The 69,686-nt window shown below is 40.0% G+C and overlaps 7 protein-coding genes across 12 annotated transcripts; 4 read left to right on the forward strand and 3 right to left on the reverse strand.

The window, feature by feature from the left end:
- Window positions 1-586: 586 nt before the first annotated feature.
- On the forward strand, window positions 587-5,648 carry fkbp7 (FKBP prolyl isomerase 7). Its single transcript, XM_075478991.1, has 4 exons — window positions 587-849; window positions 1,137-1,288; window positions 3,772-3,899; window positions 4,110-5,648. Exons 1-4 carry the CDS (start codon window positions 629-631, stop codon window positions 4,269-4,271), a joined length of 663 nt encoding a protein of 220 aa, XP_075335106.1. The 5' UTR covers window positions 587-628; the 3' UTR covers window positions 4,272-5,648.
- On the reverse strand, window positions 4,247-10,005 carry osgepl1 (O-sialoglycoprotein endopeptidase-like 1). 2 transcript variants are annotated; one of them, XM_075478987.1, is made up of 7 exons: window positions 9,572-10,005; window positions 9,101-9,488; window positions 8,821-9,025; window positions 8,584-8,732; window positions 7,160-7,290; window positions 6,971-7,042; window positions 4,247-6,844 (listed from the first exon to the last, which is right to left on the reverse strand). In XM_075478987.1, the coding sequence occupies exons 1-7, from the start codon at window positions 9,775-9,777 to the stop codon at window positions 6,760-6,762; spliced, it is 1,236 nt and encodes a 411-aa protein (XP_075335102.1). In that variant the 5' UTR covers window positions 9,778-10,005; the 3' UTR covers window positions 4,247-6,759. The 2 variants fall into 2 exon arrangements, with proteins under 2 accessions (XP_075335102.1, XP_075335103.1); XM_075478988.1 differs by having other exon boundaries at window positions 9,583-9,753.
- A 213-nt stretch (window positions 10,006-10,218) lies between these two features.
- alkbh6 (alkB homolog 6) lies at window positions 10,219-12,033 on the forward strand. Its single transcript, XM_075478973.1, has 2 exons — window positions 10,219-10,308; window positions 10,947-12,033. The coding sequence occupies exon 2, from the start codon at window positions 10,952-10,954 to the stop codon at window positions 11,654-11,656; it is 705 nt and encodes a 234-aa protein (XP_075335088.1). The 5' UTR covers window positions 10,219-10,308; window positions 10,947-10,951; the 3' UTR covers window positions 11,657-12,033.
- adat3 (adenosine deaminase tRNA specific 3) lies at window positions 10,227-13,663 on the forward strand. 2 transcript variants are annotated; one of them, XM_075478972.1, is made up of 2 exons: window positions 10,227-10,308; window positions 12,453-13,663. In XM_075478972.1, the coding sequence occupies exon 2, from the start codon at window positions 12,464-12,466 to the stop codon at window positions 13,511-13,513; it is 1,050 nt and encodes a 349-aa protein (XP_075335087.1). In that variant the 5' UTR covers window positions 10,227-10,308; window positions 12,453-12,463; the 3' UTR covers window positions 13,514-13,663. The 2 variants fall into 2 exon arrangements, with proteins under 2 accessions (XP_075335087.1, XP_075335086.1); XM_075478971.1 differs by lacking the exon at window positions 10,227-10,308 and adding an exon at window positions 11,987-12,063.
- A 370-nt stretch (window positions 13,664-14,033) lies between these two features.
- On the reverse strand, window positions 14,034-18,313 carry ormdl1 (ORMDL sphingolipid biosynthesis regulator 1). The gene is made up of 4 exons (XM_075478974.1): window positions 18,216-18,313; window positions 16,785-16,964; window positions 15,131-15,282; window positions 14,034-14,916 (listed from the first exon to the last, which is right to left on the reverse strand). Exons 2-4 carry the CDS (start codon window positions 16,956-16,958, stop codon window positions 14,781-14,783), a joined length of 462 nt encoding a protein of 153 aa, XP_075335089.1. The 5' UTR covers window positions 16,959-16,964; window positions 18,216-18,313; the 3' UTR covers window positions 14,034-14,780.
- A 353-nt stretch (window positions 18,314-18,666) lies between these two features.
- pms1 (PMS1 homolog 1, mismatch repair system component) lies at window positions 18,667-40,607 on the forward strand. 4 transcript variants are annotated; one of them, XM_075478976.1, is made up of 13 exons: window positions 18,667-18,712; window positions 19,727-19,873; window positions 20,151-20,333; window positions 21,363-21,465; window positions 21,819-21,982; window positions 27,186-27,302; window positions 32,226-32,348; window positions 32,481-32,627; window positions 34,634-35,469; window positions 37,468-37,935; window positions 38,145-38,275; window positions 39,936-40,096; window positions 40,185-40,607. In XM_075478976.1, exons 2-13 carry the CDS (start codon window positions 19,742-19,744, stop codon window positions 40,383-40,385), a joined length of 2,766 nt encoding a protein of 921 aa, XP_075335091.1. In that variant the 5' UTR covers window positions 18,667-18,712; window positions 19,727-19,741; the 3' UTR covers window positions 40,386-40,607. The 4 variants fall into 4 exon arrangements, with proteins under 4 accessions (XP_075335091.1, XP_075335090.1, XP_075335092.1 ...); XM_075478975.1 differs by having other exon boundaries at window positions 18,670-18,712; window positions 19,730-19,873; XM_075478977.1 differs by lacking the exon at window positions 27,186-27,302 and having other exon boundaries at window positions 18,670-18,712; window positions 19,730-19,873.
- Window positions 40,608-56,727: 16,120 nt separating this feature from the next.
- Window positions 56,728-60,174, reverse strand: mstnb (myostatin b). The gene is made up of 3 exons (XM_075478979.1): window positions 59,796-60,174; window positions 59,133-59,503; window positions 56,728-58,363 (listed from the first exon to the last, which is right to left on the reverse strand). Exons 1-3 carry the CDS (start codon window positions 60,172-60,174, stop codon window positions 57,983-57,985), a joined length of 1,131 nt encoding a protein of 376 aa, XP_075335094.1. The 3' UTR covers window positions 56,728-57,982.
- Between the last annotated feature and the right edge of the window lie 9,512 nt (window positions 60,175-69,686).

The raw sequence follows: 69,686 nt of genomic DNA on the forward strand, positions 1-69,686 counted from the left end.
AATAATATGTTATTTGTAATGTGATAATATATTAAAAACGGTGGCATGTATTTGACTTCTCACTAATAATTCTATATAGTATATAGCATAGTTCTACCATGCATATCATTAGTTCCCCCGATTTATATTGTAATCATTTTATGTGTTAATCTATGTTCTCCATATTGCACTTTCATAGTATGCCCATAACCTTCAATGCGAAAGTTTCAGAAAAATCTGGGCTGCAAATCACATACTGCCTGTAAAAATTAACAATTTATTGTGTACCCTTTTTAAAACATTGTGAAAACAATGGACCTCAGATTTTTTTAAAGCATTTGTGTTTGTATTATAATCTACTTGTTGTTTAAAGTTAGATATTCATTCAAGACTGGGTGCGGGAATTTTAGGATTTTTTTCCCTGTGTTACGTCTTTCAGGAAGTGTAAGCTCACTCTGCGACAACGAAGGCTCAACGGTTCTGATGGTAAGGAGGATCTTTTCATCACCGGTCACGGTAAAAGAGAGAGGATCTCTATGCACGAAGTCAAATTCCTGGCAGTCCAAACGCAGGGAGCTAAGCTCCCTCTCAACAGCTACCGCTGACGTTCTCTACTGTGATCAAACGTCACTTTCCAAAGTTGCCACGAATGCACAGCTGCATGATGTGGAAGTTAGTGAGCTGCACACTGTGCTTCTTTGTGTCTTCACAGCTCAGTTTATGGTCTGTTTTGGCCAAAGCGGATGACGAGGTCAAAATTGAAGTAGTGTTTGAACCTGAGGAGTGCACCCAGAAGAGCAAGAAAGGAGATCTGATCAATGCTCATTATGATGGGTACCTCGCCAACGATGGTTCCCAGTTTTACTGCAGGTTGGTGGCTTGATGTAAAACAATGTCTGCATTATACAGGCCAAGTTTAAGTTTTTACCTTTATGATCAGGTGCTTTTGAAGGGCCTTTTGAAGTGACTATAATTCTTGATCACCACAGTTTCAACATCACATGGTGTGTGTGCTTTTTAAAATGGAAAAAGCTGTTTAATTTTCGACATAATTTTTGAAAATATTGCCAATGCCAGTCAGTACCTGTTCAGAATTAATCTAAAGCTCAAGATGTGACTGCTAGGATGCTTTTTGTCATGAATTATTTCTGTTTCAGTCGTACAGAAAAAGATGGCCACCCCCAGTGGTTGGTGCTCGGTGTTGGACAAGTCATCAAGGGTCTTGATATTGGTATGATGGATATGTGTCCTGGAGAGAAGCGAAAAGTTACGATTCCGTCATCCCTGGCGTTTGGAGAAAAGGGCAAAGGTAAATGAATGCAACAGTCATTTTTGTTTGCTTGTGGTCGGCATTTCTGTTTAGATCTGCTTGACATTAGAGCTGACCAAACCACTTGTAATAATGGCCCCGTCATGTGCCTGTACAGCATGTTATCTGGCAGCTATCACATTGAGATGTATTTGGCAAAATGACTGTCAACTACAGAAATGTAAAAAAAAGGAAAAAAAAAATCACACAGACACTTTTCACACCTGACATTCTGAATCAGAATCAGAATTTGTTTTATTGCCATTGTTAGTGAACAGTGTTCACTAACTAGGAATTTGCTGCGGCGTAAGGTGCAAACATGTAACATAGGATATAATAATAAAAAATAAAGAATAAAAATATATTAATATAAAATGTACAAGGTGTGTACAACAATACACAGTATCCAATATACAGAGCAACAACAGTGCAGCTTCATTAGTGCAATTTTAATGATGGTAAAGTGACTGGGGCAGGTTATGAGGTGATTATGAAGTGTTCATAAGTCCAAATGCAAGGGGGAAAAAAACTGTTTTTGTGACAGGAGGTTCTGGTCCGAATGGACCGAAGCCTCCTGTCCGAGGGGAGTGGTGCAAATAGTCCATGTGCAGGGTGAGAAGGGTCAGCTGTGATCCGACCTGCTCGCCCCATAGTCCTGGAGACGTGCAGGTCAGGGAGGCTGCAGCCGATCACCTTCTCAGCGGAGCGCACAGCTCGCTGCAGTCTGTGTCTGTCCCTGTCGGCACTGACCCTCTACTGAGCAAAATTCCGACTGAAGCCTGCTCGGAATCGTGCAAGGTTTGTGAAACTGTACTCCATGAAATGCGCAGAGCAAAGGAAAAGTCGGCGGTTGTATGTACTGGGGATGCTGTTAAAAATAAATAAAAGCCATTGATCGCGAACATTGCTTTCCAGGGGAAGAATATGTAACGATCGTAGTCCGCTTTCACAGCCTTGGAAGGCACACCTGTTTCTGTTTCTTGCCGAAGGGGCGTGTCTGAAACGGGGTGGCAGTGGATTTGGGTGTGGGGGGGGGCGATTGCTGAAAAAGTGACATCACTTTTTCACAAAAACGGATTGGCACTTTTTCTGGGGGATATTCAAAAAAGGGGAGTACTTGAAACAGAGGTTCTGACACTTGCTGGCACTTCGTGTGTACTCCCCACAGCGGGGAGACTCAGAACTAACACCAAAAACGTGAAAAAGATGATTTTGATTCTCTATCCCCTTTAATGTGGGTAAAGCTCCAACATTTTCCACATTTCAACATGATTCCGCATAATTCCACAATCACTCCCTAAAAACTATCTATTTTTAAAAAGAATTCATTCCCAGTTTGTAATTTCGACTTTCTGTAGTTGGAGTTATCAAGCCAGTGTTGTTTAATCTCCATGACATCACTGGAGTAATTATGCCAGACAACTGAAAGGCCCACTGAAGACATTACACATTTGTTTCTCTGACTGACCAACTGTGATAAGCAGACTAGTTGATGGCTGCATAGTTTGCCGTGAAAATGTATTTGCCTTTTGCATACCTTACACGTGTTGCTTTTAATGGGTTTTAAATTTCTTTCTTTTTTAATTTCTTTCTTTTAATTTTTTTATTCCTTTTTAATGGTTTTATTGCCTTCTTGTGATTTTATGTAGCTGTAAAGCACTTTGAATTGCCCTGTGTATGAATTGTGCTCTATAAATAAAATTGCCTTGCCTTGCCTTGCCTAATAAAGTGAACTTTGCTAATTGTTTTGTGTAAGAGCTGCCTTCATTCTGTCTTGTCTTCTTTTACAGCGCTTTAGCTGAAAGCATCCCTCGCAGTGTTTCCTACTCTTCTCTCTGTGGCATGTACTGTAAGCATGCAGAGCAGGTTAAAGGTCTCTATCTCATCTCTTCCTTGCATGCAATGAAGCACACAGAGATAACTAACGGTTTTCCCACAAATCTTATTGGGGTTCATAAATCCAACCATTTTATCCAGCTGCTGGTGTTACCTTGACAGGGGTTGTGAATTTCAGGTTCGCTCTTTGGCTGTGGAGTAAATGATTTTGTTGAGGTTGAATGCTTTTGTTGCTCCTGCCCTGACAAAGACTAAGAGCTGCTGAATAAGGATGCACTGTTGAACAGCTGTAATGTAGCCTTTTTTTTGTTTATTTTAGTGTTTTCATTATTTACCACAATTAATTTTCAACCTGTTGCATGTTGCTCCACTTCCATACTTTCGCCTCTTGTTGAATGAATGTGTTGTCTTTACATTTTGCATCCTTTTACACGTGAATGCAAATCACAACTATTTTATCTGGTGATACATTCCGCTTGGTGGTTAGCATCTTTTTATTCGGTTTGATATAAAACCTATAAACGTGGCTAAATTGCCAGTCAGATAACAGTAAAAGTTTCTATTTTGTGATGGGTTGGAACATTAGAATTCCAGCCTGTCAAGGTATGTGCGATTACAATTTCTTTTTGTTCCTCCTACTCGTTAAGGTCCAGTACCACCAAATGCTACAGTGGTCTTTGAGGTGGAGGTGTTTACTGTGTCCAGGGGGCCTCGCACCATGCAGGCCTTTGGACAGATAGACGTTGACAAAGACAGAAGTCTCACGAAGGCCGAGGTAATTAGATTTTATAAGGTGATAACCATCACAGAAGGGTTAGATAGTAAAGACTCATTTAATGCCTGCCTCCAACAACATTAAAAGTGATGTTTTGTGAGCCAGGTACAACAGGGGCTTGTTCTGTAAGAGCGGTGCATGTACAATATACTTACGTGTGTATGTTATTTATTCTGAGTTGTGAATAATAAGATGTTCATTTATTTTCAGGTTAAAGAATACTTGAAACTGGAGTATGAAAAAGGTGGAAAGCCACGCGACGACCCGTTCTATGAGAAGATTATTAGCGATATTTTCCGCAAGAATGACCACGACAAAGATGGGCTGATCAGTGCAAAGGAGTATAATATCTTTGAACATGATGAGCTTTAATGTCACAGGTAGCTTATGTAGTTAAACTATTACATAAACCGTACTTTGATTAGATAAACAGAAAACAAGAAGAGAGAATGAAACTAAAAGGAATATCCACCCAGAGGCTCTTACACTGTCAGCTATTTCTTTTAAGAAGTCAAACCACTTTCTGTTCACATGCTTCACCACTTCTTCTTCAGTTAGTGTTTTTTTCTGTTTTCCAGACTGTCCTTTGAAAGTCTCCATTTGTATTTTGGCCTGTGAAAGCTACCATGGAAGTCCAAAACCGTAATCTCCCTCTACTGTGGTCATTTTCACTCTTCATTTCTTGGCATCAGCTCGGTAGCTCTATAAAGAGAATTATTGTGTGTATATCTGGGAGTGAACATTTGAAGAGTTTTATTTTTTATATTTTGCAGCACAAAGACAAAACCACAAGACTCCACAATGTGTTGGCATCTGTGGCTGTGAAACTGTCACATGACTGTCATGTGAGAAGTTGGTTTAACTAAGCACAAGAACAAACGACTCCATCTTTCCCCCTGAATTTTCTTTCATGCAATCTTCCATGTCCTCTCACACATTTTTTTAAAACCAGTCTAAAGGAACATAAAACTGTCATCTGTATCCACAGTTGTATTATATGAGATTGCTGCTGCTTGTGCTTTTTTGTTTGTTTGTGTGTTTGTTCTCTGCTTGTCTGCCTACAGGTGCTCCTGATGCCTCTAAGGCTGGAATTCCCCACAAAAGCCGTGAATTGTCTTCAGTTTTATTTTTACAGGTGTAGCAGCTGGTTGTCTGATTTTTCATTGTTTTTTATGTTTGTCTCTTCATGTTTCTGTTCCTTTTTTTTCCTTCTTCGCTCTCCCTCTCTCTCTGACCCCGGTCCGGTTCGGCACTATCACACTATCACATCATGTTAAGTATTGTAACAAAAATAAATAAATAAAAATGAGGAGTTGATGGGCATCAAGGGGAGCTTTACATTCATAAAGCGTCCCTTAGCATAGCAAATGTGTTTGGCATAAACGGTATTCAGATTACAATTCTGCTGCCATAATGCTGGACAGGACATGGGTTTAAAAAAAATAAAGGAACATAAAACATTTAAAGTGAGATGTTTTGATAGAACTGATATTAAAATGGATATGCACACACCTGCACTTATGTAACTGCAACCTCGGATCAATGGGTATTCGACCAAATTAGAAACAAGCCAGGAAGCTTCTGAGTATTCCCTAAACCTTTGGCTGAAGTGGCTGTAACAGGTGTGTGCGCAGTGACCTGCAGACAAATTTTCCAGCATTCTGCAGAGGAATGTGGTTTTCTGACCTGAAACTTAGTCACCTCTCATGTAATTTTGTTCTGTAATAAATGCATTTTTTTGATCATCAGGCTGATACTGTGTTTTCTTATAGAGGTACAGATACACTAACTCATCAGAAGGCACCCTTTCTCAATTCTTAAGATTTGATGTGACACGACACCACAATGTCTTCTGGTCCTTACCAGATTTAGAAATTGGGAGAATACAGCCTCAGATGAACATGTTACAGCATATCATTAATTTACAAAAGGGAAAAAAAAATACAGCCATAGCCTAACTTTGTGTAAAAAACAGCTTGTAAAACCTTTAGTGGAAATAACTTGAGGGAATTGTTTTTTTTCTACAATGTTACACATTGTTATAGAGTTTTGGCTTTAGTTCATTTAGGTTTGTGGGCATTTGTTTATGCACAGCTCTCTTAAGGTCATCCTGATTCTGGGGTGAACTTGCTGGAATGTCCAGTCTTTGGAGGTTTGGCAACTATCATGAATATTTCAATTTGTGAACAATTTTTCTCCCTGTAGAATGATGGACTCCAAATTGTTTGGAAATAGCCAAATAGGATCAATATGTCAATAAGGATCAATAAGTCTTTCCTTATCTGCATTGAGTTAACACAAAACCTAATGCTTCGGACCAGCAAACTTTCAACACTTCCGCTTTAATAGAGGTGCTCACACTTCATGATCTTTTTTTATGATACACTGGATTATAACAAATTAGAACTTAAAGAGGGTGGACTTCATTTTTCACAAATGTAAATGGTATCTACTTCACAGGGTTTACGGGATATCTGCGTTCTTTTGGAATCAGCAATAAAATCGAAGGAGAGCATTCACACTGTAGCTTTGTTTTGAAGTGATCCACTCATTTAACCTCACAAATCTGAATGTTTGACTAGTCCATGATATTTATCCTTCCCATTGAAGAAGATGATGAAATTTTGTACCCGCACCATTAAAACTAAAACCAATTTTTTTGTTGTCTTTTTAAATAAGTGATAAATACTGACCATTTATTGTTGAACCCATTCTATGTAGTGACAAAAATGATTAACTACAAAATCAGTTCAAAAAGAAGTATGAAAATACATTCATTGATAAACAGCAGTAAAATTTGCTTTTATCCCAGGCTCTTGTATATACACAGTATACACTTGGATCAGTGAAATTCTAGCTGTCAGTTAGGGATCTTCATCCTGACTGATGGCAGCCTGATTGCTGCAGCTCTGACCTCTGCTGAGATGTCAAGACCCAGTGGTGCCCTGAAATGCAACATTTATGTAAGCCAGTGTTAATTTAATCTGCAGTACAGACAAAAAGACCAGCAAAACATCTCAAATTACTCAAGTGAGATTTTTAGGGAAATCTTTTACTCAGTATGGACTCACTTTGGCTTGTAGTAGACATTTACATTTGGAGGCAGTATCCCTTTTCCCTCTCGCAGACGCTCCACACCATTCCTGGTTGAGGAAAAAGTAATGCCATCTCACAGATGAGCCATGCTTAATTGAGGAAACTAAATCAAATTCACTGTTAAAGCCATTCTACTGATGATATCAACCAGACTTTATACGCACCATGCAATCATTACTCCGTTGTCAGTGCAGAATTTGGCTGGAGGACAGAGTAAATGTAGTCCTGTTGTCTCAGTGATGATTGTCAAAGCCTTACGGATATACTGGTTGCTTGCAACTCCTCCGGATAACACCTAGAAAAGAGCTAGTGGTAAAATCCACATGTACAAAATAATCAATCTTGAAGGGTTACTATACTACACTGCTCTTACGATCAACAAATTTCAAGTAATAGCTAAACGCAACAATGTGTTAGTCTATCTTTCGAGATTTTCTAACATTGCCAATAAAAGGTTCAGTGGGAACCTAAAAACCCTATAATTTTTTTGCAGATTAAAGTAGAAAAAATTAGACTGCAATTTTTTCAAGAGATTACAACATTTTCAACTGTGCATTAATACATCTGGTGTATCACTGATTATTCACAGTTTTACACATGAAGACATCCGGAGTAAATTTTGGGCTCTTGTTAACGTCGTGCTCTCAAAGATCTTTGCGAGGATTGAAGCAAACTCACACTGATGCTTCAAAGTTTATTTTGAATTTTCTGTATTAGTGAATAAATATAACTGTTGACTTTGCTAACAAGTGCATCTAGCAACAATTGAGGAAAATGATCCAAAATTGTATATCTGTTAGGGGCAAAGTTATAGGAACTTCAAGCAGGTTTCATGAACTAAATTAGAATTAGGAGTTAAGTATAAGTGTAAAACTAAGTTTAAATGTCATCCATGTTGTCTACTGAGTGACTTCACCTGTGTGTGTCACCCGCCAGCGCTGCATGCGATACCATTAGCTCAGTAGTTGTCATGCTGCAAACACTTCAATGCATTATGGTGATCTCTGGAGATTTGGAGAACCATGCCTCCCTCTCTGCTACACTTTAACTTCCAACACTATTGCAACTGATACATTTTTTCTCAATAATTTACTATCCAATTTACAATGCAATATAATTTCCTTCCTTCCTCTCTAGGGGATAAAAAAAAGTATCATTCAAGTCAATTTACTTTTCTGTCAAAGAAAGATTAAAAAGTAATACAGTTAATGTTTTAGACAGTCCTGACCTTAATTGTGTAGAAATGCTGGAAAAAGGAGCTGAATATTTGACTTGTAAGTATTAGTTCAGAAAACCTGCCAATAAGGTCAAATTTCTTCAAGCAGATGTGGAAATGCTTGAAGAAAATACTCACATACTTTTCCAACTCATAGGTATGTAATATTGTATCATTTTCCTACCTCTATAAATGAAGCAAAATGTTTCAAATGAAGTTCTTTTTATGTACCTTCATGACTTGTGTGTGAACCCAATGGCATATTTGAACATAAACGTAGAAAAGAGATTCCCAAAATCAAAGCACTACCATATTTTATGAAGGACATACATGAGGATTAACATGTAGTTAATCATAAAGTAACATACTCACCAAAGTGGGACTATTTGATGATAGTAGGTTGTTTGCTTTACAAAACAAGATGGCACGATGAGTGCGCTTTGCAAGATGACAGGCAACGGTGTGCTGTGCTCCAGCTGCAATGTCATTCACACATGCCAGAAGAGTACCCTTTTCTACACCTGAAACAGAAGGCTTACTGTTAGCCGTGGGTCACTGTGCATCACTCTAATTACAGCTGGCACTGAAGGAAACTGTATTTTTTCATACCTTCCTCAGCCTCTTTTTTCATTATTGTCATTTTGATTTGATTCCGCAGCCCAGCAAAAGAAAAGCAACAGTCAAAGGTATGGCCCATAGGTGTCTTAAAAGGGAACTTCATCCTGTCACCATCCTTTGCCAGGAGCTCTATAGCTTGTCCTCCACTTAGTGTGGAGCACTGTGGGTGTTTTATAAGGGACAGACGTCTGGCCACCTGTGAGTCCACAGAATAGAAAACTTAATTTGTTTATGGTTACAACAAAACTTTTTTTTTTTTTTTAAATCTTACTTTATCTAATGTATCCCCAGGAGCCTCATCCAACGTGTGTCCCAAAAGCAGAAAGTCATCAATGCCCCGAGCCACAGCAAGAAGCGAGTGACCACCTGAAACGAGCAGAACCAGAAAGGGGAAGGAAAGAGGCTGGAGCATCCTGATGGTCAAGGCATGGGCCTCCATGTGGTGGATGGGGATGAAAGGCTTGCTGTGCTTCCTCACAAACCTCTGACTGAACTCAAGACCAATGCTTAAGCTCAGGGCCAGTCCGGGCTTTACTGTGGTGGCAACAGCCGAGAGCTGGCTTGGGGTCACGCTGCTCCTCTCCAAAGCCTCCTGGACTACGCGTTCAATGTTTTCTCTGTGGAGCTGCTGTGCTACCGTGGGGATGATGCCTCCAGTCCTGTAGCATTTCAAGAGGGAAGCAAACACGTCAAGCAAAGTCTAAACTAGTTGCATGGGCTTGTATTCAGCTCTAAAACCCACCTCAGATGTACCTCTTTCTGCGAATGCAAAGACTCCCCCAGTATTGCACCCGTTTCGTCCAACACAGCAGCTCCAGTATCATCACAGCTTGTCTCAATGCCTAAAACAAGTTTAGAGCAACATGCCTTTCCAGAGAGAGGAGTTGAGCCAAACGTATGTTTACACTGTAGAAACCGCTGTAATATCTTTACTTTAGTGTAGAACATGTTAATAACCTTGTGCTCCACCTTTTACTTGACAAGCTGTATTATATAAGGGTGACCTCATCTCAGTTCCCATTGAAAAAAATAAAGTCTACAAAAGATACTCAAATATAAGAATTAAAGTAGATATAAAAGAGGCGTCCGCAAGACGGAAAACATACTAACCACCTTATGTTAGCAAGGACTACGCACGTTTACATGATTTTCCTTCTTTCTCCAACTTCCTCTGACTGTGTCACATTTAAATAATTCCGTCTACGGTCAATTTTGTTCACTTTAACCGCAGATAGATTGCTTAAATACTAAATAAATAGTTGGACTAACAAATTTGTGCGATTCATGTCTAATGTATATCTTTATTTGATAAATAGTTGGAGAAGTCGTTTAAAAAATACTGCATGGGTTGATAAAAAAAAATTCAGTCCATTTTGTACGGACAGTGTAGTTTGTAACACAAACATGTTCGCGAGGAAACGAGCAGCTGGGTGTTTTGATTAAACGACGTTTTCATTGAACAAGTGGATGTCGAAAGAGGTAAATCAGACTTCTTTGTTTACTGTCAGTTAGTGTATATATGTATTTTCAGATTTTGTAGGCATTGGTGCTGAATCGGTGTTTCTAGCACTTAAAAAAAAATTAAATTAGCATTTTCCGTGAGGTAAGCTGTGTTGCCTTCATGAGTAAAGAAATATACTTCTAAATACGCCATGACGTTCACCTGAATGTTTAACACAGATTGGTATTTTGATTTACATTTAAAAGGAACAAAACAGTGTTAATTTTGTAGGTATCTACGGACTTGCCACATATGATCATACCGTCCTTATGAGGCCTTGTCTGTAGTGTATTGAATTTGTTTGTGTAGAAGGTTTGATGAAAGCTAAAAAAAAAAAAAACAGGGAACAATGTGGAAAAAGGCATGACTGTTGCGTTTGACTTAGGGTATTATATCAGCTGGTTATTCAGTTATGTACACATTTTAATGCATTTTTTTCACATTTTAGTATGATTTTAAGTAAGCATTGATAAACGTGGCTGTGGTACACTTTACTCCCTTCACTTAGCCACCACAATGGAAGTTAGCCAGCATAAGTGCATAATTGGTGTTAATATTTCCCCACCCACTAATTCACATGGGTTTTAATAAGGATTTTATGTTAACTTTCCTAAAGGAGGCATGGAGCACTCGACTTGTATTTTGGAGGAATTGAAGCAGTTTGTCATAATTGATGCCCCTCAAACAGTGTATTACATCCCAGATTTCATATCAGAAGATGAGGAGTCCTACCTTCTACAACAGGTTTATAAGTCTCCAAAAACTAAATGGACCCAGCTTTCGGGCAGAAGGCTACAGAACTGGGGAGGATTACCACATCCCAAAGGCATGCTGGCAGAAAAGATCCCCGGCTGGCTTCAGACATATTGTGAGAAAATATCCTGTCTCGGTGCATTCAGTGGGAAAATGGCCAATCATGTGTTGGTGAATGAGTATAAACAAGGAGAGGGGATAATGCCTCACGAGGATGGCCCGCTGTACCATCCTACTGTCACTACTATCAGCTTGGGCTCTCATACCCTGCTCGATTTCTACAGCCCTGTTAGCAGCTCAGAGGGAGAAGCGCCGCAGACGGAGGAGAATCGATACCTGTTCTCCTTGCTGGTGAAGCCACGTAGTCTTCTGATTCTGCAGGATGAAATGTACAAGCGTCTCCTTCATGGCATTCAGGGGTGCACTCAGGACACGCTAACAGATAAAGTGGTGAACCTGTCTGCTAATGGAGCCCTGCCAGGGGAGACACTGACCCGAGGCACCAGAGTATCGCTCACGATAAGATATGTGCCCAATGTTATGAAAACAAAGCTCTTGCTGGGAAGAAAATGAGGACCGACGGGATCCGACAGATTTCTATGGATCAACACTGGCAATTGACACTAAAACTTATGAATAGTAGTGATCAACTGACTGGTTTATGAATTTGTATTTCAGATGTTTTCATTGAATCACCTCCTGCTTTGAGTATCTGTCTTGCCTGATGCCACTGTACATTTGGAACAAGTGGCTTTTCTGGTTATCAAATGCCATGTATTTTGTTTATGATACAAGATTCTTAAGTAGAGCCAAGTCAATATATAAGTAACTTTGGAAAGGTAATGAATGATAAACCTCATCGATTAATATGATTTAATTATTTACAGTATGTAATCAGTCAGTACGGTATACCAGTATCTGTTTTTTTTTTTTTATGCATACAAATGTTTTCAGAATCATCCACAAATCATCTAGAATAGGTAGGATATTGGTTTATTGGATTGTTGTGCTGATCTAACAAATATCTGTGATAAATAAAAAAACAAGGTCCAGGGAAAACTAACTGAACTCAGTGATGTATTTTAAATGTCTTACTTTTTTTTTTTTTTACTTTTCAGATGTTATGCCATATGAATGTTAGTCAAAATTCAAACGGTGCCAGTTAATTGATTATTTTTCCTACAAGAAGTTTACCTTAAGGTCGTATAAAGTTCACCAAAATACAGTGTTACCTTTTAAAGTTTAACTGTTTAGAAATGGAGAAGACTGGGAAATACTTAGTCTCTTGGCTAAAGGTTATGTTGATCTATGCCCAAAACAACTGTAAGGTTTTCTCATCATGTGCTCTGTCCTGCAAATGTGATGACAGGAGGAAAAACAATGGAGCCACAGATGAAACGCTGGAAAGGGTCGGTGTGCAACGCTGACTCCTGGGTTGCTTATCCTGTACTGTCAGATGAGCAGTCGCAAGATGTTGAGCTTGTAGAGGCCTTTGCTGCACCCATCATCGACAGGAAGGCAACATCTCGACTTGTAAGGGAGCTGAATAGCCTCTACCCGTTGGATGGCCTTCAGCACATCAAGAGGGTCCGGGCTTGCAAGGGGAAGGGCAGCCTTCACCCTTTGGAAGTCCTCGTGTGCCTCGTCAGTGATGCATCGGACATGAAGGTGGTCAGCATCGACTCTCTGCTGCCCTCAGATGGAGATAAATGGGAAGGATTAGGTGAGCCTTTCGTGGTCAACATTCCTGCACGTCCTCCCTTGACCCGACCACAGTTTGAAATTGCAAGCCAGTGTTGGCCCACATCCTTTCATGAGGACAAACGGGTGACAGTTGCTCTGAGAGGAAAGCTCTTCACCCCTCATCAAAAAGCCATGATGCACATGTACATGATGTCTGCTTTGACTGCGGCCAAAGCTGCAAAGGAGTCGGGGATGAAGGCGGTTGGGGCTGTAGTTGTTGACCCTGAGAATGAGAAGATCATAGCAGTTGGCCATGACTGTAGAGGGGACCACCCCCTACATCACGCAGTCATGGTGTGCATTGACCTCGTGGCTCAGAGCCAGGGCGGCGGATTTGATCGTTTTGACAGTTACGCTGCTTGTTGTTGCACTTCGCCTAACTCAAATACATTCCAAAATGTGTCCGATTCAGGGATTGGCACTCAGCCTTACATATGCACTGGATATGATCTATATGTAACGAGAGAACCTTGTGTCATGTGTGCCATGGCGCTGGTGCATTCCCGGATTGGTCGGGTTTTCTATGGGACCACCTCTGCTGATGGAGCATTAGGGACAAAGGTCAAAATACACTCACAGAAAGATCTGAACCATCGCTTTGAGGTATACAGAGGGGTCTTGGATAAGCAGTGTGAGGATCTTAACAGTATGGATGACCAGATAAAAAAAACAAAGTTAAGGAAGTAGAGAACAAATGCATGTTTCATTATTTCAGTCAAATTTGAGCTACCCAAAACCAAATAAAGGATTGAGGAAACCCTGGCATCACAAGAAGACACAGAAGTATAAAAGCTTAGTTTTCATAAGGACTTATTTTGAATAAAGTTTTTAATACTGTGTGTTTGTGTATTTATGTGGAATGTGACCATTAGTTAACTGGCATGGTGTATTCAGTTTAAATCCAGTCCATGCTGAACATTACAAATAAGTCTGCTGTGGGTTTTGTAAAACTTGTAATAATTTGTTACTTTTCCTGATAAGCCTTGATATGAAAATGCTACATCAGGTTAAAGGTGGGAGTGTTCTTTTATTGAAGACATAAATTTAACAAATCAAATCTTTTGAGGCAATTTTTGGTCCTCTGATAATTCAGAGAATCCTCAAATTACTTAGATTTTATGAAAGATCCAGAAAAGTCCCATCACAGTCCAAAAAAAACTAGAGAATGGCTGGTAACATTTAATAATCAGCAATGAGATGGAGCAGCTGGAGGGCATAAACATTTTAATAGGATTAAGAACAAAAAATATCACTATTAGCTGTGGCTGGCCAAAGCAGGACTAGCTGCTTTGATTATAGCAGAAAGTCGTCTAAAGAGAGCAGCTACATGAGTTAGTTTACCACAAAAACAGTGTTGGCCTTCATCAGTAAACGCTTAACCTCACAACAATTTCTTATTTCTACACACATCCACAAAAAACTGTACAATGAAACAAGCCTGCTCTGTTTGAGTTACAAATGAGCAATAGTTCACATATCGAGGAAATCATGCACATAAAGAGTATGATTCTATTCTTCGCTCAGCTTAATGCTTTGACACCCATATTAAAAGGAGTACCAATAAACAATGAGCCACAGGCTCCTACCTTTATAAAGTAAACATCATCGAAAAATACACTGGAACATCCTCGTGACTACAATACTTAGAAGTTGTGTCACCATGTCAGCAGAGGGCAAAGAAAGAAAAAAAACAAATTCAACAAAAAGCCTCACTAATACCTGGGCCCGCCCAGGTCTATGCAGGCCAAAAATACATAATTAAATATTCACATAAGTTAGTTAATGCATATGGCATCCTGTCATCTACAAACTTAGATTTTTTTTTTCTTAACCCGATATATAGAAACAACAGTTGCTCTCACACAGACTTGTATGACTTGGTACACAAATCAGTGGTACACACACTACACAGGAATTAGCTTCTACTGCTGAGAGGCACAGCGTTTACAATAACTTAATACTTGTTGATGCCAAAAATTCTCACTCCATGCAGCTGTGGCAGTTTGGGGATGAGGACGCTCAACAGTGAGGCAGTGTTGATAACAAAGTGTGTTGTGTCGTATTTTGTGTAGAAACTTGCAAGGAAGTATCTGCAAAGAAACAACACAAAAAAAAAAACAAACAGGTCAACTGAAAAATATTCAAAGCAATTACTCCAAACTAAGAAACTAACAAAACACAAAGTGTACTTTACATGATTCACTATTGAAACGTAAACTGCATTATTTCAGTTTTCATGACTGTGCCATAACATTTTATCCTGTAAGATATGTATCAAGGTATTGACCAAATCCTCATACATACAGAATAATTGGGGAAATGGTGAAGAACTTTCTAGATGAGGTGAACTGCACGCCATAATCGAGCTGTTCCCAGTGAGTAAGAAGCCTGGCTTTTCCTTGGTCGGGGGTCTCAAATGGTGTACCTTTCACTGCATGCATAAAGACATACATTCCCTGTAAATTGGAAAAAAAAACACAGTCAAAAGCATGGTCATTTCAGATTGTGTACAAAAGAAACCTATATTGACAGACTCATTAAATTGACAAATATCATCGTTTTCTCCATTATAAGATCTTAAAGCAATACTATGTAACATTTCTACCTTAAAATAACAGCTTGAAAAAATTTGTGTGGCTAGAATGAGTTTTAATATTACGATTGGCCTGTCTCCTATGCCCTTCGGGGGTCTGAGTTGGAAAAACTGCGCTATGTAACTTTGCTGGAGCGGCCCGGTGGCGGCCCGGGAGCTGAGCGGAAGTACTTTGACTTGCTTTCTGGCACACCTACCGCAAAAACAAATAGACCCCTCTCACGCTCCCAGGTACATTTGATTACTCTTACCTTCTTGGTCGACATGGCTTGCACCTTCTAACTCCTCACCGGTTCGTCAACAAACGTGAAAAGTGAAAGTGAAAGGGTGTTGTATTTACGACAGTGTAACCGTACATTACCTCCAAGCCTGTAGGGGGAGCTCCAGAGTGGGCTTTTTGAGAAGTTGCATTGTATCGCTTTAAAGTGGATATCAAAGCTGTTTGATTTTCAAGTTATTACCAATTGGAACATTTAGCTTTGACTAGCTAGCTAGACTAGCTTTGACTGGTATGGGTATGCTAAAGGCATGTAAATTATCCAGGTGTTGCACCAAAGTCTTTGTTTACTTAGCTCTTCACCTAAAATTTAAAGATCAAAAACCACCGACTCTGAGTTGATACATGACCTAAAAGAAGAAAATTGCTCCAATATGAGTGCTGCAGAGGTCCCTTGATAAATACACATTCAAGAGCTAATTAAGAAAACTTGCACTGAAAGATGCATTACTATACTTATTACAAGTCAAACTGGCCATGTTGTAAATGACAAATGTTTAATCACACGCATCTGTCAAACCATGCAACTGTAAATGGAAATCCTGCATGACCGAGGACGAATGATATAACTAAAACAATGTCATAGAGCCAAGGCATAATCAGCACACTGCTGTTGCATTGTGCTAGAAAACAATAGGCTATAGTTGACCATGGCTATTTCTGTTAATAGCCTTCCGTATTGGCTGTGATACACAATCCAAGTAAACCGCTTCGCACTAGTCAATGATGTCATGCACATTCAACTTCTTTTTTTTTTTTTTAAGTCAGCCATACAGCAAAGAAAGGTTAGTGTTCACAGACTTCACATATTGTTGAGAAATGTTATAAGTTCACACATTAGACTGTCAGACAAGGACAGCCTGCACAAATTAGAGCATATCTACAGGCCCACGCATGCACCGTGTAGGCAGAGGATAACAGCCACCATGCTGTTTGGCTAAACATGCAGGCAGACTTCAGTTATCGTGCGACACTAGCAGCCAACTGTGGGATTCAAAATGTTATCTAAAACAGCCCTGCATCTGAATAGCTTTTGTTTATTGGTTTGTCTTGTAGAACAGCACAGACAGTGCGAGAATCACACTTACAAAGTTGTGTATGATGTTCGTTAGAGTCCACACCACAGGCACACTGAAGAATGGTATGCTCAAGAGCACGATGTGAAGAATACAAACTCCGAGTGCATAGGTCAGCCAGATCCCTCGACTGTTCATCACTCGAGTGTTTGGGTTCACCTCACTGTGTGCCACACCCACATTCATTCTGCTCTGTGAACATAAAACAATATTCTGAAGAAAACGTTTAATTTTTGTGTAATATTTACACTCCCCCACATCCCAAACCTAATCTTTATATGTTATCAGTAATGTCTGTCTATTCTAATGCACTGAATCTCGAGTTTAAAAACATAATTTTTGGCCACCACATTACCTATAGAGTTATAAAGTAAAAAGACACTTCAGAGCAGTTACAATGCCAAATAGACTAATTGTAAAATGCTATACCTAAAATGTCTGCAATTATACCATTTATATGAACTGCAAAAGTGTAATAAATACACATTTCACATGTGGTATAGCTTTAATGTAATCATTTTATTTCACTATAAAAATGCAGCTGAAGCACTTTTTTTTCTCTTCTCAGTCCAAATGTGATAAGAGAAAACACCTTGTCCAATTTCACTGAACTTTGACCTCTGGCACATTTTCAACTGCCAGAAAGGATTAAAGACAAAGACCAAGACCTTAAATTGCAGTCATTTATAGCAATTGTGGCTTAAATAACAATAATGAATAGTGCATGCCGACTTTTAAGCTGTAATTTTGTCTATGTTACCATATAAATCACATTATTTGGCAATGCATGAAATACTAAAATTCACAATATGAGTGAGGAGAAGACATCATTTCAGTCACATTTAACGTTTTATCCATGTTTCAGTCAAACGGAACCTGTCCTTGGGACAGAGGAGTGCCTAGTTATTCACTTTGCCACCGTTACATGTAAAATACTGCAGTTCAGTTGACACATGAACACACGAAGTTCAATTGTTAAGAAACCGATACAAATTATATCTAACAAGCTCGTGTACGCCATGGAAACAACTAGAAAAAAAATATGTAACACTTTAACAAACCACTCGCGTTTAAACGCTCAAGACACAGTCACTGGCTCCATCTATGTGCTGATTTATTTCGTGGCTATAGCAAACTGCACCACTGTTACACAAATAAAATAAAAAAAACCCAACATGAAATAAGTCTTATGGACATAAAGCCAACTCTCATAATATATCCTTAAACGCACCGCCCCCCCTCTTTAATAACTCTACTATTTAATAACTCTACTATTTACCGTGCCTTGGTAAATTTATCTTGTTTCCAGTACATAGCCTGATCCAATCCACCACAACTCAAAAACAAGTTGGTTAGCGTCGTTACGTAAATAATTCACGTTAAGTAAATGTATTACTTTACAGTATAAAATCAAACGGACATAAAACTATACATGGAACTTACAGGTTGTAGCGAGCAGTGGAGGTAAATACACAAACAAACTACTATGGAGAGAATTGGTTTATCCTCCTGTTCTCAGCATCAAGGTGCAGACAGCTGTGCTCGGTGCAGACTGACTCTAGCGGAAGTACTAGACGTGGATTCATGTTTTACCAAAGGGTATTATTACTTCAGTTTGACTTCTCAGGCTCTATAAAGCACCTAATAACTTATATAAAGCAGGTGGAAATTCTTAGGTTTGCACTTTATGCATTTAAAGTTGGAACTAAATAGAGTCTGACTGGGTTTGGATTTACAGTAACAACTGTGCTGAACATCAGGTTTCAATAAGTCCCGGTAAAATTTGACCTTTTAGTCTAAACTCGGGATAGAATTTCTCCATACATTACTTCCAACCCGCCCTTGAGTTATTTTTAACCAATCAACGTTTAATGGCAGGGGCGGGAATCTGGCCATTTCCGGCGCTTGGTTCGTGGTTGTTGTTGTGGAAGATTAAACAGGTACAGCATGAAAGAGCGGTCGTGAAAGTCTATATAAATTTGCCTTGTTTAGCAGCTAACGAGTGATATACGTTTGTGATGTTGCTTCGTAAGTTAGACGATGAAAATAATTATTGTAAACCAACGAGCCCAAGAAGCTGCAGATGAATTAGCTGTCAGTGGTCAAATCAACATACTGTAATAGCATACATATTTAGCTACTTCAGTAGAGTATTTAAGGTGACAACCTTTTAAAAAAAAAAAAAGAAGATATATTGGGTTTTTCTTATAGCAATGTCTCAATGTCCAGGAACAAAATGGTAAGGGCACCTTTTTCATCCTGTTTAGTGTCGCGTGGTGGCCGAAGCTTATCCCAGCTGCCGATTGCAATTTAAAATGTGCAGTCAATCAATAACTTCCAAGAGATATTTTGTAAAGCTAGTTGGTTTTCAGCCTAGCTAAACAGTCATGCCAAGTGGAAACTCCCTGAAATTCGAGTAATTATTTTTAAACAGCAATAAAGTAGTATTTTTCTACATAGTAATCCTTACAGTTCCGCTGTTAGTTCTTATTCTGCTGGTTTATTGTGATGGATTTCATCAGCAATAAACCATGGACTTCTTGGACCAGCAGAGAAGTCCATCTATGTACATAGCCTAATTTTAAAGTCTCATATCTGAAATCATACTTTTGGCTGGGTTTTAATTAAAGGAGAGTTGGTGTAGACACGTTACTGGGTTTGCTTTGTTTCTATTGCAGGATCAGTTCAACACTGAATATTATCAGAACATTACCCATTATAGCCAGGTTAGTTAGTTTGGTTGTTTTTATCTGATTGTGTGCGACAATATGTGGATATTTGAAAGAGTTTGCCCTCAATATCAGGGAGTTATTTACTCATTGAGTTCAGTGTGATTAGCCACTGATCTAAAACAAACAAAAAAAGGCATGTATGAAGGTCTGAGCCACATGATGTCAAGTTGATTTTCTTAGCAAGACTCAGAGGAACAACATTCAGACCAGATTTCTTTTCAGCAGATATCTGGAGTCATGAAGCAGCTGCCACCAGACACTGTGCGGCTGCTGTCCAGCTCCCAGGTCATCACTTCTGTGATGAATGTTGTGAAAGAGCTGATGGAAAATTCCCTGGATGCTGGGGCTTCAAGCGTAGATGTAAAACTGGTACAGTGCCTAGATGTCTTCGTTTGTGCTAAAATAAATCCTGTAATCAGATTTGCTTTACCAGAGGAAAGTATAAGCACTTTTAACAGTTTGTGTTTTTGTTTTTTGTAGAATATCGAAACAAAGTCTGGTTGGCATAACTGTAAAAATATTTTTTGAGAAAACATGAAACTGTACTGTAGTCACTTGTGAAATCTTAGCAACTCATAGAAAATACTTGGATTTCAACTCCTGTTGCATTTGCTATTAACTGTATGTATTGATTTACACAATGAAGGAGAACTTTGGCTTGGACCGGATAGAAGTACGTGACAACGGCCATGGAATCAAAGCTGTCGATACTCCTGTGATGGCTGTAAGACATTTCACCTCAAAGATCTGCAGCCATGACAATCTGGAGCATCTGGAAACATACGGCTTCAGGGGAGAGGCACTGGGCTCCATATGTGCGGTGGCAGAGGTGAAAACTTGTTTATGAGTTGTAGTCGTTAAATTATGGATAATAGAATTGCAAATGTCCCACAGATGTAAAACATATGAATGTCAGCGTTCTGGGAATAGAAAGCAGTTCACCTAACTTGTGCATAAATTCATGAAAAGATTTATGATTGCCAGCGGAATCTTTAATTTCTGATCAATTAGGCCGTGTTAAGAATCAGATGTGCACCCTGTTGGTTACAGTGTATAAACTGGACTCACTAGCCCCTTTCACACTGAGACATGCTACCTTAGCGGGTCCAAATTGCCACTTCGACCCGCGTCGAGCAATGTGAAAGCTTGGCGTATTAGGTGACCCGTGTCGCCTGAAGCCGAGTTCAGGGGGCGTTGCCTAGTGGCAGAGCGTCACACGAAACACATAAAATGCTGGGCGTGTACAATGATGTAGGCACAAGCCATGCGTCGGAGGTAGGGTTAAATACACCTGTCTGCATCAAATTTTTCAAACAAACGATGGCGGGACACCTTGAGGACTCGTTTTTGCAATTGTATATGCAGTTCATGGAGATGTTATTTTACGGGGTGTGGATGGTTACAACGTGGGATGCCGCCGAAGAACATATGCGGAGAATACAAGAGCACTACCCGAAATGTGGCGGTAAATAACGTCCTCTGTTCGGAGGCTGAGGAGCTCGCGGACCTCCTTGTCTCCCCAGTTGGCCATCTTCAAAAATGTCTCAAACTTGATGTAAAACAGAGTGAAACTTGTCCTCACCTGTCGTTGTTGTTCTGAATCAGCTGTCCATTCTGTCTATTAAACTCCTCACGTCACGCCACGACCATGTCTGACCCGCGTCAATTGCTTTCACACCAAACTCGGCTCGGCAAAAAGACTAGGGTCCGACGCGGGTTGAAAGTTGAGTTGACACGCCAGCCCAGGTTGTCAGTGTGAAAGGAACAGCGGACACGCTAAATTCGCGAATTAAACGCGGGTTATTCCTCAGTGTGAAAGGGGCTACTGGTTGCTCGTGCTTTTGTCGTTTCTCTTCAGGTGGCTGTAATCACAAAGACGGAGGAAGATGACATCAGCACCCAATACATGCTTGACTTTACAGGGAAAATAGTTTCTCAGAAGCCGTCTCACCTGGGTCAAGGCAAGGCTCTGATATTTTAATAAGGGTTGTAATGAGCAACAAAACGAGAGACTGCTTCTTGAAATGGAAGTTTCAGTAAAAATGAAGCTGTCTCAGATGGAGACATTGTGCATGTTTAGATGACAGAGTTCAGCTTCAAATGTGCTAAATTGGAAAGAGTTACTCTTTCACTGTACGATTTACATTTGCCAGATAGGGCAGAACATTATCTATTCTTTAGAAGAGATCATAAGTAACAAAAACACACTTTCACCACCTGCCCAGTGCTGTCCAGGAAGGTTAGGCCAACTTATGTGCTGGAAAACTTTCTTTTATGTTGAAATCATTTAACACGTTTTTCTTCATGTTTTCAGGTACATCTGTGAGTGTGATGAAACTTTTCAAGAATCTTCCGGTGAGAAGGCAGTACTACTCCTCCACAAAGAGGTGCAAAGAGGAGCTGAAGAAAGTGCAGGACCTGCTGATGGCCTACGCCATCATAAAACCTGAGCTGAGACTGTTGCTAGTTCATAACAAGGTCAGTTTAATCATCTCACTGTTTAGACTTTTCCATCTGAAGGGAAAAAAAGTCGAATCAATTTTTCTTTGCTGAAACTCAAATTTGTGTTGTTTTTTTTATTATTTTGTGCCTCTTTTTAACTATGTTGACCTACAGATTTGTCATTTATCTTCACTTTTTAACATTATGTGCATCACTCTCCTTTAGTGTTACTCAATGAGCAACAAAATGCCACCACTGAAAGCTGCAATTGACACTTGGCTGATAAATGCACGAATGAGACTTTAAGGCTACGGCTACACGAAAACGAAACGAGGTTTTTTTTGAAAACGGGTACGAAAATTCTTGCGACCACACGGCAACGCGCTGCTATAAAGACTCAGGTCCAGACGAAAACGGATGGAAACGATGAAACGATGCAGTACACACGCCACTGTGTCACGCCACGCTGTCAGACAATAGAGAAGTGTTAAAATTGGCTCACAGCGTCAACGTTTGACTGACGCAAAAACGTTTTAGCTGTAACAATGGAAACGAAATGAGGCCGTTTTCAAACTTTCCCACTCTGGAACCCGTTCTCAAAAACTATCGTTTTGGGGTAGTGGGAACGCCGGCTCCGTGTGGCCGCGACAGCGAAACGATAAGAAAAAGTATCGTTTACAGTGAAAAACGTTTTCGTGTAGCCGCAGCCTAAATAATAATAATAATATATAAGTTTTATATAGCGCTTTTCCAAATGCTCAAAGACGCTTTACATAAGGAACAAACAGAAAGCAGAGACAAAACGAGACATTATAAACAAAAAGACAACAGAACAAAATACACTGTTACAGACATTAGGCACATAGGGAGGTGGGGGGGTTGCGGGGGAGAGGAACATTTTATCAGGTGTTGTAGGTGATTTTGAACAGGTGGGTTTTGAGCTGGCTTTTGAATGAGGGGAGTGTATCGGAGTTCCGGATGGCGGGGGGCAGGGAGTTCCAAAGGGTAGGGGCGGTGATGGAGAAGGCTCTGTCCCCAAGGGTGCGGTACTTGGTCTTGGTGATGGGAGTGAGGAGGTTGGCATCAGAGGAGCGGAGACGTCGAGTGGGGGAGTAGCGGTGGAGGAGGTTTGCAAGGTATGGAGGTGCAAGGTTGTTGAGGGCTTTGTAGGTGATGAGAAGGATCTTGAAGTTGATTCGCTGTTTTATTGGAAGCCAGTGAAGTTGATGAAGGATGGGAGTGATGTGTTCTTTGGAGGGGGAGTGAGTGAGCAGTCGGGCGGCCGAGTTTTGAACATATTGCAGTTTTTGAAGAGCAGAGGAGGGGAGGCCATACAGGATGCTATTGCAGTAGTCGAGTCTGGAGGTGATGAAGGCATGGACGAGTGTTTCGGCAGCTGAGGGGGAGAGAGTAGGGCGAAGGTGTGCAATGTTGCGGAGGTGGAAGAAACATCTATTCACCTATGTTCCATACCTGCCTATTCCTGTTCAGAGTCACTGGGTAGGCTGGAGCCTATCCCAGCTACAATTACGCAAAAGGCGGTGTACACCCTGTACTGGTTGCCAGTCTATCATTATAGATCCAAATTTTTGTTGATCGCTTTTCAAGCAAGAAGAAAAAAACAAGACAAAAGTTTCCCTTTTTTGACATCGGTACGTAGTTTTAGTATTGACCGTGTCAACACCTGTGAAACGTATTCTAATGATAGTCCTTATTTAAAACCTCGCTCGTATGGTATGAGGTGCATCTTATGCTGCAACCACTAGATGTCCTCATTGAATTTCAAATGATTTATATGTGTTGGGAATTTGTCACAAACCAATCATTTGAATTTAAATGATAAAACATGCCAAGTATATAAAATTAAGTTTTGAAATTGTGAAAAAGTCAACATCATCTTCTGTTTTGAAATGTTGCGACACACTGAAGAGACTTCATACTGTGTCTGATTAGTGGATACACGTACCTTCTTGAATTTATAAAAAAAAAAAAGCTACACTTGATTGCATGAGTTTCATGAATCCTCAACAGTTTGATACTACCATTACTACCACAATATCTGGAGCCGTTAATGTTATTGTTATCTGATGTTTATGAAGCATTTTCAACAGAATAGTATTTAACAACAAGAATGGAAGCTTGAAAATGGTCTGTAAATTGCACAGTAGTTTATTATTGTTATTATTATCATTTTAAATATAATGCACTGCTTTTATGGTTTTTAGATAGGCTTTATATTAAGCAGCTGATTTAACATGAGAGTAAGTTAAACAAGTATGTTAACTCTGAGGATAACTTGTAATCTGACGTATTTCAAAATGAGAAAACTTCAATTGTCCTTTCACCTTAAAGCAAAATGGTGTGCGTTATAACTACTGACAGATGTGCAAACAAAACATTACAAATAAATTAAGATGCTTGTCTTCTAAATGATTTATCAAAGACCTTATTGAAAGCAAATTGTCTTTAGTCTTTTGCTGTCTTGTTATTTGTGCTCGTGAATCTGTGAGCTGTGAAACTGTTATAGTGATGGAAAATACTCATTTGGCTCGTAGAGGCACTTTAGAAACACACGGACTAAAAGTTTTAACAGACTGACTATCCCAAGAGATGGTGATTTCTCTGCTGGACAGAATAAAACACTGCAATTTGGGGTTGATTTTAAAAAAGAGAATAGTTACCTCCTTTTTAAATAAGCTTTACCTTATCTAAGAATTTACTTTTAGCTACTAAGGTGTGAAAAGTGCAAAATCTGACATGTTTTCTGTAAAGTTGAGTTTTGATATAAAGAAAATATTCAAGTGATGAAGAACACTTCTCTTTAGCTAAATATTATCCACCATCAATCATTCGTCAGCTTTGACTGATAGTATTTATACCCTACAACAAATAATTCCACTATCTACTGGAGTGATATTTCTGTGTTTCAGAGAAATTCCTTCTACCTTTGGGAAAGTATGGTTGACATGCAGTATTTTAAATGGTGTTGTAGACATACAGTATATATTTGTAAGCATGGAGAGAACCCAAACCTGTCCCCAAAGACTTGTGATGTCTGTGACTGTCTGTCTTACAAACAGTTTAAAAAGGCAACAGCTTTGGATCTATTGGTATATCTTTGTATATAAATTACAACATTAGCTCGTCATGAGCAATTTATTCATATTGCCATCTGATCCAGGTTCTATTAGGAAAAAAGAAAAAAAAACTAATGGAAGAAACGGTAGGTACTCTGAGCTGTGTAAATGACCAGACTATGCTATTAGCAAATGGAAACAAATAACTACTCAATGGGTGACGTATTTGACAACAGTTTAAACATAGCCAGCATGCATACCAAAGCAATGCATCATATTCCACTATTTTCACTTTATATACTTAATTTCAGCAGTTGCTGACAACATCCATTAGTTACCATCAGTATTACATTGGGACTCAGAAAAACAGATGTTTACCAAAAAATCTTCAACATACAGGCATAATGAATACACGATTAAAGTTGTATTATTCTTTTTTCAGTCAGCTCAACTTTAAGTTGACAGCTGAAGTCAAAGCTTGTTTTGAGTGAGACATCTGCATGTGGAAGCTGCTCCTGTGAGCCTACAGCATGTGTCCAAGGCTGCTGTCAGGGCAAGTTAAACAGGCCATCCTTAAGCTGTGAAAACAGAACATGTGCATCAGACAGATAGGAACATTCGGAGTGGCTACATCAACAATTTGGTACATTCAGAGAAATAAACGATGCACTGATGAGCCCTGCAGCATAAATTTCCTGGACACCCACTGAAGACAACAGTAGTGAACGATGGCACCTTACGTATCCTCCTTCACAACATTCAGCCATGTAAAGATCTCTCTGCAGGAGGCTGGCATGGTAATATTCAAGTCTACTATAAAGAGAAGATTTCACATGCTACAAACCATTCATAAGTGAACCCTGAGGAATAAAAAGACCAGTTTAGACAAATAAAGCCAAAATCAACCAGTAGGACCATGACGTGAAGAAAAAAAAGTACGAAGAGGACTTGAAACAACTCATAATCTGAAGCCAAAGCATCACCTGTTAAACACGTGGAGGTAGTGTTGATGTCATAGCCCTGCAGGGCTTCCACATCACTGGGTCTTGAGTGTTTATTGGGAATGTACTGACAGAATCAACTGAATTAATTGTCTTGAGTAGGAAAAAACTTTCTGCTCCGATTCAGCCAAATGCAGCAGTTTTGATTGAATTGTGCTTCGCAGCACACAACCAGTGACCTTTAGCATGCCGTGAAAACAACCCCAGGAAGGATTGTCAATAGTGTATTGAACATGATCCTTTTATTTATGGTTATCTTAATTTGTCCAGTTAAATATGAGAGGGATCTATATATTAAAGGGCTGTTCTTAAACTCTTCTTCCAGTATTCATGCCCTCACATTAAACTTTAAATCTACACTACAGCTTTAAATTGAATAGGTTTTGATGAACAGTTAATGTAACAAATATATGCTATCCATGTCCAAATATTTCCAGACCTAACTGCTTATTCATGTTGTACATTTTTTACTTTTTTTCTTTGGCTTGTGGTTCCAGTTGCATGGATATGCACACTTATACAGATGGTATACACACACACAAAGATATTCTATCCCAGTCCATAAATCAAAGATAGTACAATTTGCTGTGAAATTATTTAGCACATATACATTTTTACTCTCTCCCACCAAAGCAATACTTAAAGGTTAACTGGCCCCGACATCAAAGCATGACTAATGTTTGACAATTTGACTGATTGTGAAAGCTTTAACAAATTGCTGAACGCTTGTTTGATGTGACCTCAGGTTTAGTTTCAAGCTGCTGCTACTTTGTGTGCAGCAGCGTACAAGAGGTGCAGCTCATGAAGGGGGCACACAGACATTGCATAACTTTCATAAAAATCTGTTTTGATTGTCCAGGGAGGATAGTAAGTACGCAGCATGCAGCAAACAGTTGCCCTTATCTTTTACCTCAAGCTCTATTAGACCTGAATCATGCTCCACATCTTCTTGGTGAACTGTTTGAATAGCTTTTTTTTATTCTTATGTAAGCTATTATGGAATAATCAAGAATTCTCTGTACAAAAGTAATTTTAGCTTAAGTTGATGATTCCCTTTGAAGGTCTCATAATTTGGTAAACAAAATGTATGAACTGTAGATATTATGGCAGATTGATGGCCTCTCTTGATGGACTATAATGTGATGTGGACTCATGTTCCAGGTCGTGGTGTGGCAGAAGGCCAAGGTGGTTGATAACAGAAGTGCCCTCCTTGCAACACTGGGATCTAGTGCTGTTGCTAACTTGCTCCCATGCCACCAACACCAAGAGCAACCAGAGGTTAGTTCAGGGGAAACTGCAGAAATTGATGTTATTGTGTTCATGTTTGGAGAGGATATACAAGCTTGTTTTTGTTGTTGTTTTGTTCTTTAAAAAAAATAAGTTCATCATTGGTGAAATATCATTTCAACGTTTAGATTTGCATATTTCCATATTTACCACATACTTATGATCATGTCCCTGATAGGTGTAAAAAAGACAAGGATTAGAAAAAATACTGTCTTAACAGAGATAAATTGAGTTGTGGTGAGAGAGGAGCCAGTGGAGAACCGAGGTGCTTTTCTGAATAGCTAGCATTTGTTCACATCTTTTTTCACAGTACTGTAAAGTTTGTCATCACAGATCAGACTATAACAAATAAAGGCCATTATTTACTGGTGATCCAAAATCAAACTAATGCCCAAAGATCAGATGCCGGGTTATCATTCACATCATAGACTTTTTAACAAAGGGAAGCTACGTTGTACAATGACAGAAACCTTAGAGAGGGAGAAGAGGGTAAATCAAGAGATATATGAAAGACAAACTAATAAATCAGAAAATAAGACACTTCCCAGTTCTGTCAAGCTGCATCCTACCCCCCCCCCCCCCCCCCCCCACTATCGGACCCTTATAATGTAGTAGCGACTCACAGCTTGAATGCTATATGTTGTCCATATAACACAGTTCTTACATAAATTTAGAGTGAGCACCACACGTGGCTGTGTTTTTTTTTTTTTTTGATGAAACAGTGATGAAAATCTCCCCAAAACATGAAATAACTTTATTTCAAGTTCTAAAACTCCTTATCACCAATACTTAACAAAGCCTTGAAACAGAGATACTCCCCCCATGTTAAGAGAGATGATGCGTTCACGTCTTTAGGAGCACTGCTCGAAATGTCTACGTTGTCTCCTGGATTTCTGTCTCATATGTTACATTAAACTGATTAGTAACTTTTCAAACACATTTCCACAAAATATTATATATATACTTTATTTTGTAGCACTTTGAACATTTTATTTGTAGAAATGCAAGTGCAATGCTCATAGCAATCATTTATTTCATGTAGAAATGCACATTTTCAATATCTTAGAGTGAGCAATTCATGTCCAAAAACACCCCAGGTCACCCACTCGCCTCCTCACATGTTACACCGCCATGTAACATGTAACATTTTGTGGCTATGGTAGTTTAGAAGGTATTCAGTTGGTGGACGTTTTTGTCAGTAGCTATCATTACACCCTGTGAATTTTTGAAAATTTGAATTTAAGATTGTAACCTCTGTGCATCATATCACAATGCGATCCAGATTTTGGCTTTCATGGAAATAGCCATGTGCTATTTTTATTATTTTTCCCTTACGTTACATTCCTTAGTGAAATTTTGTGACTGGTGATTAAAGTTATACAATTTCACCTGTTTCAGGAATGTTCTAAAAGCCCAGTTACAGTGACACTCAAAGAAAAAAGAAGAAAAAAAAGCCAATTGGCATTGGTAGTGAATGATGATGACTTGTTTGTCTTAGTTATTTTTACATAGAATTTTAGTGTATACTGTAAAAGTGATAGCCTTGGCAAAGCTTATGAGCTTGCACGTTATACTAGACTGTGATCTAATTAAATAACTTCTTCTTGAACACCTGATCTTAAGCCAGCAAATGTGGTCAGTTGTTGGTTCGCCAACTATTTCTTTGCCCTTTTCTCCTGAGTTCTTTGCTGATGAAGAATGAGTGATTTTTTTTTTTTTTTTTATTTTTATTATTTTTTTTATTTTTAATTTTCTTTTGTTAGCTAAGCTTTGCTGTTCTGACAGTAATTGAATTACTGTTGAGCTGTAACTTTCTGCTTGGTCACTGTAGGTGTCATGTGGCTCCTACCTGCTGTCAGGCTCTGAACTAATCTAGTCTGACAGATATAGAACAGCCCTTTTCACCCTGTTTCTCTCTCATTTTCCCCTTTGTTGTTGTTATTTTGCTGCTTGGTGCCCAGTTATGAGAACAACCTTTCACCTTTTCCTCTTGCTCCTGTAGTAATCAAAGGGAATGTTTCTCCTCCATGTCCCCAAGAACAAAGCACACGCGATCCAGGGAAGCAGGCTGACAATTTCACCACCCTTTCATAGAGCGCTGTAAGAGCTCTCTCTTTGCAGAGCAAAATGTGACACTCGTTTTTGGCAGCTTGACTACACATAACCGAGGACCTTTGGGGCCAGAGGTGCCATTTGTACTCTCATAAAGTGACCCTAATGAGCAGAAAAAGAGAGAAGCATATGTGCCCTGACCTGAAACAGCAGACCATTTATTAACTTCACTGGCGTGCGTTGCTGCTAATAATGAGCCCTAGGCCATGTGGAAAAACGCATAGCTATTCTCCACTTGAAAATTAATAGCCTTCCATAATTTCTTACTAGCTTACATTCATAATGGAGTTTTAAATACAGTTGTTCAGCTTACTGTTGAGTCATCAGTTTATTCCCCATGAGAACTCCCTCTTTCATGGTTGTAGGTGAAAGGTCATCTTGTATGATGTTGGTTTTAATAGAAAAATGTTAAGCATTTTTATGTGAAGCTTGCACATAAGAGAAAACACTCTGGTGACTCATTGTGTCTTTTATTGTCTCTCTTTATTCATCTGAAAGTTTCTAAGAAAATGATTGCGATGTATAGATATCACCTTTGTGACATAGTTGATCCAGAGAGTCAACCACTTTGGAAATGTTAGCACTACTATATACATATGATATTCATCGACAGTGCATGTGTTGTACAGAAAGTTTTCACACAAACCTTTTCAGTTTTCCACATTTTGTTATGACTCAGAATTATTTCAAAATGGATCAGATTACTCTTCTCCCCCCCCATCAGTCTACACACACTACTCGCAATGACAAAGCCAAAACTAGTCAGCGGACTGTTTTGTAAATCAGATAGAATAAGATTGAAATATTCCATTTACTTAGTTAAAGAACATTTAAAAGTAACAAGAGCCACAGGTCAATTGAACAGTTTTCCTACAAGTTTGGCAAACCTTTTCTTTGGAAGTATCTTCCATTTGTCTTGCCAGAATGGTTCAAGCTCAACCAGTTTGTTTGGGAAGCATATGCGTACAGCCATTTTCAGGTCTTTCCACAGACGCTTTACTAGATCTAGACTCTGAAATATAAACCTTTGTCCCAGCCTGAGATCCTGAACCCATTAGGAAAGGTTATTAATCATCCAAAAAAAAAGTAATTAAAAAATCTCCACAGAACAGTTCTGCCTTCACTGTGTGCAAATTTATGTGAGGTTTTTAAGTCTACACACAGTTCCATCAAGCAGATTTGACTTGGCTTTTCTCTATGAACGTCAACTTTCTAACCAGGTTCACACCCTGAGCATTGTGTACACATGACATGTGCTTTGCTTTTTTTTAGCTTCTCTTCATTTGTTCCCTGTTAAATTCAGAATAGAATTTAACATTCTTCTCCTCACATGTAAAGGTCTTAATGACCGAGCTCCATCATATCTTAAAGATCTCATAAGATATTTTCCTAACAGAGCACTTCGCTCCCAAACTGCAGGTTTATTTGAGGTTCCCAGAGTTTCTAAAAGTAGAATGGGAGGCAGAGCCTTCAGTTATCAGGCCCCTCTCTTGTGGAATAAGCTGCCAGTAAATGTCCGGGAAGCAGACACCCTTTCCACTTTTAAGACTAGGCTTAAAACTTTCCTTTTTGATAAAGCTTATAGTTAGCCATGGCTCAGGTGATCCTGAAACATCCCATAGTTAAGCTGATATAGGCTTAGACTGCTGGGGGGCCCCATCTGTCACACCTTTCCTCACTTTACTCTCTTTTTCCCCTGTTTAATTTCTCAAATGATATTATGTACATGTCCCCTCTTTTCTGTCTTCTCAAACCCCGGCTGGTCGAGGCGGATGGCCACCCTTCCTGAGTCTGGTTCTGCCAGAGGTTTCTTCCTGTTTAAAGGGAGTCATTCCTTTCCACAGTCGCCTCAGGCACGCTCAGGATGGGAGATCGGACTGAAGACAAGTTTCGGGGCAATCTGTTGGTTTCCTTAGCTAGGAAATCGTTTTTGAATTGGCTCTATATGAATGAATTGGATTATTTTGAAAATAATTATGATTACAATTAATTGAATTCCAATTGGCTTGAATTGGACTATATTATTTAAGTGCCCTGAGATGACATTTGTTGTATTTGGCACTATATAAATAAAACTGAATTGAATTGAATTGAATTGAATTTGCTGAACTGCTGCGTTTCGGCTACTTGTTCTCTGCTGTGGCTCTGCTGTGGTACCGCAACTGCCTTCACAGTTATTTTTAAAATAGAGATGCCTTTGTTAATAACCACAATTGCAGAGTTCAGAGGTTTATATGACCCTAACCCAACTGTAACTCAAGAGCAATTACATGCAGCTGCTGAAATGAATTGAAAATCATTCATTATCATCATCAATGATAATTGTAACATGTACGGTATATTGTTATTGTTACCTTGCCACTGAAACTACAGTGAAGGGTTAATTGTTGCCCACCTGAGTAATTGACCAACAAATGTTTTCATGGCGTGCCGCTCGAGCTGAAACAAAAATCGTCACGTTTCATACATGCCACTCACACGTACACTCACAGTACTCCTGGTGTGAACCCATCATAACATCCTTTGACAAGTGTATGCCTTCTTTTTAAGTTTAATCTTTTTAAGTTTAATTTTGCACTTGTTTTTAAAGTATACCAAGGACCACTGTTAAGATACACTAGAGCTCAGTTGTTGTTTTTACTTAAGGCTGCATCTCCAGCTGTGCTGTCAGTTGAAAGGATCGGCCTTCCTAATTGTATATATGTATATGTATATGCATATAACTGCTTAGTATGACATTCCTTTTCTCTATACCTTATCTTATATTATCAATCTTATTTATTTGTTTGTATCATTATCCAGATTGTTTTAGATGGCTTTTTTCCAAAGCCCGGAGCTGATTACTCGTCCACAAGCTCATCTAACCCTGACAGAACATTCATATTTGTCAACAGCCGGCCGGTCCAGCAAAAGGAAATAATGAAGGTAAAGTCGTTTTGGGTAAATTTAACTACAGGATTTTTCCAGTCAATTATTATTTTTTTTGTATCTAACAATATTATCTTCTTTTGTATTTCTGCAACTGTTTCCTGGTGCAAATATGGGATTTATCCTCAGTTGTTGCGTCAACACTATTCTGCTCAGTATGCAGATGACGCAGTCCGGCAACGATATCCCACCCTCATGCTTAAAATCACAGTTTCACCTTCTTCGGTGGATGTAAATCTTACACCGGACAAGACCCAGATTCTTCTTCATAACAAGGTAAATTTGGTCAGATGTTGGATGTGATTAGACAATACAGTATAATGAAGTACACCCTCATTTAATTCTAAGGTTTTTCTTATCAGAACAAAATAAAATTAAAAATGAAGCCAACATGCAGAAGCAGTATCTGGAAAGCTAAATACATCCCTTGATTTGTAGCTTGTAGATCCAGCTTCAGCAGCAATAACTTGAAATAATAATTTTCAGTTTGACATGGTCAGTCTCTCCAATTAATGTGAAGGTAGCTTGGCCCACTCTTCTGTACATAATTTCTTCAGTTTATTACGTTTTGCAGGCATTTATTTACACACAGCTGTCTCAAAGAAGACATACTATGCCCTTTTTTTTTCACAAGCGGACAGAATTTCTTGAGGTCTTTGTGAAATGTCAGTGCTTTGGTCAAAATAACAGAGACAGTACATCAGCACCATTTTCAAACATTGATTTATACTTCTATCCATGAGGCTAATTTTAGTGAAATTTTATGTTAATATCACAGCAAAAAACAAGCAGAAAAGAGATAGGAAATTTAATTTTCCCACTTAAAAGGCATAGCATCATCTGAAGTTGAAGTTAGGCCAAGATACCAAGAAAGGAGGTGGATAACTTTGTAGAGTGGTAAACGCTGTTGCCTCATAGCAAGAGGTTCAAATCCCTGCTGGGACCTTTCTGTGTGGAGTTTGCATGTTCTCATCGTGTACGCGTTGGTTCTCTCTGGATACTCTGGCTTCCTCCCACTGCTTAAAAACACGCACATTAGGTTAGTTGGTGTCTTTAGTGGGTGTGAGTGTTGTGTCTCTGTGTGGCCCGGTGATGGACTGATGACCTTTCCAGGGTGTACCCCGCCTCTCGTCCAATGACAGCTGGGATAGGCTCCAGCCCCACCTTGACCCTGAGTTGAATTAAGTGGGTATAGAAAATGCATGGATGTCGACATATGTCATCTGAATAGAAGCATATGTTGCCTTTCAGAAACTGATGCTTCCTCATTAAATGTTCTGTAAACACTAATGTACCCCAATACCGACAGAGAAGCAGGGTCTTGAACTGAGCACTAAATAAAAGCTGGATGGTTCCTCTTCTCTTTAGTCCAGGGGAGCATCCAAAAGGATGTCATTTGTTGATTTATCTGACCACAGAACAGTTTTCTACTTTTCCTCAGTCCCTTTTAAATTAATTTCAGCCCAGAGAAGATGGCAGCATTTCTGTATCATGTTTACATATGGCTTCTTCTTTACCCGATGGAGCTTTAAGCAGCATTTGTGGACAGCATGGCAAACTGAAAGTGTTCCTGAGCCCATGCAGTGATTTCCATGATAGAGTGCCTGTTTTTAATGCAGCCCTGCCTGAGGACCCAAAGATCACGAGCATCCAGTATTGATTTTGGCAGTTTCCCTCCCACATAGAGATGTCTCTTTCAATGACGTTCCACTCCTGGGAAGACTGGCAACTGTATCCACTTGTGGATAATCTTTCTCACTGCAGAATGATGGACTTAAACATTTTTGAAATGGCCTTTTAACCCTTCCCGGGTGGGCAGCATCAAATTGCTTAACTAAGATCCTTGATGATGTGTTTCCCCCTTAGCATTATGTAAACACACCTGAATTCTGCAGAAAAGCAAACTTAAAAAACCTTTTTTATGATTACACTTGCTAATGATCATTAAATGAATTGTATTTGGTTCGGAGCATCTGGCTGCTACTTCCACTCTCAATTGCTCTGGAAGCAGTAAGGGTGGAGGTTTTTCACACACTGCCTCTGCATTTGGCTAGTTTTGTTTAAATTAATAATGACACAGTGTAATATATAACAAGTTGTAGTACATTTGAGTTTATTTACCTAATTTTAAGATCTGGTAACGGCAAAGTAATTATTTTTTTATTTATCTCCTCATATGTAAAAACTTCTAAACTGAAAGAGGGTGTATTTCCTTTTTAGCCTATCTGTATGTGCGATAAGGCTTTTTGTTTTTAATTATCTCTTATCTGTCTTATATGTAGGAGGCTGTGTTGACTGCAGTAGAGGCATTGCTTGTGTCTATGTATGGCTTTCGACCTAGTACTGACCTGTCAGCTGTGAGGGAGCTCAGCAATGAGACATTTCTCCCACCATCTAGTCCTTTGCAGACTGATGCTTCACAACTTGAAAATGAAGGAAGCATAGACAGGGACACCTCTCTCACCAACCACAGTGATAGCTTTGACAAAGATCTGCATAAACAAAGTGACACAGCATTGTCAACATCAACCACTAATGCTTCACTGGACCGCCAGCCTTCAAACTGTAGCTCCTCATCCTCTGTAGCAGATGATTGGATCGTTGACCAGATCCCAGAGGAGTTCCACTCCAGCTTTTCTCTTTTCGATGATGGAATGACTCAGAGTTGCTCTCAGACAAAAGAAACTGATTCAGCAAAAAATTCTCCACAGAGACACCCACACATTGAAGTGTTAGCTGCAGACGCAAGCAAAGACCAAATTTCAGCTCAGGACTGGAGTCGGGGGACAGCTTTGACTGACCCTTCCTCAGGAGAGCCCCTGCAGCCCATCATAATTCACCAACCCTTAAAGCATGATCATTCTGACTCAGGTCAACATGTCAAAACTCAGGGCAGCTCCAGCAAAATGTTAAATGCTATAACGGAAAAACGAGCAGCTCTGACAGCTTATGACATGATCAGCAACCGTGCCATGAGGGCACCACTGTCTCCTGTCGCCCTGTTTGAGAAGGAGGCCAGAGCCGAGGTCCTCAGGGAGAAACCCACTGCCAGCCTGCAGGATATCAGCATCGCTGTTCACGAGAGATGGAAAAATCTAAGGGAGGAAGACCGTAAGAAGTAAGTTTCCAGACCTTTACCTTTTCTGAGTAGTTGTTTCCATCTCTTATTTGCACAAAAGGGAGAGGGGGAAAGTTTGACCTGTCATTTGCATGTGAAAAGCCTGCTCTGGAAATTTTATTGATATGAGCTGTGTTTCTAATTTCCAGACAACTGTGCCCATGAAATATCATCTATCCAGAGAATTGTTTTTCTTAGTTGTGACAGAAGTTATTTAGGGTTTTATAAATCTTTTGAGATGGTTTTTATGTTCTACGTTTGAATAGTCCCCATGCATTACAATTATGAGGGACACTGAGTCATCATTATTTCTTTATTTAATGAACTGGTATTTACTCATTTTGATTTGAAATATTATCTTAATATCCTTTCTCTAGGTTTGGACAAGTTTCTGACCATTTAAAAGTTTCACCTAAACTTCACAAGTAGTTTGAACATTAACACATACTGTAGGTGACTAGTAAAGACAGATCAGACCCAGAGATGATGGAGGTAATGAACATTTGTGTTTGACTCTGGCTCTCCTCAGAAACAGGGGATTTACATTAAGGAAAGGTAAGATGAGTAAGGAGTTTTTAGAAACAAACTATTAAGACCAGATGAGTGCGCATGTGTAAAGTAATTTCCCTGGCTCAAGGTGTGTATCAAAGCAAACAGAGATCTTGTTAGAATGGACAGTAAATAGCCTGTAATCCCTTTTCAGTCGGTTAGTCACATCAAAATAAGTCTTGTCATGTAGTCATCAGTAATTAAAATTGCCTGATGCACATAGACATGCCAGTAAAAGAAGGCACAGCTGTGCTACCTACGGTTCTCTATCTCCTTAGCAACTCAGGAATAACACCATTATGCTGTGCTGAAAGCATTTCAAACCAATTATGTTAGATTACTGCATACCAATTTAAAGTAATTGCAAGGTTGGAAAATCAGTATCAGCAGTATTCGTGGCCTTATATAAGGTATGGAAGAGTGTATGGAAAAAGACATCTGTTTAGAATTCTGCCTTGATCTGCTGCTGTCTTAAACATGAAGTAGGATGTGGCAAGGACTTGGCTCTTTTCATTGCCACTGCTAAGTGGCACACCACCTCTAGGAATTATAGTTGCATAAATTCATGGAAAGGGTTACTTGAATAATTGGGTGCTGAAGTGAAAGACCTAATGCTTAACATATGAAGGTATATGGAAACATGACTTGGCAAATAATTGTTTGGTTGAGAAAAAAGTGCCCTATGTACCTATATATCACATATTCATCATGTACCATTCATCGTGGTACAGCGAGATGCTCTGCATCTAAATTCTTATTTCAAAACAATAAGAAATGAGATATATGCTCTAAGTACAAACCAAAAATTTCCAATTTCCTAAAAAATGTAGATGCACACACACATATATATATCAGAATATACTGCATATATGGACAGATTGAAGATTGAAGATCTTCTGACACACCACCAAAGGCTTCCCAAGCAAGGAAGGGATGCTCCTTTTTTGTCCAGTCCTGACTTCTTCATGTGTTACCAGTTGATGGGTCGGTTGTAGAATATTCCAAAACAGTGATACTGTAAACTTTTCCGTCTTTCTTTGCCTCTCTCCCAAAATTTTTGGAGTGTTTGTGGCATCAAGTGTTCGATTTGTTTTTCATTTTCTAAATAAAAAGAAGTTAAAGAAGGTTAAAAGATATTAACAAAAAGTAGCTTTACGTTTCCTCATTTTTTTCGAAAACCTACCAACTTTTATGAATATGAGGTTTGTACATAAAATTTCGACATCTGTGCTGCATAGGGAAAAAAGGAAGATGTAGAAACACAAGTAATAATGAAATTAACTGTGAACCTACAAAGAGAAGGAGTAGACTGTGCACACCATCCAGGTCTCACCAGTGTGATCTGCGGACTTTCAGTGTCAGGCAAAGAGATTGGTTGGTTTAAGTACAACTTCAAACTATCTTAACTTAAGTTTGATAACAAAGCAAGTTGTCTGTTCTACTCATCAGGTATGAGGATAAAGCAAAAAAACACCTGGACCATCACAACCAAAAGACCAAGTTGGCCACAGCTGAAAGCTCGAGAGAACCCACTTTGAGCACCTCAAGGAGCCAAATGCAGGGTCAAAAACGCAAGGCCCCTCCGTCCAATCAGCAGCTGCTTGATGAGCTCTTCTGTGCACAGCCCCAAAAGAAGATGAAGAACCCTGCGGCTAAACCTTCTCAGCCCCTCACCTGCAGCATGGCTACCCTTCGGCTTCAGCTTCAGCGCCTCGCATCCCAGAGCAGTGCAGCGCCACGGGGCCTCCATCTTGTAAACCGGCTGGCCTCTCACAGTGCCTGGGTCATTTTATGTGGTCAGAGGCTCATGTTGTTAAACCCATTTCGAGTGGAGGAAGCCTTGCTGTTTAAGAGACTTCTAGAGAATAATATACTTCCAGCAGTGAGTCTGCAGAACCCTGTACAGTTAACAGATGGGTAAAGTATCACACAACAGCGAAATGCCATTGGTGTTTCCTATGGAGAACTGCCCACTCATTTTATTTTCTAAACTTTAAACTTATAAATACACGAGCAGTCAAAAGTGTGTACAAATTGCAATTCAAAATGAATGGACAGCTTCATCTAATATATGGAAAAAAAAACTTTGTTGTTGTCTGCTAAAATATCTATTTTGTCTTTTATAGAAGTCTCGGTGGAGCTGAATATACGGAGGCTTTGTGCAACATGGAAAAACAAAAACCTGAGCTGCATGGAGAGGTCTTTTTTTCTGATCCCAGGCTTGTGGCTAATGGTTTTAAAATCAAACTCACCGCAGGTATGATAAGAGCAAAATGTTGGACCATATTGTTGCTATATGAGTCAGTTCAGCATGAGTTATATCAACTAAAAGTTCATCTGCCAGTCATATTGCTTATATGCTCCAATGGTCAATCAGAAAGCAAGTCTTCCTAATTTTTTTTCCTAAACTTGTTTGGTGCTGTTTAAAGGTCTCATAGGTTGTTTAGTTTTATGTAATGCATGTTCAAGCCATTTGGCATCATTAATGTCATAGTTCAGGAGTCAGAAATGTCAAACATAGAGTTCCTGTAACTGGATTACAGGCAATTATTTCTCTATATTGGATTAGTTGTGAATGAGAAGAAAATGCCCTTTCCTTCACAAATTTGTCCATCTTCAGAAATGATCAAATAGAGAAATATGATTTTTTTAATTGAAAACTTTGTCTTTTTGGCTTTGTTACCAAAAACAATAACAAATTTAAGCAGTAACTCTGCCACATCTAACCATATGCTTTAGGGAAATTTATGTTCAAACTAAGCTTGTGTTTTCAAAATCAATACACTAAAAAAAGTAGTCCAATGATCTGCTTTACACCCAGTTAGTAAAGTGAAGCTAGTGTAAACGGTGTAAATAGTTAAACTAAAATATGATTGTATTTTATTTTATTTTTTTTAAGTAATTTTTCTCATTGTTTTATGTTTACTAACCAAACCCGTTTGGAGGGAGATGAACTATGGAGCAAAAATTGACAGGTCTATAATGACCAAGTGTTCTGAGTCTGTTGGTGTGGTTTAACCAAGAGCAAGGACAGTATGTTTACGATGCATAATCACATGGCACAAATAAATGATATGAACTCCTGCAGCAGAATTTGTTCTTCCAGTTTTCTAATCCTTATTCTGGCATTACTTCTGTTAAGTATGGTTGTACAGAGTATACAGTGCACTGTGCATGTTGGTTGTTGGTTGTTTTTGTTGCTAGAACGGTTCGCCTCAGTTGACATTGGCTTTCTGCCCAACAGCGTGGTTTCACAGTAGGTTTGCACCCCAGTGTGCAGGTGATGAGAATAGTTGCCCTTTAAGAAATTCTTGGAATTTTCATTTGGCACTGCCAGCCTCTGTGGGTGTGCATGCGACTGAGAGTAGCTGCATATGTAAGATGGTTTCACTGCACAATTCCAGCTGAATATCTAGGTTTTGTCAGGATTGTATTATTTTACAAGGTGCGTTTTGGAGAAAGCAAATATCTGCATGGATTTAATTACAGGTAGTTGCTTTTTAATTCACTTTTAAAATGACGATTCCCTGATTTTGTTTTTAAAGAGTTCATACCAAAATCTATCTTTAATTGGATCAAATTTGATAGAAAATGTTCTCAACCATTCAGCTTTGCACTTGCTCCTTCCATCCTCAGGTTATTATTTATTATCAAAAGTTCTGCGTTAAAAATAGAAAGTGTGCATGATTTGCAGTATTTCCTTAAATGAGAAGCAGCCATTCTTCCACCCTACTTGACAACTTCCTTCCAGTCTACTGGGGCTTCTATTAGTCATTTAACACTCCATTTGGCCCTTGGCTTGTTTGACTTGGTCATCAGTTCAGCCGTAAACCACAATATTTATTTATTATTCTTTCCTGGAGATAGTAGTAGCGTCTGGAGTGTATTAATCCTTGTTTTCTGCTTGTTTTGGCAAGGCAACATGTCAGCTGAGAGACATCTGGAAGTGACAGCAATGGCAGACTGCTTGCCTTTTCTCGGTGTGGAGGACCTCAGGGAGATCCTGACAGCAGTTCTTCACAGGAAGGCCTTGACTGTGCAAGAGTGCCGGCCACTTAAAGTCACAAACTACCTACAAGTGAGCGATACTGTGAATCAACACGAAGACTAAGGTATGGTATCACTAGTCTTTTGTTTTGATTCATTGTGTTACTTGTCCCCCACAGGGTCAGGCAGTTCGACTGACCCGTCAGCTGCCTACCAATTTATCTCGGGAAGATGTGGAGGAAACCCTCCGACGGATGGAACAGCAGTTGGGTGACGCCAGCCAAACCTGCATCCATGGGCGACCTTTTCTCCAACACCTAACTGACATTCCCTCGACAGACAAAGAAGCGAAAGCTATGGCCTTGAGAGCTTTAACATAAGACAGAACTTACACACACAATATCTATGACTCTCGCTTATATGCACCTTGTTAGACTCAAAATACTTGATTTGTTGCCATTCTTTATAAATTATATTTACAACTACAACATTTAATTAATTTCTCATGTTTTTGTAAATGCATTACATAAGTGTTATGTGTAAATAACAGTATATTATGTACAATTTTGTATTTTTGAACACATGAAGCTTGACTGTCTCCGTGATCACAAAAAAACTATAAAAACTTTGAATAAGTTTACATGCACGTGGTTTCTAATTTCTAATTTCTGCATAGTGTCAAAATACAGGTAATCTTTTTTTCAAGTGTTGGTTGGAATGAGGCAGGGTAGAATCCCTTGACGGGTTGAGAAATTCTTGATGAGGAAATTGAACAGGTAATGTTCACCCAGAGCCTGTCTGATCCATTCACTCAAAGGGGACATATTATGATAACTTACCATATCTCTGGGTGTCTGAAGTGACTACCATCTGAAAAACACAACCCTGTCACTTAGTTTGGGGCTGGCTAGGTTAAAAAAATATGTCATACGGTATATTATACAGTAATAGTGTTACATCACAGATCCAGCTCATAGTGGCATTATCCAGCCCCCAATCTTTATCTTCACCCACAGCTTCACATAATGCTGCATTTTCTGTCTCTCAGAAGTGGGAAACCTTTTGTCTTGCTTTTCTTTTTTCTTTTGCTCCTCAGCAGTTACGTAGTTCACTTCATTTAAGAAAGGAAGTAACTTATAAAGCTCTACCAGTCCTTTGGTTAATGTTTTATATCCTGACTTATCATTGTTGTTCTTCATTGTTGTTTTGTTGTCCAAAATTGGAAATTCTGATTTCCCATCTGGTGTTGAATGCAACATCAATGACAAAATGAATGAACGAGTAAATGATCATAATAACCTTGCAGACATTGGTTAAATGATGCCCATATAAACAACAGTTATTAATATTAGCTGCTAAAAGCTGAAAGAAAACGCAGAGTTTGAAAGTGGAGCCAAGGATTCATGGAGCAGTGTTTGACAGAGACATTACAATTAATTTTACCTGCCGGCTGATCATTATTTATTATTATTTTACTTTTAAGTGTTTCTATCTGTGGTACATTTTTTTTAACATCCTTGACTGGTTAAAGACATGACTCACAATAAGATCGGACCTAAAAGAGAAATCAGTACTTTCTGCCTGTGGCTGCATGGAGACGAGTGAAATGTAACCATTTAAAAATGAAATAGTCAGTTTTTCTCTCCATCATTTTGCTAAGTGGTAAGTTGAACATGGTTTGCTATGTGTGCTTGTGTGAGCTCTCATGCTGTCTCTTACTGTTATGAAATGGTTCAAGGGTTACTATTGGATGGCTTATTCCAGCACCTAAAACCAGGTGCTATGAACAGACCGGTAAAGACAGGGCTGAAAATCTGAAAATCAACCATATGTACTGCAACTCTGGTATTTTGAACAAAGCACGTACCAGACATTTTCTTAATATCTCAAGAATTTGTGTCAAATTGTAAAAAAAAAAAAAAAGTAAAAAAAATTCCAAACGTTTTTTTTAATAAAAAAATAATAGCGTATGATTGATATTAAAATTGACTTGCAAAGTTGGTAAAACTTCTGTTTTGTTGACAACACAATGGATACCTCTCAAGTTCATTTGTTGATTTGCAAGTTGGAGGTGCAATATCTACATATCTAATGTCACAGTTTTGTGGAGTGATTTCTTGCATGTGTAACATTTTCTTGGATTAACAACAGCAGTCTTCAAACTGCAGGCTGACATCTGACTCCTTCACTTGATTTCTCTCCAAAAACCAAGAGTATCGTACTCTCCCTATGCCTCATTGTGGCACCATTGGAATGGGTGTTGGCAGGCCACAACGCTAGAGAAATACACTGTGCCAGTTAGTGCCCATAATTCTTTTACCTTAATTAGTGCCAGCCGCTAGACCTCAAGTATTGACAGATAGTTGTACATTATCCCTGGCTGCATTGAATGCTTCACAGATTTGTGCTGTAATTTCAACCACAAAGTTTAGCAAATCTTTGACAGTGTGCTAATTTGTGGCCATGCTGCTTCCTAAAGTCTTTAGTCTATTACGACAGCCCTTTGATTTTCATTATTGCTTGAGATTTCCTGTCGTGAAACGATTTGAGTGTGGCTAAAAACTGTCAGAAGTATAAGTTAGAAAGTTGATTATTTTTATTATTGTAGTATATATTTTTATTTTCTCAATCCAATTGTATCTTAACAAGGCTGTAATGTCTGTACAAAAGTACTGAGGATGATTTGACCACCTTTCCATGACAAAAATAAATCTACACTTTACTAATCACCATTACATATGGATACTTAATTGCACCATAGGGAAAAGTGCAATTTGATCGCTCACCTTATGATAATATTATAGTTAGTACTGTGAAAGGTCAAACCACAGCACACGTCTTGTTTTACGTGGCCTCTGCTTAGAGAGCCCACAGATGGCTTCAGCATTGCTGCAGGACCAAGTCTGCAAAGTGCCTCTGGGAAAGGCATAAAATGCCAGTGAGGACCCATGTCCCTCCTTTGACCCCTCTCGCTCAGCTCTATGCCCCTCTCTCCCACATGGACTCTTAAAACTTCTCATTGGTGGGATACGTGCTCTTCAGAATGCATACTGCAGCAGAATCTATGCTGTACATGCTGCCTTCGGCATCCAAGGGACATATCAGAGTAATTGGGGAGGATTAACTGATGATCATCGTTTGACCATGTGACTATACGGTTTAAAAGGTCAGCAACTATTTATTTTGCCAGCTGTCTTTTAAACCACCTGTTCCTCTATTTAATAATTTTTTTGCTGTCAATTTGAACTACGTGTTAATGATTTATCAACACTGAGGAATGGAAAAAGGAAGAGTTTTGGAATGCTTGCAGAATGTTTCACTTATTCATGTCACATACAGCGTCATCAGGATGGTTTTCTGTTCTCCTGTTACTGCCTTAATGTGCAGAGCTACTGCTGCTCAAGTTGTATTCAGCAATCAGAGCAACTATACACCACTCTCATAACCCAGTAGTAACCATAGACTTCAACAGAGTCATCAAAATTTAAATAAAATGACATTAACTATATTTACCACCTCTCCTCTTCTAATTTTAGAACTGTTATGAGATGTGATTGCCTAGAATACTGAGCACAAGACCACCTGTCTGTTTAGAAATATAAACCAGATAGATTCAGAAATATTCTTATATTCTATTGGAAAAGCATGAATACACAGTTTGCTTGTCATCTTCATGCATGTGGTAATCAGTTTAAAATAAAGACCAAAAATCTGAGTGTGTAGTTGAAAGTTTATCATTATAATTACTTTCCAATCCACATTTTCCTTATAGCATGACTGTAATATTTAGTATGCATCAGTGTAAGTAATCTCTACACAATTAGCTGTGTTTGACATCTAGTTACCTCTATTAAGTGTTTGATAGACTCATACCCCTTTCCAACTGGTACCAAATGATAAAAGTGCCAATATTCATTTGATTAAACCTAAGCCAAACTGCAGAAGCACTGTGTGAAAATGTAAGACCTCCCTCTTACTGATTCCATAGAAATCAAAAGGGTACGTAGCTGTGAGGTGCTGCTAATCAAATGCACTTGTTTCATTGATCAAGTCCATGAAGAATCTTTCTCACACATCAGAGTAAGTCATGGAGTTCCACAGGGTTCTGTGTTTGGGCCGATTCATTTTACTTTATACATGCTTCCATTAGGTAACATTATTAGACAGCATGGCATAAATTTCCATTGCTATGCTACAGACTACAAGCATGTCTTAAAGACATAAAGACCTGGATGACTCAGAACTGTCTGCTTCTAAATTCAGACAAAACTGAAGTCATTATCTTTGAACCTGAGCGCTTCAGGGAGAAATTGTCTAGCTATATAGTTACTCTAGATGGTATTCCCTTGGCTTCTCGTACTACAGTGAGGAACCTTGGAGTTATTTTTGACCAGAATCTATCATTTGACTCAGATATTAAACAGGTTTCTAGGACTGCCTTCTTTCACCTTGTAGAAAAACTAGTCGATGCAGTCGTTACTTCAAGATTGGACTACTGTAATTCTTTATTATTGAGCTGTCCCACATATTCTCTGAAAAGCCTTCAGCTGATCCAAAATGCTGCAGCCAGAGTTCTGATGAGATCTAACAGGAGAGATCATATTTCTTCAGTTTTAGCTTCTCTTCATTGGCTACCTGTAAAATTCAGAATAAAATTTAACATTCTTCTCCTCACATATAAAGCTCTTAATGACCGAGCTCCTTCATATCTTAAAGATCTCATTGTAAGATATTTTCCCAACAGAGCACTTCGCTCCCAAACTGCAGGTTTACTTGTGGTTCCCAGAGTTTCTAAAAGTAGAATGGGAGGCAGAGCCTTCAGTTATCAGGCCCCTAACTTGTGGAATAAGCTGCCAGTAAATGTCCGGGAAGCAGACACCCTTTCCACCTTTAAGACTAGGCTTAAAACTTTCCTTTTTGATAAAGCTTATAGTTAGGGATGGCTCAGGTGATCTTGAAACATCCCATAGTTAAGCTACTATAGGCCTAGACTGCTGGGGGGCCTCATCTGTCACACCTTTCCTCACTTTGCTATCTTTTCCCCCCTTTTTTATTTCTCAAATGATATTATGTACATTTGTCATTATTGTGTTCATTAACTTGTGTTTCCCTGTTCCAACAGGTATCCTTTGAATGGTGTTACAGTGTTTGTTGTCCCCTCTTTTCTGTCTTCTCAAACCCCCGCTGGTCGAGACCGGATGGCCACCCTTCCTGAGTCTGGTTCTGCCAGAGGAGTCGTTCCTCTCCACAGTCACCTCAAATGCTCAGGACGGGAGATTGGACTGAAGAGAAGTTTCGGTTCAATCTGTCGGTTTCCTTAGCTAGGAAATTGTTTTAGAATTGGCTCTGTACGAAGAAATTGGATTAATTTTTAAATTAATTCATTGGATTTGATTGGATTATGATTACAATGAATTGAACTCCAATTGGCTTGAATTGGACTATATTATTTAAGTGCCTTGAGATGACATTTGTTGTAATTTGGTGCTATATAAATAAACTGAATTGAATTGAATTGAATTGAATTGAATTGAATCATTACCCAGTATAAAGCAAAAGTTTTGGCAGAGGTGCTGGTCTGTAGTATTCAGGTGTGTGTTAACACAGTGCAGTGAAAAAAAGATCCCAAGTGAAAAACATACAAGACAGTTACCAATCCCAACAGTGGAGGAGCCAGAATAATGCACAGCACCATGTTAAAAGCAAACACAGCATATCAACACAAACACCTCATACCAACTGTCAGCACGGTGGTAGAGGGGATGATGATTTGGGCTTGTTTTGCAGCCACGGGACCTGGACATCTTGCGGTCATTGAGTTGACCGTGAGTTCCTATGTAGAGCAAAGTATTCTACAGTCAATTGTAAGGCCATCTATCAGACAGGTGAAGCTTGACTATAACTGGGTCCCAAGCACAGCAGCAAATCTACAACCAATTGGCTGAAAAATAAAATAATAAATTTATTAGTTGTAATGACCCAGTCAAACTTCAGACCTGAGCTGTGTGTAAATTAAGTCACAAACTTCACTAAGCTGAAACAACATTGTGAAGGAGAGTGGGCCAAGATTCCTCAACCATTATGTGAGGGGCATATAATGTGATACAGGAGACAATTACTTAAAGTTATTGTTGCCAAAGGTGGTTCTACGAGCTGTTGAATCATGTTTTATACTTAGTGCTTTTACAAAATTCTGTTGAATTTAGCTGACTTTTTGCTCCAGGATGATATGGCTTAATATGTCATGTGATGTTGTTGATCTGAGGTAGTGTTTACTTAATTTTTATGACCAGGTAAAGACCAGAGGTCCGTTTCACGAAGCAGGTTTAGTAAAAACTCTGAGTTGATTAACCCTGAAATGAGGGAAACTCTGAGTTTTCCGTTTCACAAAGTGAGGTAACTCAACCCCGAGAAAGAGGAGTAACTCTAGCCTGTTTCACAAAGAGAGGTAACTTAACCTCTCGGTCAGTTACCGTAGTAACAGACTCTCTGAACCTAACCTGGTCGAAACCAGGTTTTCCTCAAGAAACCTTGAGTTTCTCTCTGTCTCCGCCCTCTTTCAGCCACACACGACATTTGATTTCCTCATTCATTCAGTAGGCAGAGCGAGTTCTTCTACTTCTAGAAGTCCATCAGGCACAGTAGGAGATGACTTTTTCCACGAACATGGCATGTCCTTTTGACAACGATCCCGTGGATGAAGGTGCAGCATTATTGCGCAGAGAAATAAATATTCGTCGGAGATGGTTATCAGACCATCATAGATGTTTTTGCATTTACAGACAATTATCTTTTTGAGCGGCACCATCAGAATTTTGTTGGGACAAAAGAAAAAAAAGACATAAAAGACAAATAAATATTTTATGAATAGGCTTAAAAAAGATATATATAGGCCTATTGTATTTTATAAAGACACTTGTCTCTTGGGGGTGGATTCCCTCAGCCACTGGCCCTCTGTTAGAGGTGGTGGTGCTGGGCACCACCTGTTTTACGGGCATCTGCCTTCTTTCTGTTGGCTCAGTTGAAGTCTGTGTTAGTTTAAATAGGCTTACTTATTTAACAGAACATGATAGATGAGAAGACATTGTTTATGTGTGTGAAAACAGCATTATGTTGGGGATAAAATAACTGCACAGTCAAATAGCCACTTAATATTTACTTTACAGTGTAAAACATGATCAAAACAAAATGAGGTACCTCCATGCCGAGGTCTCACCTGTTTGAACAATGTTTTTATATTTCATCTTAAACTGCTGCCAAGTGCGCTTCTCCCCAGAGGTATTGCACCTAAATGAAATAAATGAATGGGCTACCATTCAAGCAGTTTCCCCTGTAATATTATTGTGATTACAAATGACTACATTTAAACTTACACTTTTGCTGCTGCAGCTGTGTTGCACTTATTTCTAAAAACGTATTGAAACTCGCCGTATGAGCGCATTAAGATTTCCAATTCGAGGTTGGTGAAAAACGTAGCCCCTCCTCTTCCCCGTTGCCATGGTGACTCGTCGAATCGGGGCTCCATTGATGCTGGCATTTTAAAGTTGTGGCGCACACGCAAAACTCAAGGTGAACCTATTCAGAGTTGATTAAACTCACTCAAATCAGCGTTTCTGGAACCGAAAACTCAGTGTTTTCTATCTCAGAGTAGATCAACTCAGAGATCAGGAATAGACTCAGAGTTGTTTGAACCTGCTTTGTGAAATGGACCCCAGATGATTTTCTATTGAGAATGAGGAGTCACGTGACTCCGGTCGGCCGGTCGGCCATGTTGGCAGAAGAATCTATTGGTTGCCAGGGGCAACGCCATTAACTTAACGGATATCTTAACGGATATCTTCCCGCATTTGTCATTTTGGCAGGGCAGAGACGAATACAAAAAAAAAAGAAAGAAAGCAAAGCAATGCAGAGAGATTAGGCGAAAGAAAAGGGACCTTACAGGGACAAGCTTATTACAAGCGCAAAGCAGCGGTATTTGGAGAAACTGTCCAGCATCCAAAATATTGATCCTTACGAGCTCCCTGCAGCAGAATGGCACAGAGACCTGGACCAGTTACCTCCGTGCATATATATGGACATAAGCCCTTTTTCCATCAGATTCTGTAGCGAATTAAAAGTTATATCGCATTACTTTGTTGCGATATAAGATGCGTTCGGTTGGTTTTCCATCACATGTATCGCACTAACTTCTTGATGCGCATCAAATTAAAGCGAATCATGTCGTTGATGGAAAAAGGGCTACAGTCAATTATCTTGTCTTTGGTGTAAGTTACTACACTATGCAGGAGTTTAAAAGTCACAAATCTTTAGAATCGTACGAGACTTTCTGCTGTGGCTGGGTGCAGGACTTGGCCATCTACAAGCCTCCAGGTGGCTCTGGTGATGATAACAGCGTTGTATTGGCAAAGGTAAGGTTCTTGTCATGCGTTTTAGTATGTTGTAATTACATTGCATTTGGACACTTCTGCCAACATGGCCAACATGCCAACTTCATTATAATGGATGTCTATGGGAGCCGTTTCTGTAATCTGCCATTGCAGAAAAACTAAAAAGCTGATAAAACTGATGTTGTAGCTCATCAATGACATATCCCAGACCTAATAATCCCCCATAGAATATTTCACTTTGCATTGCATATATTGAAAATACAGCAGTTTTTGTGTCTGTTTTTTAACGAAAATTGGTGTTTACCTCATATACACTGGTATTTAAAGGGTTCATTTTTTGAAAATAATTGAAAACTTGATGGTTATGATCAGAACTGAAGTGGAAGAAAAGATTTCTGAAAAAAAAAGTGGAAAAAAATATTAACATATGGTATTTTGGCGATCATTTTAGAAGGGGACAAAAATGGCCCTTTTCAGAAATTAAGGAGTTTTTTTTAAAATCAGGCATAACAAAAAAATTAAAAATCCCTAAAAATCAAAGTTGTTGCTAATCATTGACATATCCCAGACCCTAATTATCCCTACTCAATAATTCCACTCTGCATTCCATATTTTGAAAATACTGGCACCTAAAGGCTTCAAATTTGGGCTAAAAAGTTCAAATTGGCATCTAAAGGGTTAATTTTTTTTAATAATTTAAAACTTGGTAGTTATGATCAGAACTGAAGTGGAATAAAATATTTATGAAAAAAAAGTGGAAAAAAATATTAATATATGATGTTTTTAGGTCGTTTTAAAAGGGGACAAAAATGTCCCTTTTCAGAAATTAAGGAGTTTTTTTTTTACACAATGAAAAATTGCATTGTATATGATGTGTGTTTGAAATTCGAAAAAATAGTCAAAAATACACAACTGGACCAAATATGATGAGTATCACTATCTACAGTGTGAAATTAGAGGAGAAAGTTCACCCCAAGTGGACAAAAATGTCCCCTATCAGGGATTAGGGTTAAATGATTCAAAAGTCTGTGTTAAGTGGCTTAACAAACCAAAAAGACAAAAGTAAGAAAAAACACACTTTCTTCTCAAAATAGTCAGGCACAAGGACTGAACTGAAAATGTATGTTAAAGTAACCAATGTCCACATAAAAACTTTCAAAGAAAGAATTATTGCTCAAGAGGACTTTAAAAGAGTACTTTTCAACTCCCAATCTGTAATACACAGTTTGAAATCAAAATGATGAAATAATATTAAGTAGGAATAAGCTAATTTATAGCCCAGATATGTAATCATTTTACAGTCAAAGAAAAACTAACAGGAAAGTTCCTGGTTTTAGCATTGTACACAATCATCAGACTCTAGCATACAGTCAGGGTGTGATCCGACAAGAAAAAAACAAAGCAAACATGGGCTAAAAAAAACTCCATAGAGTTATAGAATTGGCTGATTAATCAGTTCATCAGGGACACTGTGTTAGTACAGACATTTGTATTTCTGTCAATTTAATCATGGACAAACAGAACTTAAAGAAATCCAGAATTGAACAGACATTAAAGAACAAAGGGGGGTCAAACCTGTCACCAAACCCCAATACTTAGGGCAACTTAATCAAAACCTTCAACCGTCCCATAGCCCATATGGGACTAACTATAAAAGCTTTGCTGCATCTACTTGTTGCTTTTCAACTAGTAATTGGTAGAGTGCCTTGCTGTGACTTTGCACTTTTCTGCTAACCACCACACGGCCACTTAGTTCTTTTTATGGGCTTGAGGCACACATTAATGCGATGGGTGTTAAAAAGCCACAGGTTCTCAACTGCTGGAGAATTTACAGTCAAACCACATTCAATTTCATGGGTCAAGGGCATCTGCAATGGGGCCATCAAGTCTGCTGTTTCTAATCTTTAATCAGTTCTCCTCAAAAGTCCATATGTTATACTCCAACACATGCTATTTTGTGGAATACATTTTAGATAACAAAAGAGGAACTTTGGGTTGGCAGGAAGGGATACATATTTAAAGTTGAAAATGTGAAATTAGTAGTCCATGTTGATGGTGCTCAGCTCAAGAATGATCAGCTTTCCAAGGAATATCTACTTTAACCAGATACCTGTATGTCATGTGATGTTTTTCAGCTTTGTTTCAGCCAAAAAGAAAGCTTTCAGTTTTCAAATAAATCAGCTACAAACATATTGAGACATTTCTGAAAGTTTTCTTCCATATCAGTATATGTCAAGCCTGCATTCAGACAGTCTCCTAGATTTATCCACCATGGCCTTATTCTGGAAAGTACGGCCTACTGCTTGAATGTCACTCAACTGAGCTTCTTGTAAAATTAATTGTGGGTAGTAATCTGTAAAAATGTACCATAAATGTTATTTCTGACATGTCAAAAGCTGTCCAGCTCTCTTTGACACATACCTGATACTGCTCTACATCCGTCTGTGTTAAGAGCACAGGCATATCATTGGGAGACAGGAGGTTTCCATAATTTGCTCTTCCTTAGTCTCCTCAGAGGAAGATCTATTCTTCATCACTGTCAGCTCTCCGTCCCCAGAGGAAAAAAGGCTTAGCTGCTTTGGAACTTAAGGCTGCATTTTTTGCTCGTCACCTAATCACTCCTCGCAAACAAGCATTGACACGGAAGAATTTTGTAAACATATCTGGAATGAGCACGAAATTTGTCCTCTCTCCAAACTTCCAGTAGCTGTACAGAGACATTAATCATATGATGGCTTCCCAGAGGTGGCTGTCAGTTTTAGGGTAGGAATAGATATTCCTCATCCGTAAGTGAAAAAGCAATCGGAGTGCAGACGGAAAGGATAAATCACTTGAGAAGTGAAGACAGGTAGCATTCAGCGGCTGGCCATCTGGCCCTTATCATGTCCCAGACTGGTTGATTTTATTGCTTTTCATTGCTTTCCGAAAGCCCAAGAGGGATTTTCACAAACAGACTGTCAATCTAGCTTGAGATAATCATCTTCCGCTAGTTGTTTAAGTGATTACATTGTGGATTTTAAACAAAATTCCCCTCATTTAGATAAAATGGTTTTGCAGGTGAAAGTCAGGAATCAGATGATCATTGAACACTGTACTATTATCCTGATTTGTGTATTTTTCATTGAATAAGACATGCACTTTATGTAGCACTTTATATAGCACAATTTCAGATACTTATTTTTGCTTAATCTCAATGCTATCACAGTAACTAAACTGTGATATTAATTGCCAAAAAGTTTCATAAAACAGCATTTTTATAGTCTCACAGGCATGTTATCTGGACAATGACATCACTGATGAGGTAGGAAAAATTGTTTGTAACGTGTCTGATTGTAACACGTCACCAATTGATATTCGAAGTTCATTATCTTTGGGGAAAACAAAAATCCACTAATGAACACTGCTAGAAATCACTGTAGCCATATGTGAACATGGCCCAAAAATATCCCTGTCTTCTCTGAGCCAAAGCTCATTCAAAATGAAGTGAGGCAAAGTGGAGAACAAATTGAAATTGGAGATTACTTTTGGAAATCATGGATAACACATCCTCCGAACTAAAGAGGAGACAGTCTATCTGCCTTGGTATCAACTCTCACTTAAAAAGACTGATAAACGGGTGCATTAGTGCCTGAAAAACTGGTAAGCATCTGAAAAGGTACTATCAATGCTGACAGGTACATACAGGTCTAAGAGCGGCATGTGATCCTATCCAGATTATGTCCTTCCAGGAAAAGCCTTGTATATGTCAGCAAGACAATGCTTGGCCCCATACTGCATCGATAATGACAGCATGACTTTGTGGTAGAACAGTCTAGTTGCTGGACTGGCCTGCGTGCAGTCCATACCGTTAACCAACTGAAAGCATCACCAGACACAAAATATGACAAAGAGAACCCTGGACTGTTGAGCAGCTAGAATCCTATCCTTTAATTGTGAATAAAATAAAGGTTTATAAGATTAGCAAAGCAATGCTTTGTTTACATTTTATACATTGCTCCAAATTGTCCTGCAGTGAAATTTATAAACCACTCTACTTTTTCTCATTGTGGTGGTCGGGTGGGAGATTTCAAACAAAGCTGCATAGTAGGGATACATGATGCAGGAGTTTTGCAGATCAAATATGAAAGTAATTTCTTTAAAAGAAGATATCACTGAGGTGTTGATATCACTATGCTCTGCTATTTTTCAATCACCAGGCAAATTTGAGATTTGTGCAGTGTCCAGAACTCTGTGTTGAAGTAAAAGATCACCTGCGATTTTCTGCATCACTGCAGGCCCTAGTTTTTTTTTCTAGCATTATTTTTGTCTACAAACAATCTATAGAGGGGTCAGTAAAATAATGTGTTCTTGTTCTAAGCCTGGTTAGGATCTATGTCAACATTTCATCAAGTCTTGAGGACATGTTCTCTTCAGCCATCAGTAGTTTGACAACTCTATCAGTTATAACTTCTCGTATGTGTACTTGTCATGAAAGGACTTTTCCAGAGCAGAGCAATAAGTTAGTAGAAACACTTCTCCAGATGGCATAGTTTGCAGATGTTTTTAGGGACGCACCTGGCAAGCCCCTTTAGTCTATCCACCTCCATTCTACATCCAGGACAGGGCATCACAGTCAGGGAATTTAAATACTGACTGTATTGTTCCAGAGGTCGCGTTGTTATGTATAATGACTCCCAAAAAGCTATCACAGAGGATGTAATTAACACTAACGTAGGTACTTAAAAATGCAACATCTTTTAAACAAAGATGTGAAATGTTCCAAATAGTCTGAATAAAATATCTCAAAAACTATTAAAGTTATAGCCTAAATGTGTGCTTTACCTATTCAAAGTTTCTAGAAGTTAAATTCAAATTATTTTGGCTAAATTACTGCTGTGTCAAAGCACAGCTTTTAAAAGAAGTCAGCACAATCTGTGAAAACATGGATGTCAGCATTTACATGCTCTTATTAGACGGCTTGTAATAAATGATACTCAATCAAATTAGATAATAGTAGAATTTATTAGTAGTATTTGTAGCATCCAGGTCCAGAGTGACTTATCTCTGAATTTTTTTTCCTTTTTCACATCTTTGTATATTGTCAAATTTGATGCACACATTTGTGTTGCACATGGAAAAGGATATACATTTTAAATTTTCTGTCCATCAAGTATTTTAGAATATGGTATCCAATGTTTGTTTTTTTAACAGCAACAGATATTTTGTTGGCATCTCGGTGAAGAGCAGCAGTGGCCAGTCTGACCAGACAACCTTCTCTTCTGCTCACTGTGATTCTCCCTGCCTGTGTGATGCACCTTTGCAGTTCCGATCAGGATTATCCAGACCAAATTTGCAGTGTTGGAAGTTAGCAAGGGGGAAACAGAGCTCAATTTGAAGTGTAGGACAGTACATCAACCTCCAATCTCATGGTTGTGTGATGCTTGCTAAGCAGTGTCTGCTCTGTTTGGATGCTGCCATTGTGTGCATATATGTTGGATGTTTTACTTTTGGCATTCTGATGCTAGTAAAAGCAGATTTAGTCATTTGAGATATGCAGACAAACATTGTTTTAATTTATTTTCAGCCTTTCTCTACCTGAATTAAGGGTGTTTTGTTATACCAGAAATATAAATATCCATGGTATTAAAAGAACAATAAATTCCCATATCATGTTGATAAAACACTGATAATAATGTCATGAATTGATATTTGCTAATAGATATCAAAACATTGTTGACCCCAAATTGGGGTTTTTGTACATATTTTTTTTTATATTTCCTTACCTCCTGTTAGAATGCAATTCAGTTACCCAAAGAAAAAGGAGAATGAGAGACAGAACTCTTACTAGCACTATATATTTACATTCAATTAACATCTTCTCAAGTGGATCTGCTACTGAACATTTAAATGAATTACAGTGCAACTTATCTTATTCATAATATTTTGAGGGAAAAAGTCAGTAAAGCTCTCTCCGAAGTCCTCTGATCTCTCACACAAACGTTCAGACTGAATTCATGAGCGTATCATTTCAAGATTCTTCAGCTCTTTTTGTTTTAAAGTTGTAGTTAAATGTTGATTTACATTCAGTATCTTCATAAAACCCAGCATTGCTGGGTCTCAAAAAGTAGAACCTCGTCCCTGGTCCCATTCAAACCAGGGACCAAGCATAATGCCATAATGCTGTTAGACTGCATGTCAACATATTTACAGAAAACCAGGGTGTGAGTATCGAGGATTTTAACCATATAGTGTCCCCGTAAAACATTATATGTTAGAATTTTCAAGTTATAAGATATGTAGCAGGTTTTTGGTTTATTAATATTTCTATTCTCTTTGAAAGCCCAAATCTATGATAATACAACTGATGAATAAATTAAATGTAATAGAATAAAATAAAAAGTCAAACGATAGCCAATTTCCATTTTGAGTAAGAAAAATAAATAAATTAAAAGTTTTTAATGGTATATTCTTTCAGTATCCAAGGATCTAGACGCTCTTTTTTCATTCTTATCAAACTTGATCAATCAGGAATGTCTTTAATTTTTAATGAACAATTATTAACAAGGACTTGAAGAGCAATACATGCTCTGTCCTTTAAATTTCTATTAACTTTATACAACAGGGATCCAGTCCAATAACGGCGTCTCCAGCTGCCTTGGACAACTCCCTTACCCCCTAACATCCTTCTTCCCGTTCTCTCACTCTTACTTCCTCACCTGTCAGAGGTGGAATGTCGCTGGCGGATACTGTCCTCCAGGGTCCAGCTCTTGACAGATGTAACGATGCTCAGTCTGAACATTTCCCAGCTCCTATTAGGAGCAGACAGTAGCAGTTACTGGAGGACAGCAGCTGCTGTTTGCTCCTAACAAGAAGCAACTGCAGGTCAGAACAGAGTAAAAAGATGCACCAATGAGGGCTGAACAATGACCCAATCAGAGCAGCTCATATGATTTCTTTAGCACAAATTGACTTCAGACCTAGAACAAATCTTAAAATGGACATTTACTCACAGCAGGCTTGGCTCTAATTGTAGAGGTGATACGTTGGTTCTGGAGAATTGTAAAAACAAGTTTAATTGGCATTCATGCATGTGACCTCGGAGCAATGATGTTATATTCTTAAATGGGTCATTTTAAAAACGTGCGTCATCAGTGATATTGTGAAAGTAAACAGTTAGAGACTGTTGGAGACTCGTAAAAAGTTCACGCCCATATCAGGCTGCAGATGGAAAGAGCGCAGCTGTAGGAGAACACATGCGGAGAGTAAACTGGTGAAAAGTACAGACTGTAAGTTGCCTCTGCTGGTATCAATCAGGCTCACGCTGAATGTGTTATTTAACCTTCATTTTGACTGGAGTGTTATTCAGTTTTCTGATCTTCCATTCACCACCAACAAACAGAAGTGCAGAATCCATAATCCCTCTCCTCAGGGTTAAAGAGGCACTGTGGATCCACTCCACTGCTCAACACTGTGGCCGATTTCTGTGGCACTTTTCCAGCTCTCAGCAGGAAAGGAAGTGGCTCTCACGGGCAGTGCTCAATTCGCCCTCTACTGGGCGGAAGTCAGGCCTCAATGAGGCCGTCAGTCGAATAGGTCATGCTGTCAGAGCGCACCACAGTTCACATCCTCTCATTAGACTGCAAAACTTTCAACATCCGATCACTGGAAAAAGCAAAGTCAGGGAAATTGGGCTGAATTACACTTGTGATAAAAAACAAAAAGTAAAGGGCTTATAGTGGTGGGGTTGTGCAGGTATAGTCGGTTAGATTGAGACAGAGTGAGTGTTTGAATTAATTTTCTGCAACACAGGCATGCACACACTCACCCTGTGCCTGTGGAACTTATCAGTTTACCGCATGTGTTGAAGACATAGATTCTCAGCTGCCGGAGTGCGAAATGAGGCTGCAGTGTTGTGATACTCAAACATCAAGAGTGGATATTATCTGAGTCAGCAGAATGACAGCAAGCTGTCTCTGAAGCAACGCTGGGGACAAAGGCATTTCCAGTTTTATTCTTTTGAAAAATTTTAATGAAATTGTGTTTATGTTTTGGATATCATCTCTTCGAAATACACTGCAAAAGGTGTGTGATTCACACTGTTCGATTGAGAAAACTACATGGATATGAACAGCAAAAAATATACCTAAAATATGCAGTGTAAACTCAAAGCTCAGATTTACTGAAAAGACGCACAAATAGCTTGTAGAAGCAAGCTGCTGAAAAAACAGAACTCAACAAACAAGCTAGAGACTTTATTTGTTAAAACCAGTATATAGAGCTGCTGTATTACATCTTTTATCTTGCTACATTGTGGTTTTATACATTTACCATCAGTGGCTTAGAAAGACAACTCCTAATGGAAACAATTGCATACGTATACAATACAAATTAGCAAACATATCAAAATCAGTTTTTACAACTTTTGTAGCAACCAATTCTTCTTATTGGTGTGCCATAGTGCAAACTGTGTTGTTCGTAAGACAAAGTTTTAAACATGATCTCAACATTCATACATCTCAAAAATTTGTTTTCTCTGTCTTAAACACATTTTCATTTGTAGGCTTCATTCACTGTGCCTTCAGTTCAAGTCCTTCTGTCCAGTAAGGTGAATTTACAATCAGAATAATTCAAGTGTGTCGGGCAGGTTTCGTTGGATGGTGAATATTACAACTGAGCTAGAATGCTTCTTGGTCGGGTATGTTGCAGCATGTACGTGTAACAGAGTACATGATTACCTGTCAAGATGTAAAGTGGGACCTCACCCTGGTAGAAACTTTTTTGAGTCCACATGATTTCAGGAGCAATCTACCTTCTCATCAGCACCTGAATTTAGAATATTATTCCCATATTCTAGACATTGTTTATTGAAAAATTCAACTCTGCATGGATACATTTTCAAATTGGTTCAGGTTGTAAATGTGTCTAAGGTGCTATTAATAGCACTGAATTGGGGATTACTGTTTGCTGTTCTGCCACTTGTCATCAACTCCCATGAACATTCTACCAGGGTGAAATTTCACTCTAAAGAGTCTCAAACTGTGTTTTCCAAGCCCTTTCAAAAAGTATTTGAGGATTCCTGGTTTCTCTCTGAAGACATAACTCAAAAAATGATTATCAAAAACATAGCAAGCGTTGCAAAACATGTATTAGCTTGTACCTTGGCTATAACAGGAGTGTAGTGGAGTAGATGGCGTACCAGTATAATCAGCCAGCATGTGGGTTTAAATGAATAGAGTGCAGAAAACTGAGACAAAGGGGGGAAAAAATACATTTTGGATAACTTTGATCATTTCTGTCCGCATTCACTCCAAGGTCCAACATATGTGTGCGTATGTGTTTTGGTGTTCCTGCATCCATCTGGCTTCAAGCCTTGATGGCTAAGATTTCACTGGAGGAAAGAAAAGTAAAGAGCTATGCCAGTGGTGAAAGCACTGCCCTTGCTGCAAGACTGGGCGGTTTGTACTCTACTCTGGTTCTATTGCACGGTGGTCTGCAGGAAAGGACTGGAACTGGTGGATTGGTTGTGTCAGATAGTCTGAAGTTGGGGTGCGGGCCGGACTGAGCTCAGCCCCTCCGGCCCCCTGCTCTCACGACACGGCCTCTGTCCCCACTCAAGAGCATCCACAACGGTCCACCACCATGTCGGGGATCTTGCCATAGATTATTTGCTCTTTGCGGTTAAAGTAGAGCATGTTGATGGGTGACATCTTGGTGGGGGTACAACAGGGACCTGCAGTCCCCCTGGGGTTGGCCTTGTTCACCAGGTGGGTGTGTGGGTACTTCTGCAAGTGCATGTACTCACACTCTCCAGAGCAATAGTTGGCCTTGTAGCGCTTTGGGGCAATAATCCAGTCCCAGCCAAAGTCCTCAAAGTCCACTGTGAGGGGGTAGCGGCAACACCGGGACTCTGGAGAATTCTCATCACAGTCCAGACCTGAGTCCCTCCTAGCCCGCTTGGGGCCCTCTGAGATCTTCACCTCCATGAACGGTTGCTGAAAGGACATAGAAAACTTTGAAAACAGCTGGTTTGCACAAGGGCACAACTGACAGCATTCAGCTTTTTATGTTTAAATCCACTGCTCTTTGGCAGTTAGTTTTCAAACATGGCACGATAATATTATGAAACTTTGAGTTATGGAGAAATTAAATCATCTGATGGTTGGTTACCCACAGCTGTCAAAGTTTTCTAATTACCCAAGAGCCTGGTGCCAGCTCTCGAACTGTGTGATGTGTGTTTGTCATTGATAGCAGCAGTGTGTGTTTTTGCCTGTGTGTGCGTGCAGGCAATTACTCTGATTTGCACAGTCACACAATACTTTAAGGAATGTGGAACGGGTGAACTTTTATGTAATCAAGCAATAAGATTTAAGGTTACTGTGGGCTGGGCATTTGTCCAAAATCAGGTGAGCGCCTACATGGAGTCTGTGTTGATTAACAGCTTTCAAAAGTCTTTTATATTTTGAATCCTTCTCTCAGCAGTGAAATGCTGGAATGTTTAACCACCTGCTGGTTCTGTAAAGCCTTTCTGCACACTGAAACCTTTATAAGTCTAAAATCTAATCCTTTGAACAGTAAATCCTAGACAGTTTCATCCAGCTGTAATCTTGGCTTTAGAAAATATTAGTGTTTTACAGAATAGTCCATTAATGAATAAGCTCAATGTGACTGGAGAGCCACTGCTGCAGTGTAAGTAGGCCTAAATATAACTTGCCTGCTGCATTAAACTGTTACCTACGGTAAAAAACAGAAGGTTCGACTCACCAGACCCTCCTCTCCTGGCTCTGCGGAGGTCACGGCTAAATCATTTCCCCTCGCATCGAAGGCATTGATTTCGATGCCCCAGTTGGTCTCTGGCTGCCGCAGCCACACAGTTAACACTTGCTTGACGTCTATGCTTTGCCAAGAGCTGACCCCGGCGTTCACGTCGATCTTTAGGGAGCGGATTCGTATGTGCCTGCTCCCGTCTGTGACCGGCATCAGACGGGAGATCTGCAAGAACACGGTGGTCACCTCGTCCGCCGGGCGCAGATGCACCCACAGCTGCGCCCGGACAATGCGATTGGCTTGAAACTTTTCAGTAAAAGAGAAAAAGCAGCACTTTGGGTCTCCGTCCACCTGGATGATGGACTCGGCTGCAGAGAGAAAGATAGAGAAAATGCTGTTTCCACTTATTGGACGATTGACATTTGCAGACAGAAATAGCCTAAACATGGTTTGAAGTCTACTTGTTAGATTATTAAGTTGATTAAACGTTTCCACGTGCATTGTCTGACAAAATGTAATGTCTGAAACAATATTTTAAATCTCATCCTATGCCCAAAATTTCGCCATGCTTTGTGTCAAAATGAAATCTCCGGATCGCGCCTCCTGTGAGCTCAGGCTCGGGCATATAAGTGGGAAAATGCAAAGAAAATTTAAACTTACGTTCAGTGGCCATCATCATTATTGTCTCCGTGGTTGCATGCTCATCGTCCTCTTCCATTACCACATCCTTGTTGTCATCTCCCAGCATGTCGTACTGGTCGAGAAGCTGCTGCAGCGGCGGCGCTTTGGGCAGGAGCTGGTTCACTATGTCGCGGCTAATGTTGGGAGCTTCCTTCATTTGCAGCTTGCTCAGGATTTGGGACTTGATTGCATTTAACCGCATGGTTTTAATCTGCTGCCGGACGTCGCAAGTAGCGCACTGCTCCGTGTCTGCGGGACTGGCGGCGGAGGGCTGCTGGTGGGTTTCTTGGTCACTCAGAACAACTGGCCCAAAAACAGTCAGCAAACTGGCACACAGCGCAATTTGAGACAGATACATTTTCTCTAAGGTGCGAAGTTTGTTATTTCCTTTTTTGTTTGTTTAGAAGAAAATAAAGGATCCTTGATGAGAGCTGAACTGCGGTTGGATAAATGAGCCACACTTATAGGCATCATACTTTATTAGCGCGCACCTTTTTATACTCCAACTTTAGCCTCTTTTGTGTCGTCAAAAACTATGATTGGCTGGACAGGCAACAATGAATTTTAACCGACTGACATGAAGACTTTTTTTCGCGATCAAGCCATGGAAACATGGAGGCTGAGGACATGTGCAAAGTTTGTACACAGATGGATAATTTAACTTCTTACCCCAAATACATAATGCACACAGGGACGCAGAACAGTCTGAGTTTTTGATCACCCAATCTCAGAAATAAAAGAGAGATTACGCAAAACATCTTGGAAATATTTTCATGAATATTTAATCTGAACTTGCATTCCCCCCGAATATATCAGATATATTTGCTTGCATTTACTTGCATTGCTATTTCTGAGGGTTGACAGTGTTGCATTTGTTTCTGCCCTTATGCATTCAATAAATGTCAGCCTTAAGGAAAAATTGAACTTGTTCTTAGCATGCTATCGAATGTCAATCAAACGAAAACTTTTAGATGAAGTGAGTTTATGAAAAGCACATTTTTTTTGGCTCATTTATAGTGTTGAAAATAGAGTAATTCCCAAATGAGATTTGTTTAAAATAATCAATGAAGACATAAATCATTCACAGTCCAAGACTTCTCCAAATCTTTGTAGGTGCTGTCATCTCATGTAGATAGCACCATCATGTGGCAAGTCACACATCACACATTAGATGATGCTTACAACATAACAACAACAACACCAACACCAATAATAATAATGATCATAGGCATGTAATCGTTTATATAAACAATTGGTGTAAAGATACTGTGAATCTGGGACAGTTTTTGCAAATTTATTTCTAAACTGTGTTCTAATTATATTACAGTTTTTCTCAGTCGCTTTTGGACAATTCTCAGATCAGAGTTGCAATTCTCAAAACTACGTGTTCAATTGTCACATCATTGTGTCACTTGTGCACATCAAACAAGCAGTTTCTCATTTCTTTCAGCAAGTTGCCAATGCTTTGGCACATCCATGCACATGATTGTGTACAATTCTCTGCTGTTTCCTACATTATCAATTGCTTTTGTCATGTTGATCAAAATGTATTGTACAGGGGCCCGTTGCACAAAAGTAGGATTTAGACATCCAGGATGAGTTACTTAGCCAGGTTCAATGAATCCAAAACATGGGTGCCCAGGCTTAGTTGGTTGCACAAAGGCCAAGCCAGGATGAGCAGACACGGATTTATCAAGCCAGGTGAAAGCGATCCTGGATAAGTGCTGCACACGGCTTTCTTAAATAGACCCCACGATCGATCATAGATTCATTGATTCACCATGGCAACAAGGGCGGCGTATTTCTCCCCAGCGGAGCAATAACCACTAGAAAGCTGCAAGCAGCTGTGAGCGGGACCGAGGTGTGCGTACGTTGGGATGTGCGCACGTTGGGGCATGCGCTGGAAGCTGGAGCCGCAGCTCTGCCCACACGCACAATACCCTCTGCGTACGAACGAGCACATAATAACCCCAATGCGGAGGGGTTTTTGAAAATTTCTAGGGGGCGCCACTGAGCCATTTTGCTCCAACCACACATGATTCCCTTTACATACGTACGAGGTTGAGAGACTAGACGTGTGTGCCAAGTTTCATGACTTTGCGATGATGTTAAGGCTTTCAAATCACAAACTCCATCACACGATTTTAATCGCCTGGCCACGCCCACACCGTTCAGAGTTCGGAAAAGTTTCTCAAGATTATTATTCCCCCATGTCTTAAGAGTAACCTGGCCAAGTTTGAAGCTTGTAGCATTAAATCTGTAGGAGGAGTTCAATCAAATGCGAGAAGTGGAAAAAAAACAGACATTGCCGACCACCAATAGGTGGCGCTGTAGGTGGATGTCACTATCTTATATGTGCGCATTCAGGTTGGGTCTAGCAATCACCGTATGACGTTTGGGACAGATTGGATAATGTATGTGGGAGTTATAGGCGACTTAATTTTTTATGGCGAGTCATAAATTTGAGGCGTCGCCACGGCCACGCCCTTTGAGGTTTGAAAAAGTTGGCCAATGATTTTTTCCCCCCATGTCTTAAGAGTAACCTGGCCAAGTTTGAAGCTTGTAGCATGAAATATGTAGGACGAGTTTGATCAAATGCGAGGTGTGGAAAAAAAAAAAGACATTTCCAACCACCAGCAGGTGGCGCTTTAGGTGGATGTCACTATTTTACATGTGCTTGTTCAGGCTGGGTCCAGCAATCACCGGTTGAACTTTGGGAAAGATTGGATAATGTATGTGGAAGTTATAAGCGACTTAATTTTTCGTGGCGAGTGATGGCGAGTCATCAAACTTTGAGAAGTCGCCACGGCCACGCCCTTTAAGTTTTGAAAAAGTTAGCCAATGAATTTTTCCCTCAATGTCTTAAGAGTAACCTGGCCAAGTTTGAAGTCTGTAGCATTAAATCTGTAGGACAAGTTCGATCTTAAGCAAGGCGTGGAATCGGTCAAAAATGGCACGAAAACGCACTTTCCATCCAAAATGGCCGCCTTCCTGTGTACGTGGGACTATGGCGGCAAGAGACTTTTTTTTGCGTCTGGGCATGATGAATGAGTGTACCGAATTTCGTCGTCCCACGCGAAACTAATCCTATTAAGGGGACCATTTTTAAGCATCATAGGGGGCGCTACAGAGTCAATGAGCGACTCCCAAAAATATAAAGTTTAGATTCTTTCATGTCGTCGACTGGCAGGTGGCGCTCGCAAAATTTCCTGAGTTTTCGCATACCTTTTGCAAAGAATAAGAAAGAAAGAATAATAATAACTAGAAAGCTGCAAGCAGCTGTGAGCGGGACCGAGTGTGCGTACGTTGGGATGTGCGCACGTTGGGATGTGCGCACGTTGGGAATGCGCTGGACGCCGTAGTCGCGCAGCTCTACCCACACGCACGATTCCCATTGCGTACGTACGAGCTCACAATAACCCCAATGCATAGGGGTTTTTGAAAATTTCTAGGGGGCGCCACTGAGCCATTTTGCTCCGCCCACACACAATACCCTTTACATACGTACGAGGTCGTCAGGGTGGACGTGTGTACCAAGTTTCATGACTTTGCGATGATGATAAGGCTTTCATATTACAAACGCCATCACACGATTTTCACCTCTGGCCACGCCCACACCGTTCAGAGTTTGGAAAAGTTTCTCCATGAAGTTTTACCCTCATGTCTTAAGAGTAACCTGGCCAAGTTTTAGATTTTAGCATGAAATATGTAGGAGGAGTTTGATCAAATAGGAGGTGTGGAAAAAAATTAAGTTTCCGACCACCATCAGGTGGCGCTGTAGGTGGATATCCCTTTTTTATATGTGCACGTTCAGGCTGGGTCCAGCATTCACCGTATGAAGTTTGGGACAGATTGGATAATGTATGTGGGAGTTATAAGCGACTTAATTTTTTATGGCGCGTCATAAATTTGAGGTGTCGCCACGGCCACGCCCTTTAAGTTTTGAAAAAGTTGGCCAATGATTTTTTCGGCCCATGTCTTAAGAGCAACCTGGCCAAGTTTGAAGGTTTTTGCATTAAATATGTAGGAGGAGTTCGATCAAATGCGAGGTGTGGAAAAAAAAAGACATTTCCAACCACCAGCAGGTGGCGCTATAGGTGGATGTCACTATTTTATATATGAGCTTTCAGTCTGGGTCCAGCATTCACCGTATGAAGTTTGGGACAGATTGGATAATGTATGTGGGAGTTATAGGCGACTTCATTTTTCGTGGCGAGTGATGGCGAGTCATCAAACTTTGAGGCGTCGCCACGGCCACGCCCTTTAAGTTTTGAAAAAGTTGGCCAATAAATTTTTCCCTCCATGTCTTAAGAGTAACCTGGCCAAGTTTGAAGTCTGTAGCATGAAATCTGTAGGACAAGTTCGATCTTATACAAGGTGTGGAATCGGTCAAAAATGGCACGAAAACGCACTTTCCATCCAAAATGGCCGACTTCCTGTGGACGTGGGACCATGGCGACCTGAGACTTTTTTGTGCGTCTTGGCATGATGAATGAGTGTACCGAATTTCGTCGTCCCACGCGAAACTAATCCTATAGCGGGGACAATTTTTAAGCCTCGTAGGGGGCGCTACAGAGCCAATGAGCGACTCCCAAAAATATAAAGTTTAGATTCTTTCATGTCGTCGACTGGCAGGTGGTGCTCGCAAAATTTCCTGAGTTTTCGCATACCTTTTGCAAAGAATAAGAAAGAAAGAAAGAAAGAAAGAAAGAAAGAAAGAAAGAAAGAAAGAATAACTAGAAAGCTGCTAGCAGCTGTGAGCGGGACCGAGTGTGCGTACGTTGGGATGTGCGCACGTTGGGCATGCGCTGGACGCCGTAGTCGCGCAGCTCTGCCCACACGCACGATTCCCATTGCGTACGTACGAGCACACAATAACCCCATTCCAGAGGGGTTTTTGAAAATTTCTAGGGGGCGCCACTGAGCCATTTTGCTCCGCCCACACACAATACCCTTTACATACGTACGAGGTCGTCAGGGTGGACGTGTGTACCAACTTTCATGACTTTGCGATGATGATAAGGCTTTCATATTACAAACGCCATCACACGATTTTCACCTCTGGCCACGCCCACACCGTTCAGAGTTTGTAAAAGTTTCTCCAGGAAGTTTTGCCCTCATGTCTTAAGAGTAACCTGGCCAAGTTTGAAGATTTTAGCATGAAATATGTAGGAGGAGTTCTATCAAATAAGAGGTGTGGAAAACAATGAAGTTTCCGACCACCATTAGGTGGCGCTGTAGGTGGATATCACTTTTTTATATGTGCACGTTCAGGCTGGGTCCAGCATTCACCGTATGAAGTTTGGGACAGATTGGATAATGTATGTGGGAGTTATAAGCGACTTAATTTTTTATGGCGCGTCATAAATTTGAGGCGTCGCCACGGCCACGCCCTTTAAGTTTTGAAAAAGTTGGCTAATGATTTTTTCGGCCCATGTCCTAAGAGTAGCCTGGCCAAGTTTGAAGCGTTTAGCATTAAATATGTAGGAGGAGTTCGATCAAATGCGAGGTGTGGAAAAAAAAAGACATTTCCAACCACCAGCAGGTGGCGCTATAGGTGGATGTCACTATTTTATAGGTGCGCGTTCAGGCTGGGTCCAGCAATCACCGGTTGAACTTTGGGAAAGATTGGATTATGTATGTGGAAGTTATAAGCGACTTAATTTTTCGTGGCGAGTGATGGCGAGTCATCAAACTTTGAGGCGTCGCCACGGCCACGCCCTTTAAGTTTTGAAAAAGTTGGCCAATGAATTTTTCCCTCCATGTCTTAAGAGTAACCTGGCCAAGTTTGAAGTCTGTAGCATTAAATCTGTAGGACAAGTTCGATCTTAAGCAAGGCTTGGAATCGGTCAAAAATGGCACGAAAACGCACTTTCCATCCAAAATGGCCGACTTCCTGTGGACGTGGGACCATGGCGGCATGAGACTTTTTTGTGCGTCTTGGCATGATGAATGAGTGTACCGAATTTCGTCGTCCCACGCAAAACTAATCCTATTAAGGGGACAATTTTTAACCATCGTAGGGGGCGCTACAGAGCCAATGAGCGACTACCAAAAATATAAAGTTTAGATTCTTTCATGTCGTCGACCGGCACGTGGCGCTCGCAAAATTTCCTGAGTTTTCGCATACCTTTTGCAAAGAATAAGAAAGAAAGAAAGAATAATAATAACTAGAAAGCTGCAAGCAGCTGTGAGCGGGACCGAGTGTGCGTACGTTGGATGTGCGCACGTTGGGGCATGCGCTGGACGCTGGAGCCGCAGCTCTGCCCACACACACGATACCCTCTGCGTACGTACGAGGACATAATAACTCCAATGCGGAGGGGTTTTTGAAAATTTCTAGGGGGCGCCACTGAGCCATTTTGCTCAGCCCACACACGATACCCTTCACATACGAACGAGGTCATCAGGGTGGACGTGTGTGCCAAGTTTCATTAAGTTGCGATGATGATAAGGCTTTCAAATCACAATCGCCATCACACGATTGTCACCGCCTGGCCACGCCCACACCGTTCAGAGTTTGGAAAAGCTTCTCAAGAGTTTTCTTCCCCCCTAGCTTAAGAGTAACCTGGCCAAGTTTGAAGATTTTACCATGAAATATGTAGGAGGAGTTTGATCAAATGCGAGGTGTGAAAAAAAAAGATGTTTCCAACCACCAGCAGGTGGCGCTATGGGTGGATGTCGTTATGATAATATGTACGCGTTCAGGCTAGGTCCAGCATTCACCGTATGAAGTTTGGGACAGATTGAATAATGTATGTGGGAGTTATAAGCAACTTAATTTGTTGTGGCGAGTGATGGCGAGTCATAGAACTTTGAGGCGTCGCCACGCCCACGCCCTTTGAGGTTTGAAAAAGTTTCTCCATGAATTTTTCCCCCCATGTCTTAAGAGTAACCTGGCTAAGTTTGAAGCTTGTAGCATTAAATCTGTAGGAGGAGTTTTATAAAATGTGAGGTGTGGCAAAAAATGACATTTCCGACCACCAGCAGGTGGCGCTATAGGAGGATGTCACTATGATAATATGTACGCGTTCAGGCTGAGTCCAGCATTCACCGTGTGAAGTTTGGGACAGATTGGATAATGAGTGTGGAAGTTATAAGCGACTTAATTCTTCATGGCGAGTCATAACTTTGAGGCGTCGCCACGGCCACGCCCTTTGAGGTTTGAAAAAGTTTCTCCATGACTCTTTCCCCCCATGTCTTAAGAGTAATCTGGCCAAGTTTGAAGCTTGTAGCATTAAATCTGTAGGACGAGTTCGATCAAATGCGAGATGTGGAAAAAAAGAGATGTTTCCGACCACCAGCAGGTGGCGCTATAGGTGGATGTCGTTATGATAATATGTACGCGTTCAGGCTGGGTCCAGCATTCACCGTATGAAGTTTGGGACAGATTGGATAATGTATGTGGGAGTTATAAGCGACTTCATTTGTTGTGGCGAGTGATGGCGAGTCATCGAACTTTGAGGAGTTGCCACGCCCACGCCCTTTAAGTTTTGAAAAAGTTTCTCCATGAATTTCCCCCCCCATGTCTTAAGAGTAACCTGGCCAAGTTTGAAGTCTGTAGCATGAAATCTGTAGGACAAGTTCGATCTTAAGCAAGGCGTGGAATCGGCCAAAAATGGCACGAAAACGCACTTTCCATCCAAAATGGCCGCCTTCCTGTGTACGTGGGACCATGGCGGCCTGAGACTTTTTTGTGCGTCTTGGCATGATGAACGAGTGTACCGAATTTCGTCATCCCACGCGAAACTAATCCTATTGCGGGGACAATTTTTAACCATCGTAGGGGGCGCTACAGAGCCAATGAGCGACTACCAAAAATATAAAGTTTAGATTCTTTCATGTCGTCGACCGGCACGTGGCGCTCGCAAAATTTCCTGAGTTTTCGCATACCTTTTGCAAAGAATAAGAAAGAAAGAAAGAAAGAAAGAATAATAATAATAAACCTTACAGATACAATAGGGTCCTTGCAGTTTCACTGCTCGGTCCCTAATAAACCTTACAGATACAATAGGGTCCTTGCAGTTTCACTGCTCGGTCCCTAACTAGAAAGCTGCAAGCAGCTGTGAGCGGGACCGAGGTGTGCGTACGTTGGGATGTACGCATGTTGGGGCATGCGCTGGACGCTTGAGCTGCAGCTCTGCCCACACGCACGATACCCTCTGCATACTTACAAGCGCATAAAAACCCAAATGCGGAGGGGTTTTTGAAAATTTCTAGGGGGCGCCACTGAGCCATTTTGCTCCGCCCACACACGATACCCTTTACATACGCACGAGGTCATCAGGGTGGACGTGTGTGCCAAGTTTCATGACCTTGCGATCATGATAAGGCTTTCAAATCACAAACGCCATCACACGATTTTCACCGCCTGGCCACGCCCACACCATTCTGAGTTTGGTAAAGTTTCTCCATGAATTTTTCCCCCCATGTCTTAAGAGTAACCTGGCCAAGTTTGAAGCCTGTAGCATTAAATCTGTAGGAGGAATTTGAGGTGTGGAAAAAAAAGACGTTTCCAACCCCCAGCAGGTGGCGCTGTAGGTGTTTATTACTGTTTTATATGTGCGCGTTCAGGCTGGGTCCAGCAATCACCGTATGAAGTTTGGGACAGATTGGATAATGTATGTGGAAGTTATAAGCGACTTAATTTTTCATGGCGAGTCATAAATTTGAGGCGTGGCCACGGCCACGCCCTTTGAGGTTTGAAAAAGTTTCTCCATGAATTTTTCCCCCCATGTCTTAAGAGTAACCTGGCCAAGTTTGAAGTGTGTAGCATTAAATCTGTAGGACAAGTTCGATCAAATGCGAGGTGTGGGAAAAAAAAGACGTTTCCGACCACCAGCAGGTGGCGCTGTAGGTTGATGTCACTATGTTATATGTGCGCGTTCAGGCTGGGTCCAGCATTCACCGTATGAAGTTTGGGACAGATTGGATAATGTATGTGGAAGTTATAAGCAAATTCATTTTTTGTGGCGAGTGATGGCGAATCATCGAACTTTGAGGCGTCGCCACGGCCACGCCCTTTAAGTTTTGAAAAAGTTTCTCCATGAATTTTCCCCCCCATGTCTGAAGAGTAACCTGGCCAAGTTTGAAGTCTGTAGCATTAAATCTGTAGGACAAGTTCGATCATAAGCAAGGCTTGGAATCGGTCAAAAATGGCACGAAAACGCACATTCCATCCAAAATGGCCGCCTTCCTGTGTACATGGGACCATGACGGCATGAGACTTTTTTGTGCGTCTGGGCATGATGAAAGAGTGTACCGACTTTCGTCGTCCCAAGCGAAACTAATCCTATTAAGGGGATCATTTTTATGCATCGTAGGGGGCGCTACAGAGCCAATGAGCAACTCCCAAAGATATAATGTTTAGATTCTTTCATGTCGTCGACTGGCACGTGGCGCTTGCAAAATTTCCTGAGTTTTCGCATACCTTTTGCAAAGAATAAGAAGAATAATAATAACTAGAAAGCTGCAAGCAGCTGTGAGCGGGACCGAGTGTGCGTACGTTGGGATGTGCGCACGTTGGGCATGCGCTGGACGCCGTAGTCGCGCAGCTCTGCCCACACGCACGATTCCCATTGCGTACATACAAGCACACAATAACCCCAATGCATAGGGGTTTTTGAAAATTTCTAGGGGGCGCCACTGAGCCATTTTGCTCCGCCCACACACAATACCCTTTACATACGTACGAGGTCATCACGGTGGACGTGAGTACCAAGTTTCATGACTTTGCGATGATGATAAGGCTTTCATATTGCAAATGCCATTACAAGATTTTCACCTCTGGCCACGCCCACACCGTTCAGAGTTTGGAAAAGTTTCTCCATGAAGTTTTGCCCTCATGTCTTAAGAGTAACCTGGCCAAGT

This window comes from Odontesthes bonariensis, chromosome 12 (genome assembly GCF_027942865.1).
Source record: "Odontesthes bonariensis isolate fOdoBon6 chromosome 12, fOdoBon6.hap1, whole genome shotgun sequence".
In the NCBI taxonomy this organism is placed as follows: domain Eukaryota; kingdom Metazoa; phylum Chordata; class Actinopteri; order Atheriniformes; family Atherinopsidae; genus Odontesthes; species Odontesthes bonariensis.

Excerpts from the sequence above, each read along its gene's own strand:
- ormdl1 (XM_075478974.1), bottom strand. The coding sequence starts at position 16,958 with ATGAATGTGGGTGTGGCACACAGTGAGGTGAACCCAAACACTCGAGTG. Across the intron at positions 15,283-16,784 it reads CGAACATCATACACAACTTT|GGAATGTATGTCTTTATGCA; the intron begins GTAAGTGTGATT and ends TCCAATTTACAG. Across the intron at positions 14,917-15,130 it reads ACCATTTCCCCAATTATTCT|ATACTTCCTTGCAAGTTTCT; the intron begins GTATGTATGAGG and ends GTTTCTTTGCAG.
- adat3 (XM_075478971.1), top strand. The coding sequence starts at position 12,018 with ATGCATACAAATGTTTTCAGAATCATCCACAAATCATCTAGAATAG. Across the intron at positions 12,064-12,452 it reads CCACAAATCATCTAGAATAG|GAGGAAAAACAATGGAGCCA; the intron begins GTAGGATATTGG and ends ATGTGATGACAG.
- fkbp7 (XM_075478991.1), top strand. The coding sequence starts at position 629 with ATGCACAGCTGCATGATGTGGAAGTTAGTGAGCTGCACACTGTGCTTC. Across the intron at positions 850-1,136 it reads GGTTCCCAGTTTTACTGCAG|TCGTACAGAAAAAGATGGCC; the intron begins GTTGGTGGCTTG and ends TTTCTGTTTCAG. Across the intron at positions 3,900-4,109 it reads GAAGTCTCACGAAGGCCGAG|GTTAAAGAATACTTGAAACT; the intron begins GTAATTAGATTT and ends ATTTATTTTCAG.
- alkbh6 (XM_075478973.1), top strand. The coding sequence starts at position 10,952 with ATGGAGCACTCGACTTGTATTTTGGAGGAATTGAAGCAGTTTGTCATA.
- pms1 (XM_075478976.1), top strand. The coding sequence starts at position 19,742 with ATGAAGCAGCTGCCACCAGACACTGTGCGGCTGCTGTCCAGCTCCCAG. Across the intron at positions 19,874-20,150 it reads CAAGCGTAGATGTAAAACTG|GAGAACTTTGGCTTGGACCG; the intron begins GTACAGTGCCTA and ends TACACAATGAAG. Across the intron at positions 38,276-39,935 it reads TAAAATCAAACTCACCGCAG|GCAACATGTCAGCTGAGAGA; the intron begins GTATGATAAGAG and ends TGTTTTGGCAAG.
- osgepl1 (XM_075478987.1), bottom strand. The coding sequence starts at position 9,777 with ATGTTCTACACTAAAGTAAAGATATTACAGCGGTTTCTACAGTGTAAA. Across the intron at positions 9,489-9,571 it reads CAGAAAGAGGTACATCTGAG|GACTGGAGGCATCATCCCCA; the intron begins GTGGGTTTTAGA and ends GAAATGCTACAG. Across the intron at positions 9,026-9,100 it reads CTGGGGATACATTAGATAAA|GTGGCCAGACGTCTGTCCCT; the intron begins GTAAGATTTAAA and ends GTGGACTCACAG.
- mstnb (XM_075478979.1), bottom strand. The coding sequence starts at position 60,174 with ATGTATCTGTCTCAAATTGCGCTGTGTGCCAGTTTGCTGACTGTTTTT. Across the intron at positions 59,504-59,795 it reads AATGATGATGGCCACTGAAC|CCGAGTCCATCATCCAGGTG; the intron begins GTAAGTTTAAAT and ends TTCTCTCTGCAG. Across the intron at positions 58,364-59,132 it reads AGCCAGGAGAGGAGGGTCTG|CAACCGTTCATGGAGGTGAA; the intron begins GTGAGTCGAACC and ends ATGTCCTTTCAG.